Genomic DNA, 72075 nt, shown 5'->3' with positions numbered 1-72075 from the left:
GAATATTTAGGTCCTAAAACGGAATAAGGGCGGCTTCACGCCTGAGTCGGGGGGTTCCGGTTTCCTGGTGCGTTTGGGGAGCAGGAGAAGAAAATCCCTGCGACCGAAAGGCTCCATCTAATGACGGAACCGAACAGAACTCATTGACTATAATGGGTTCCTTTTGCTTTCCGACTTTTAGCAGGAAGAAAGAGTGCTCCATACTGGATTTGCGGCAGAACCTCCGGCCAGAGATGCTAACGCAGATGTGGAACCATCAGTTTTCACACTCTGCATTATACAATCTGTCACCATCTATCCCAGTGTTTCCCAACTCCGGTTCTCAAGGCACCCCAACAGGTCATGTTTTCAGGATTTCCTCAGTATTGTACAGGTGATGAAATTATTGTCAGTGCCTCAGACATTGCCACAGGTGTTCTTACTATAGGAGATCCTGAAAACATGACCTGTTGGGAAACACTGATCTACCCTATATTACCTTTGGCAGTGACTTTTGGCCAGATCCTGAATGCTCATCAACGGCACATCCACCTTCAGCGCTTGAACCAGGTCCATGAAGACACTGGAGAGGAGTTCATATTTGGAGTAAAGCATGGAGGAGATGGTGGCGAGTGTGAGAGGCCATCGATGTTGCCTACATGTTAAGTATACGCAGCATCCCAAGACGGCTTCCTTCTTCTCCTTCCTGACAGAGTGGCACAAGGGGAGGTAGAAGGCACTTTCATAATAAGACACTGCGGCATCTGCAAAGGTGTCTGGAAGTCTAAGAACTCTACAAAGATGCCGGACACGGATAATACCTGGTGGGAAGGAGACAGAGTGCACAAGTTTAATGTCACACTTTACAAAGTGGGAGCCCCCCCTAGTGAGCTCCTCGCTGTGAATCCCTACTGGGCTGACGTGGAAAACCACCAAATATTGCATCCCCAAAAACTCAACATTGCATCAGTGGCGGGGATCTATATATATAAAATTGAATGTATGCGTGTCTGTCTGTCTGTGTGTGTGTTTGTCCTTTATGCGCTACTACACCATTCATCCGATCGCCATGAAACTTTGGGAAGTTGTTGAGTACACTCCTGGGAAGATTATAGGCATAGTACAACTATCCTACGATAAATGGCGCACGTGCGAGCATCGACAGTTACGCCCCCCCCCACGTAGATCGTTCGATTTCCATCACTGCCACTAATTCTCTCACTTCGCGATGTCCTAGAAACATGACATTTGGCACGAGCATTGATTATGTCATAAATAGGAAAAGTTAATGGGTCCCAACTCGATTATTCAATTCTAAGCGCCAAAGAATTAGCGTCCAAATTTTACGTACGGAATGTAATTTTCTCACATAGAAACTTGAAATTTGGCACGAGCATTGAATATGTCATAAATAGGAAAAGGTAATGGGTCCCAAGTCGATCATTCAATTCTAGCGCAAAACAATTAGCGTCCAAATTTTACGTACGGAATCTAATTCTCTCATTTCCTGATGTCATCTATATATATATGAATGTCTGTCTGTCTCTCTGTCCTTTTGCCATCCAATTGCCATGAGACTTTGGGAAGTTGTTGAGTACACTCCTGGGAAGATTACTGGCATAGTACAACTATCCTACGATAGGTGCCGCGCGTGCGAGCATCGTCACCAGTTATGTCCCCCAGACAAAGATCATTTGATTTCCATCTCAAGCACGAAAGCAAAAGGCATTACAAGCAACGGGAAGAGTGTTCAACTACAAGATGATGCATCCGCCGAACATTTCGCAAGACAATTGCTGGATATTGAGAATGCTGAGGTAACATGAAAGCTGCGCTGTGATTGGTTGCTATTTCTTATACTGCTGAGGTAACATGAAAGCTGCGCTGTGATTGGTGGCTACTTCTTATACTACTGAGGTTGCATGAAAGCTGTGCTGCGATTCGTTGTTATATATTTTACCACTGAGGTAACATGAAAGCTGCGCTGTGATTGGTTGCTATATATAATACCGCAGAGGTAACATGAAAGCTGCGCTGTGATTGGTTGCTATTTTTGATATTGCTGAGGCAGAATAAAGGTTGCGCTGTGATTGGTTGTTATTTCTCTTACTGCTGAGGTAACATGAAAGCTGCGCTGTGATTGGTTGTTATCTAGATATATAAAAACGAATGAATGTATGTCTGTCTGTCTTCGCAGCAACGCGCGACGGGTAAGCTAGTCTGAAATAAAGCAGTCACTTACATACATATCAGTAAAAAGGTCCTGAGATGACGCCCAAAATTGAATTAAAAAGTGGTCTTCTTGAGGGTGGTCTTCTTTAAGGGGGTGTATCAGCTATCTATATATATATATTTTTTAACTAATTTAGGCCGCCTGCACATGGGTGGATTAGCATTGTGGAATCCAGCGCGGGTGTTCTGCTCTGGGCTCCGCAGCAAATACCGCCCATAGCATGCAATGACAAATGCTTTTTCCTTCACACAAGCGGAAATCTATTGCAATTTTCTGCTTGTGGAGGAAAAAATAAAAATAAAAAAATAAAAATAATAAGAATAAGTCACAGCATGCTCCATTCTTGCACCGATTCATCGCAGACGGCTTTCATTGAAGTCAACGGAAGCTGTCCGATCTGCGACCCTTCTGCAATTGACTTTGCGGAAAGGCCGCGGATCTTGCCTCATCGCTAGGCGATGACGCAGGAGTTTAAAAATAAATAAATAAAAATCTGTACTGCGCATGTCCGACCAGGTCCACACGGACGCTGCCGCCAGGGCCGAATTCCACATGCGGGATCTGACCTGCCCGTGTGCAAGCGGCCTAAAACCAAACATCAAAACATTTTAGATTTTTCTAATCCAATGTTATTTTTCCGACTGAGATTTATACGATTACGGGCGGCCATCTTTCCCTAGCTTTGTAGCAGCTTTACAGTGGACAGGAGCTGACCTGTGACTTTTATGGTGGACTGTTCTAGACATGATCTGTGACATGGGCAAAGCTCACCGTGCAGGGAGGAAGAGGAGGTGAGCTATGACCATTACCTATTGTGAATGGTGGATCCAGTGTTATCTAGATATAGGTGTTACCTTTCATCATAATTCTCCCAGTGATAATGACGACTCCTGAAAGGTTTTCTCTTCAGAAAAGAAAGTGCCAGACCATTAGCCTTAATGGTAGGTGTGAAAACTGCAGGATTTGTGTTTTAATATACAGCACTGTGCTGCTTGGGGGTAAAGAGTGGTCATGCCAAATATGGATGGGATTTAAGTTTCCATTTTGTTCATTCACTTTGCATTTTGCTAATTGACAAATGATTAACGCTTCTATTTATGAAAACATTCTTACTTTGCAGCATTTTTCTACTCCTGCCTAAACTTTTACACTGTACTGTAGATCGCGACATTTAGAAAATAACCAAAAATGTTTAAAAACTTGATACAATGGGTCATTTTCTTATGTCACCTCCCCTTTAATAAAGAACATCTCTCCCTCTATATGGCTGTTAAAAAAAAAAAACAGCCACTAGAGCTAAGAGCTAATTAGCAATATGTTGCTGCTGCCTCATTGCCGGTTTACTAATACATGGGCAGTTGTGAGTTTTGGGTGTAAATCCTTTTTAAATGAGAAAAAAAATACAAAGAATCAAGAACACATTTCAAAATCTATAAAGCCCCGGCAAACCATTAGAGAGACTCTCGGCTACTTTGAGCCTATTAGCCAAGTTGATGGGTGGAGTAGCCGACACTCTGGATGCAAGTTATACTTACCCTTCCAGTGGTTGGCACTCAGACCCGCCGGCATATGGTCACCTGCTATTTAGTCCTCTCATCCTATATGTATGAGGGAACGTCAGGGGAAGCAGGTATAAGGCATACGTCCCGGATCAGCGGGTCAGCTACATAGGCTAAGAGTAGCGGACAGAATCCCTTTAGACCCCACAATCTGCATCAGACTCATAACAAGAGAGGAGCGGCCAAACACGGCCGACGACACTTACCACGGAGTTTAGATCGGCTGATCGTCTCATTCTGTCCAGTGCTTTCTCTAAGCGGCACCGCTGTGAAGAAAACCAGAAACAGGAGGACTGTGAAAACCTGTGCGCACGGAAGTGGAGGCAAAATTAAAGGAACAGCACCGTAAACCAAGTTATGGTAGGTGATGGGGAGCAGGGGGGTATGTTTTTTATTTTTGTTAATCTCACCCGAAGATCGCATGCGACACGTAAATGTGTCTCTTCTCAGATTGTCATGCACACACTCACCCATAGACTTATCCACAAGAGTCAGACTTCTGTGCGGCGCCGCTCCATTGACTTTAGTGAGGCAGATAGCGGAGCACAAACACTCCGCTATCTGCCTGCGCCATTGAGAAAAATCCAGCCGCTGCAGAAATGGGAGACTGTGACTTGAACTGTAAAACAGGGAGGGGGAGGGGTGGGGATGAGTAGAGGGGACATAGGTCCCCCATTCGTGGATCAGTGAGGGGCCCAGACATTGGAACCCACTGTGTAGCTGCATACGGGCGATCACGATAGAGAAAGATCGCAGCAATACAGCAATTCTGCTCAGGAGATGTCTGAGCGTCTGCGCTGCTTTTTCCTTGCAAAAATATCACTGCGGCTCGCGATTCTCACGAGAAAGATAATAGGACTTTCTAATGTTAAAAACGCATTGCATGAAAATCGCAAGTTCGTGCGTTTCAATGTGATAAAACGAAGGCTCCATAGGGATACATGGGTGATAAAAAAAAAAAAAAACACGCAGGATAGGACATGCCGCGTTTTTGTTTTTTTTTTCCCCCCCCCCCACACACATCGCGGGTGTGAAAACTTTGTAAATGTAAAGGAAACCATTGAAAAGCATGGGGCTTAATAATTCTGTGTTTTCATGTGCGATTTTTATCGCCCGTGTGAGGCCTCATGTCCACGGGGAAAATCAGGCCCACTCCGGATTCTCCATGTAGAATCTGCAGCGGGTCCCTCCTGCCCCGCGGACATAAGCGCTGAAAAGAAGAATTAATAAGAATAAACTTACCCGCAGCGGACCGTGCAGATCTTCTCTTCTCCGCGCCAGATCTTTTTTCTTCGGCCGGCAGACGTGTTTGGCATGTCGGCGGCGTGCCGCGCGCATGCGCCGGGCACATCCGTTGGGCCGAAGAAAGAAGATCCGGCCGCGAAGAAGAGAAGATCTGCACGGTCCGCTGCGGGTAAGTTTATTCTTATTTTAGGTCTCCCGCGGATACGGACGGCTTCCAAAGGCCTCAATAGAAGCCTGCGAGAGCCGTCCCCGCGGGAGACCCGCACGAAAATGGAGCATGTCACGTTTTTTACATGCTCCATTTTTTTTTTTTCTATTCACTTTAATTGACCATCTGCGGGTATTTATCTACCCGCGGGTGGTCAATGCATCCCTATGGGGTGCGGATCCGCATGCGGGAGAAGAGTTAAAATCCGCTGCGGATTTTAATTCTTCTTTTCCCCGTGGACATGAGGCCTTAAACCAGCTTTCATCCACTTTACTTTTCCAGCGCCGCATCTCTGTGAGGGCTCGGTGTTTTTGCGGGACGTGTTGACATAATATATTCAGATATTCTAGTAGAGAAGACCGCGAGGCTGAAGAATAGGAATGGACTGAAAAACTAAAACTTTTTACCTGGAATGAAATGGGGGGAAAAAAAATGCAGTTGCACAATCCCTTGGGACAGTCACTTTTACAGCATTTATGGTGCAGTCCAGATTGCAGGTGACCTTCGTTCTGCGGGTCGGTATGATTACGATATCAAATTTATGCAGTTTGTGTTTTACTACTTTTAAAGGTAAACAAACTTTTTTCAAAAGTTGCTCTCCGTCACCATTTATTTTTCGCCAACCGGGCTGTGTGAGGTCTGCCTATTTTGCAGGGCGAGCTGTAGATTTTATTAGTACCATTTTGGAAAAATGGAAAAAGGGTCTTTTGGAGCCTTTTACTTCTTCCCACCCATGCGGGACTTGTACTTATTTCATTATTGCAGTCTACAATGATTTTCAATGTTGCCTATTAAGCGCCGCCCGTGGCAAGGCTTAACAGACATCCATACATGTCCCCCCTGCATATATCTATATTAAACCCCAGTTTGGCACTAACAACCAATCAGGTTGAATCAGGGAACCCAAACAACCAATGAGGTTGAATCACACAAGCCAAACAACCAATGAGATTGCTGGAATTGTGAATCACAGCCAATGAGGTTGCTGGAATTGCTGCATAGTGCCGAACTGGGCTCTGGGCTGCCATGCTAGCCCGTCTCAGTGTGGAGTGGGAAGCGATGCCCCCTCCAGCTGATGGTTTAAACATGCGTACAGCTTTGACCTCAGCATCTTTATAATTAATTGCCGAGCCAGCTCCGACCACAGTGGCTTTTTGCTGTCAAAAACTGCAGCTAGCTGTCAACTATAAAGTGGAGCTACCCCCCAAGCCCTCTTCATCACCACATGATGTATATTTATGTGGTGTGGTCAGAAAGGGGTTACATATTTTCATAAAGTTTTCTAAATGAGAGAAACCTGTCTGCTGCCCATAGCAACCAATAACAGCTTTCAATTTTTACAGTGGGCCTTATAAATAAGTTTCATAACAGGAAGGCTGCACTGTGATAGGTTGCTATGGGCAACAGAGACCATTTTAATAAATTGCGCTTCAGTGGCCAATCAGATAGCTCCTTTCACTCTCCGACCTGCACTGTAAACTGGATGCTCATTGGCTGCTCAGCGCAATTAGGTTTTCCTAAGAGCGTCCTCCTCCCACCTTGCAGGAAGCTCTCCTCGCTGTGTGTGGTGGTGAGCGCCCCCTCTGTTAGGATGTAGCCGCAGTCCGCGCACACCAGCTGCTCCTGCGAGTAGTGCGCGTCCTCCACAATCTCACTGGAGCCGCAGTCCGGACACCTTCTACTAGCCGACATCCTTACACCAGCAAGGATGCAGCAGTCACCAAGGAAACAGTCCCGTTCACTCTTATACTTCCGCCTAGCATGCATCCGCCATGTTGTCTTGTCCCATTCAACTGCCGTCTATGACACTTGGCTTCAAGAAAATGGCCGCCGAGTTCTAAAACTCGAGACGTTATTAAGCGGCTAGCGGTGTGACGTCACCTCCTGCTCTAGGCTTGGTCCCTTTAGTGATAGGCGCAGGTAAATACAACCGTGGACGCTAGGTGGCGCTGTGGTATTAGGCTTTTATGTACTGCTCGGTAGTGCCCATAATGCACATACAGAAATGCAGTATATGCATACCGTATTACATACATAGGGGTAGAGTGGAGACCATTCTCATCAAATGTTATTTGTCAAAACCCCGTAGTGACCAGACTGTTTCTTGTCTTTCATTTTCACAATCATCAAAAACCATTTTTTTCATCGCCAAACGAGGCCTTGTGTTTAACCCTTTCCAATCCACTGTCTGACGTCTAAAGACATTCTGATTGAAGGCTGTACAGCTCCGATTTTAGAAGATGTCCGGCAGGGTATTCTTACTGTATATTACTGGCCACTCTGTTGTTGGGGGGCCTGTCCAGCATGTCCCATACCGCAGTACTGGCTTTAGCCAGCAGACGGCGCCATTGTATAATGGCAGAAAGAGAAAGCCCCCTAGGAAACCCTGAATCCAAAATTGGATTGCCCAGGGTTAATGGGAAGAGTAGATGTTACCTGTATTGTGTAGGTCAATGCACTTATGGTAATCCCATATTAGGGGGCGTTCACACATAGGGGGATTCTCCTATAGCTGAAGATCCACACCATCTGTGTGCATTTTAGCGTGGATTCGCAGCAGGCGTCACTCCTTCAACTGAAAGGATAAAAACTGCCGTGAATCTGCATCCAAACCCTCCGTGTGTGAATGTACCCTGAGGCTGGATTCACACCGCCGGATTTGCGCAGGAAATACACAGTGAATAGAACCATTCTTCCAGGGTGAATAATCCCAATTTGGATAGCCTCTCGGGGTATTCCAGTCCCGTCATTCCATGTATTAGTTTAGTTGCCCTTCTTTGAACCCCCTCCAGTACTGTGACATCTTTCCTGAGCACCGGTGACCAGAACTTTGCGCTGTATTCCATGTGAGGCCTGACAAGTGCCTTATATAATGGAAGGATGATGTTCTCGGCCCTCGCCCCTATACCTCTTTTAATGCCCCCCAAGACTATTTGCCTTTGCAGCAGCTGACTGGCATTGGTTACTCCTGTTTAGTCTACAACCCACTAATACCCCCAGATCTTTTTCCATCTCAGTTTTCCCTAGCAGTACCCCATTTAGTGTATACTGGTGACATCCCTTTCTCCTGCCCATGTGCATAACCTTACATTTATTAACATTGACCTTTATTTACCATTTTTCTGCCCAAGCCCCCAGTTTATCCAGGTCCATTTGTAGCCGCACATTGTCCTCCGTTGTATTCATATAATTTTGTGTCATCTGCAAATATTGATATTTTACTGTGCAGCCCCTCTATCAGGTCATTGATAAATATATTGAACAGAATGGGGCCTAATACTGAACCCTGTGGCACCCCGCTAGTGACGGTGGCCCAATCAGAGTACGAACCATTTATTACCACCCTCTGCTTTCTATCTCTGAGCCAGTCCCTTACCCAGATACACACGTGATCACCCAGTCCAAGCTGCCTTATTTTGTATATCAACCTATTATGCAGCACAGTGTCAAATGTCAAATGACATGGAGGAGTGCTGCACATCGCCGATAGCATGGGGTGGGGAGTGGGGTGAGTCTGAGCAGCGGAATAGCACAGCACTTCATTGGGTTGAAGATCAGCATGCTGGGACTGAAGGAGCACACCACATCACCGATAGCAGGGGGGGGGAGAGCAGCAGAGCACTTCAGCGGGCTGAAGATCACCACACTGCTAGGTCCTTAAAAAATGCAGCCAATTGGGAGCTAGGGGCTTGACTGAGACGTTCCTCCAGGCAAGCCCTGTCAAACCCATAGCTTCCGGTGGTGAGAAGGTACAATAGTACCCTGGTATACTAAACTGCAGTACCTATACAGTGTGGTGTACTATACTGTTGACAGCTCTCTTACAACTGTAGCTGGGGCATCCATAGGAGCCCCAGTTACAGGGAAAAACATCCTCCTGTGATGACAATAGTCACTGGCAGAGCTGATCAGGATCTGCTAGGAACCTGCATATCTGTCTTGGCAGAGGGCACCCAGCAGTCATGTTATCGCCGGATGGAATAGCGGAAGTAAGACTTTCGCTTTCTCATGTTGGAAAAATGCTTTTGCCTTCTCCTTCGGGCTCCCAACTATCACTGACAGCCAAGGACCCGACCTGCTCCTGCTACCTTGCTGGGATTAAAGCCCAGGACCAAGCACCGTAAATTTACCGTGCTTGGTCCTTAAGGGGTTATTTTTTTGTCCACCTCCTTGTTTGCTAACAATGCAGTTCCTCTTTGGAGTAAGGTCCTGGTCCTATATGTTGGTGCAATCAGAGCTGGGGCCTCCTCTCTCCATGGGCCCCAATGGGCCTCTGTGATACATACAACCTTGTTGTCACTCATAGGCTATAATGGTATCTGCTTAATGTGTATATCATGACCTACATGTTGAAATGGATGCCTGTGACGGATACCATACTGGGGTGCCGAAAAAACATGTACAGGTTCTAACTGGACTCGATGAGATGGAGTAGTGCAGTCCAATTGTTCAGTGTAAATGCATGCCAAGCGAACGATGTTCAATCACTATTTCACCGCCGGTCACAGGCTCCTTCCACTATATCTTGTTGTGAAAAAGTTATAGAAGAGCCAAAAACATGAGGACCTCGGGTTGTAATTCCTGGCCGGGCCTATCAGCAGCAGCCATAGTATACAGCTATGTAGTGTTGTGCATGTGCGGACGGCCCACGGACGATTAGTATAGGAGCGGTAATCAGAGCGCGAGACGTAACATTTACACATACAGGCCAGTCCAAAAATAAAGGGCATCCATTGCCCTCCTGCATATGTGCCATTGCACGCGAATCAGCGCTATGTATTTGCAGGGCTTTTTGTGATGCTTTTATTCTGTTTTGGTGCTTTTTTTTGGGGGGGGGGGTCAGTACTTTTTTCTTTTTTTTTTTTCAAAACACAGCGGGGCAGATTTATTAATCCCCTCTAATATTTAAACAATGTAAACTTAAATCATCATCCATCATCAGACTTCCTAATTGATCACAATAGCACAATGACTATGGATACAATCACGTGGATAAGTAAGTGCACAGCCGATAGACGTCACCACTGAACTATTTCCCGCCACTAACTAGAAAATTAAAGCTCCACTTATGTTTAATAGAGGCTTTGATGAGGCATGAAGAAGGTATCATTATAAATCAAGATTGTTATTCCGGCAATGAGACAAGGCGAGGTCGAGTGAGATTCCTATTCTGGGCGTCACAGATGAGCTTCTTGGGTTATCTACAGTATGGTGTTGTGTAAGGAGGACCTCGTGATTGCCACAAGAACATGTACAATGTCTTCCAGTCTTTGGGATACAGAAGAGGATTCACAGCGACTTCTAGGAAAAGCTGCTTACTCTATTCTTGGTCATCGAGTTATAGCCCGGTAAAGCCATTCTGTTCTCCAAGGATGCAAAAGACTTTTTGTTTAACGTACAAGACCCAATTTCATAGGAACGTTCTAGGTATGACTGGCAAGGGGCAAGATTATCAGATATTCCCGATGATTTCATGTTTTGTAGGTGACCCCAGTGGACCAGATGGAAGAGGCTCCCAGTGCCGGGTGGCTCAGAGGTTTGTTCAAGAGTCAAGGTGCATTTATAAGGAACGATTATTGCTCAAAAAATGGTTCGAACCAATGAAAGAGAATGATAATCGTTCAGTCTAAACGCAAGCCAACGACTGAGCGGGAATCGTTCGCTTCTCCTTCATCATTCGGTTTCTGCAGGACTATAACTCATCGTTGGCTTGTTCGCTTGTCGTTCTGTTTAAACACTTCTCATTCTATGTTTCACATAGGGAATGTGATCACTGAACGTGAAGTGAAGAAGTCAACGATGAGCTGCCAGTCTAAACAGGCTGAACGAGCGCGACTGAGCTGGTGATGACGCCAAATGAGAAACATGGTGTAAAAGGAGCATTACTGGCAGGGTTGGCTCCTCAGAGGCAGCCTCCAGATCAGCGGCTGTTTGCTCAAGTTGGTGTCCAATGTGGCAAACCTACCTGCTCCTCTGCTCTTCCCCACACTCTGTGAGATGGGGTTCATGCCTCCGGTGGTGGGCCCAGTCACAGAATATGTACCATGACGGATGAGAAATGAGATGACAGGGATGCTGCATGGATTAAATGTTTATTCCATTCGGCAGTAATAAGTCAGCATTATCCAGGCATTGAGGAGGGGCACAGGGATCAACTTTGGACCCCCGAATACCTGGAGAAGCCCTATCTCTCGTCTCTCTCTCTATACTCAATGGGCTAATCAACTCCCAATTTCTTAAGGTAGCATAACCACCTCTTAACTCCAGCTATGACAGAATCACACACTCCAGGTTTATATCGCCCCCTTCCTGACCTCCTGTGCATCACCTCAACGCCGAACGACCCTCACACCGCACTAAAGCAACATACACTCAGTTTTGTGTTTCATTACATTTACATGGAAGGCGCACAGTCTTAAACTAAAAAAAAAAAGTTGCATATCCAAAAAGACAAACAAACCTGCGACCAATCCTCTACAGTTTACCTGGATGTATGTTAGACTAGATTGGTGGGTTGTCACCCCCCAGGGCCATTTCTTGGCAATCACCAGACCTTTGGATCCCTTTAGCACTGCCCGGGTGTTCCATCCATTTGGCAAACCCAACACAAGAATCCCTACCTTGAATAGAAGCCTATACCCCATGGCTTCTATTACAAGTGCTGCGTTAGGTTTTCTATCAGTGGTCTTTCCAATCTCTGGGTAGTGCAGAATTATTCCAGGCTTCAGTGAAGGAACTAGCAATAATCCCATTTCTGTTTACCTCACATTTGTAGGGGAGATGGGGATGCTAGAGGCTTCATACAGTCTTGGAAGACGCCAAATAGTGGATACAATTTATACTGCAACATTGTTTTGAATTTTGTGTGCATCTGAACACATACAACTATAGTTAGGCCGGGCTCACCAGAGCGCATGATCACAGCGTATTACATGTGCAATACTCTGTACCAATCTCCCATAGGCTTCCATGATGCCGCTCATACGAATTGCATGAAATATACACGCACACAAAGAAAAATCGCTAAGATAGTGCATGGTGATTGGCAACACGCAGCAAGTACGCATGTCATTGCATGAATTACAGCCGCGTGAGCCTGGCCCCTAGCAAAACTGAGCCAAGAGAATGCACCAAATGTATGTGTTGTAGACAAACCTGAAACGCACTAGACCGTTTACACAAGTGTCTACAAAGGGGATGTGGCTGACGAGACATAAAATGCATCAGATTAATGGTGTGCAGCATTATTTTAGGGTGGTTTCACATCTGCGTCGGGGGTTCCGGTTTCCTGCTCCATTTGGGAAGCCTGAAAAGAGAAACCCCTGGCCAATATTCTCCATTCTACGAGGGAACCGAACAGGTCGCATATATCTATATTACTCTCCAAATCCGCACCATTTGCAACCTGATTGGTTGTTTTGATTTACTCATTCCCAGTGATTGGTTATTTGGGTTCGCTGATTCACGGTGATTGGTTGTTTAGGTTGGCTCATGTAGAAGTGGGGAGTAAAAGGCTAATATGCGAACAGGCCCCATTGACGATTATGAGGTCCATTCACTGTCTTCTCAGCTAACCAGCTTTTAGCCACAAGAAGCAGCGCTGCCTGCACCACTTTTTCTGCCAGTATTTTCTGCAGATCTGCCACAGAACCTCCAAACGGAAGTTTCAACGCAGATTACACAGTGTGTCACTGTGATATATGTGACGCTCTAGTTTTATCCCACCTAACTCTAGGCTAGGAATAAGAAAGGTGGCCATGTACATTAGAGATAGACCGATCATCTGGTGAACAATCCCTCATAACAGCCATACAGACATATGAACTGTTACACTGGCCATACCTCTTTAAGGACACTGGGTGAAGAACCAACCATTGCAAACATTCTTTCAAAGATGGATAGTTTGTTGAAAGGTTACATTCCAAGCATGGTGACTTCTATTCAGATGATGGCCGCCTGTCCTTTGATTGGATTTCTTTGTTTAAAGTCTAATTGTTTTCCAAAAACGTTTGACATGTCATAGAAACTCGTCAATACCGGAGTCCAGGTTCCAATCGCTAGAACAAAGCTGGGGATGTGTTCATCAGAACGATGGCTTTGCTCAATAGAAGGACACTGCATCCGTTTTCAGCTAGTGAGCAATGACCGCACTCGGATGAGCGCTTCTGCTACTTCATTCCAGCGAGTGGTGGAGTTCTTGGCATCCAGATCCCCAGCAATCACAATTTTTGGCAAGTCAAAAGTTTTTGGAAAGCACAGTTACTATTTGTAGTCCATCCAACAAGTGATTTGATTGGTTGAAGTTGTCCATATTCATCAATTGTAGTCTAATGCAGTGTTCCCCAACTCCAGTCCTCAGGGAACCCCAACAGGTCATGTTTTCAGGATTTCCTCAGTGTTGCACAGGTGATGTAATGATTGTCAGTGCCTCAGACATTGCCACAGGTCTTCTTACTGTAGGATATCCTAACAACATGACCTGTTTGGGGTCCCTGGGGACTGGAGTTGAGTAACACTGGTCTAATGTGTATGTAGACTTTAAAAGGGGTACCTGAGAGTTTAACTATTGATCTATCCAGAGAATATGTCATCAATAGTTATTCGGCAGAGGTCTAACACTCGGGATCCCCACTGATCATCCAGCCTACTGTTAGTGCAGCAGTCCAGACATAGCCATCTGTGGCCACCGCTGGAAGCGACATTCATTCCCGTTATAATTAATCAGAGCGATGCCTCACATTAAGCTTCCTGCTTCTCATTGCAATCAGGGCTGTATGTGTGGTACCGACCACAACAAGGAGTTGGAAGTTCTGGCTTTACATGATGGAATTGCTGTGGAAATTGTGTAGGGTTTACAGTAGAAGCCAATATGGCGATTTCAGAAATCTCCTTCACAAGGATTTTCCGCAATGAATACACAGTTTTACTATTGATCTGTCCTCAGGGTAGGGCATTAATAGTTGGGAGGCCTGGAACAATCCTTTAAATCTCCCCTCAGCTGAGGCTACAGCGGTCGGCAGTTCTTTGAATGTTCTTCTGGAAGGGCTGCAGTCTTCCTGGTTGTGTCCTCGTAACAAATATGAGTGAGCAGCAGACATGGGGTGCAAATACTTTTAAAATCGCTGCTGGGAGTAATAAATAATTCATATCCACGTACAGATAATGCAGAGTCGGCAGGACATGGTGACCTGTTGTGATCATTGAGAATTAACAGATTTTCCAGCCGCTATTCACCGTGTCTGCTACACATGATGTCGGAGGTATTCAGCTCCACCCAGTACTCGGGAGTTTGAGTAATTACAGGAAATTAGCCATCATAAAAGCAGCCAACTTTATCTCTACGTACTTCGTAAACAAGTATCAGGACACATCTAGTCGCTCATCACATGGCATGCACATCACTACGATAGACGTCCCTGCGATGCCCTCAACCAGCCATACTAGAGAGTTTACTAAGGAACCATCCTACATGCTGCGCAAGGAGCAGCTCAAAACACACACGTCCCCTTCTGTGAAGACCTAAAGACCCACATTTATTAAAACTGGGAATTTAAGAAAATCTGATGATGATTCTGATCCAAGAAAATCTGATTCCGCATGTCTATTTATGCTGCAGAATCACGCTGCGGAATGTAGCCCTCGAAATAGAAGGGTTGAGCTCCACAGCACACGGCCAAGTCTGCACAGTTGTGGGTTGTCTGCAGCGATTCCGCCACGAGAAGATGGCGTTAGGGGTTTTATTTTACCTACACATGACAATCGGTGCCCGACAGCCAACGATTATCGCTTCTGAGCTTTCACACAAGTGGGCCAGAGATCTGTTCTGGCTGCCGTCTCCATTCACAGTTAACAGGCAGTCACTCCGAGATGAATGCCTGCCTACCGTTACAGGTCAATAATCATTCAAATTTGGTCCGCAGAAACTGAATGACTAACAGTAAGCAAACAAGTTATGGTTCGTTGTTCAATCGCTGGTAGGTTTATGCTGAATGATCATCAGGTCGCACGATCATGAGCGAATCTGAATAATAGAATTGTAAAAGAGGTCTGTAGTCAGAAAATGAAAAGCCATAAAATCAGATTTTCTGGCTTTTGTATTACCAAATCCACCTAAAAAAGGTGCACACCTCACCCATTTTCTAGGTACTTTTGCTACTTTCTCTTGAAACTTGCCAGTTTTCAAATCTTTATGGAGAGATGAGAGTTGCAGTTTTTCTAGGGCTCAAATTTATGCCAAAAACCTGAGTAATAAATGTGAGTGATGAGTGTATGACATGGCCCTACTCCGCAGCTCCGAAATGGATCACAAGACACTCCTCCTTGGCTGCCAACAGGAACCATGTCAGATGCGGTAGGCCTCCATAGAACCAGGAAGGGTTTATTCTTCTGAAAGGGATCATATGATACATAGGCACATTTTGATTCTCTTAGTAGGAAGATTTGCTCTTCTAGAAGTCTCACATTCATTCCCCTACCACACCTTTCTAATAGTGCCACCCCAACCCCTAATCATTGGTATCTTAAAATTACCAGACTTTAGCTGCTGCCTCAACTTGTGATTTACTACCTTATGCCCATTTTACATCTTATGTAAAACATGGTATACGAGGAGAGTAACCATCCAAAAAGAAATGTGGTTGAAGAAAAGACACGAGGAATTTTCCATAAATTTAAAATACACATTTATTAAATTTTATAAATACATCACTACAAAGAAGAAATCCAGCTTATAACCTCAAAGTGCTGCTAGAGGAGCCAGCAGGCGCGGGCAATATGGAAGCCACTTAACCAGCAATAGAGCCATGTTATTCTGTATTACACGTCTTGCAGTATTTATCAAGTAAAGGCACAGAAGTGTTTTCATCTAGACTGTTTGATCCTGCTGCTATTGTCTATTCAGTGAAGGCCTTAAAAGAATAAATAAATGAAAAATGGGTAGTCTGGGACTTTCCATGACCGTCTATCCTTATAGATACGGTGGCTTAGAAGGGAGCCTGTCCCGACTAGCAAACTCCTAAAACCATCACTGGCTGGCAGGAGATGGGAGGGAAAAAAATAAAAACAAAAACACAAACAATCAAGGACTTCTAATGTTCTCGCTTTTCCTGATGTGCCCGTGTGCTTCCACAATCCAGTTCTAAAGTCATCCTGTATACTGTAGGCAAATGAGGAGATAAGAGTCACCTGGTAGAGAAGCTTCATGCTGAATCATAAGCTGCTGAGCTAACCACATCACTTTCTATGATAAGCAGGGTTTCCTATGTATCAGGAGATAGTGAGCTGGCCCTTAAGAGAAAGGGGGCACAGTTGTGCTCAGCAGCTAGACATGAATCAGCCCGACTCTTTCCTCTCCTTATATGCATATGACTGGGATAACTTTTGAACCCAATTGCAGAGATACATGGGCTTATTAGGAAAGCAGAATGTATAAAGGCCATTTACACACACAGATAATCTTTCAAAAGATTAGTGATGGTTTTGCATAAAGTACTAATAGGCAGTAATTGCTATTAGTACTTTATCAGCTTCATTTGCATGCAAATGAGCTTCTGGGAGCGGTTTCAGAACTCAGCAAGATGTCTGAGCTCTGTAACTAGCCGCATTGATCAGCCATGGGCTGCGAAGAGAAATCTCTAATCTCTAGCGCCCTGTGGAGAATCCAGCACCATGGATAGCAGACACGTGTGGCCCTGCTCATCAGCTGTTCTGCGGAAGCAGAAAACTAAAAGATGGGCATATTTAGATGATTATCACTCAAAATATCCTCTGCCAGCCAGTGATAGTTTTAGGAGCAAGATGGGGATGGGGCAACAAGTTCTGTTTAAAGACAAGGTCATCATGTGAAAGTCTTAGACAACCCCTTTAAGTGACAGTGATGTAAGAAGTCTACAGGCACAGATCATCTAGGCTCTCTTTAGACTAAAGGGTTTGTGTCTGTGTCTCAGAAGGCACATGGCTAGTTACTGTATATTGCCTGAAGTGGAAGGGTAAAAAGCAGGATGCACACGGTGAGGCACTTAAGTATCCAAACCAGACGAGACCTAAATATTCACACCCCAGGAGCTGGGGACCTTCTAGTGTACTGCACAAGCCCCAGCATTCAGACCTCCCTGTATTATTCTAGTATCTTTGGAATACCAATTTGACACAGAAAAGTCACTGAGATGTATAGACTGGTCATGGCGGCTACGTGTGGTATAGAGGGTAACGATTGTCAAGATGGCTACATCTTAATATACTATACATTAGTGAGGCGCACCCGCTATCAACAGATAAAACTTACAGTAAAAATTTCTTTAATCCATCATTCAATAATTAAAATCTGATCCGACACGCTTCATGCCCCATTGATGGCATTCAGTGGATTTGACGGTCCATCCTATACTAGAATATTGCATGTAGTTTTGCAGACCCAAGCGATCAGCCGTACACGTCGGGTAAGCGGATACATAGACATCTCCAGCAATACATTAAATAACAGATAAAATATCTTTTAGACTTCTTTGCATCAATTTCTACTTCATGTTCCGGGATTAATGGGGTCATCCTGGCGCAGAAAGCCGAAATCTAAAAAAGTCCTCCTGCACGGCAATAAAACTCTGTAACAGTCTAATAAAGTTCTCAGTACAGATTGTCCTCGCGTTCGCAGTGTACCTTCACTTTATTAGTGCACATCCGTATAAAATTTGTTCATTAAAGAAATAGAGATTTGTTTTCTAGGTAAAATATTGAGATTTGAATAGAAATATAAGTCTTCTACATCTCTCTGCAGTGAGGCAGGCACATTGCGGCCCGGGTATAGAAACGATAGTTTCCTTATTTACAAGGCACATATAGGATACCCACCCATCAACTTACTGAAACCGTTCTTATAGCCTGGTACGATGCACAGTAGTGCACTAAAGAAAATCCCAACAGTGACAAACACAGGATATGCAGTTTAGGAGAAGGAAAGAATCAAATACGATTAGTCACCATCATTTAGATCAGATCGTGACAAGTGACAACAGTCTTACACCATCTCAGAAACGGAACTACCATTTCTTTAATATTAAGGCTTCCAAATATATTGAAGGTTTAAAAAAAAAAAAAAAAGTTGTCCCACTCTTACCAGCTATCCCACAGGAAGCAGACAGCTCCATACATTGCACAGTGGCTCCAATTGGTACTGCAGGCCAAGTCCCATTGACTTGAGTAAGAGTCGATCTGCAGTACCAACCCAGGCCACTGTGCAATGTACGAAGCTCTACTTTCTGCAGGAAAACAGCTAGTAGTGAGACAACCCTTTTATGTGCAATGTCTAAAGGTGAGAAGGTTCACAACCCATCTAATACATGTATTAAATTAGTGTCAGAACCATGAGTGTAAGTAATCAAGATAGAAAAGGAGGTTGGAACAAGAATAAAAGTGAATATCCCCTTTAAGTACAATTCATCCAGTGTTGAAACATTAGCTACACACAACATTCAAATGCTCTCCTTCCGATAGGCCTTGTACACTGCAGCCCGCTCTGTCCATTCATATAGCCTTGAGGTGTATAGTTCAGTGCACGAGTCTTATGGGAGGTTAGATCCTGCCAGCCCTCTTCATGCTGCTTCTAAGTATGTTGGGAGTCGCGTCCATGACCCGCACCAGCAGGTTGTCGATGTAGTCCTCCAACTCTCGTACTTGTGCGTCCTTCTTATTAATGATCCCCCTCTGCTTCAGTACTAGTTGAATGAGCTCATCGTGCGTCAGCTGAGCATAGGCCGAGGCCGGATCTGAGGAGTCATACTTCTGTCAAAAGAATTGGGAAGTGGTTAAGCAGAGGACAAGCCATAAAGGTAACCGAGGATGAGAAACATGGTTCTACGTAATGTTCCCAAAAGGCTAAAGGTAAAAGCTCCTTACACATTGTGCTCTTGGACCCAGTGCTGGGTCGTCCCCGCTATCCATTGTTTATGGGATAGAACGATAGGAGTCAATAGGGGGGACATGGAGACCAAAGAGGTCACGTCCCACACATTGACCACCATGGTTCCATCCAGCCTTCTGTTGTAGTTTTCTTGCTAGAAGTTGGATAGCGGGGACGGAACCTGCAAGTACAATGTGAAAAAAAGCTTCAGAGTTTCTCTTAGAACATTTATTTGCACTCCATTTAGGTAATTAACCCTATAGACACCTGCTATCGCCCCTTTTTGGGTATATTTTTTGCTTAAACGTGCATAGATGTATCCAAAAGAGGGGAAAAACACAAAAAAAAAAAAAAAAAAAAAAACACACAACCCTACCCCAGGAACAGAAGAGGGGGGTATATTAGCTGCTGTTGTCCCTCCAATCTGCTGGTTCTGAACCCTGTTGTTTTTCGCCATCCAAGATGGCTACCGCAGTTCTCTAACTACCTGATGCACACCGTGCATTGCTCCAATTGGCTGTCACAGTCAGAGCCAGCATATAGTGCATCGGAAGCCCAAAAATACCAATGCACTATGGCGATTAGGTAGTCTGAAGATTTCGTCGGCTATCCTGGGCAACCGAAACCAAGACCCGGCAGACTGAAGGGACATGGGGATTAGAAGGAGCAGAAGTTCTAGATCGATCAGTAATAATTACATCCTGCTATAACGAGGGCTCGCTGAGAGGAAGAGATTATTTCATTACAGCAGCTTTTATACAAACGATTAGGAGCAGAAGAAAGTCAGTGTCTGCAGTTTGTCTCCATTATTGGTTTTTTTTTTTACTTATGAGAAAATGAGGCACATTAGTGTAATTATCCGTTAGGTCAAATGACTGAATTGTTACTGATTCTCCAGAACTATGTAGACTGAGGAAGCTCTGTGCTACCAGGATGTAATCAAGACAGGTAGCACAAAGCACAATGCAGCCAGACAAGCTGCTCTAACCCTTTGGGTCCCGGCCTACGGACAACACTTTAGGGTATTTCCATCTGACATTTTTAAAAGACATAACTTTTTGTCGACCTCGCCATACAAGGGCTTGTTTTTAACGTTTGCTATGAGGGATAAAAAGGGTGTTCAATTTATTGCACGGGTAGACAGACACACACAGACACAGACACAGACACACACAGACACCTGTGGGGAGCCGTGGCCTGCCAGGCATTTCCCCCGCAGTGGCAATGTAGTATTATATGACAACTGAGACGAAGGACAATTCAAGTTTGCCAGACCAGGAGCTGCTCATACAGATGGCACCTCTAGTTTCAGTCGTAACGGAGAGGCTAAGTGGGGTGACCCCATTCTATGATGTTCATATGACCAAATGATGCCTTCTTGGCACAACCCCTTTAAGGACTACTATGGGAGTCCCCCATATAGGCTCCGCTGTAAGGAAATCCTATGTTAGCTTCGCCTAGTGGGTGGTTCCTACATGGTCATTTAGTTTCCATCACATAGTTCGGGCCAAGTGAACATGACCTTACCTTGCTGTTGTAGGCATTCAGCGCATTCTCATGACTTTTGATTGGTTGTGGGAAGTTGGAAAGATTTTTGTTCTGTGCGTTCATTGGTTTCACTGGATTTGTTCTGCAAAGACATTAATAACACATTAACGACCATTGCTCATAACAGCAAATACAACATCTATAGACTTATCCAAGCCACTTTGGGAACATGCCTAGAACAGGTTTCACGGACAACAAGGAGGACAATTAGATAATGACATGGGATCAATGGAAGGAAGGGACTCTGAACACCAATCACGTGTCACATAAGCAAGAGATCTCCAAGATCATAATCCCAATGGCCTCTGACTGCTGAGAACTCTAGAGATGGTTAATTTTTCATTGGCGACAATGGCACACAACTAGATTGACCCTACCCAGATAATGCACCCTATGCAGCCAATATCTGGGGTCACTTACTAACTAGTCGGAGGCAATGGCACACAACTAAATGGATTAGGAGCATCCTACTCCAGCAAGTACACAAATAAGACTGGTGTACAAAATGTCAGACGTAATACGTTTTTCTTCAAGTATAGAAGAGCGTCATCTGGTGGAAAAATATGGCGAAGACGGTCATTAGTGGGCAGTAAGCTGGGGTTCCTCTCTGCCGGTACATGTGAGGTTTTCTTCATGCCTCACATATTCAGAATGTCACACAATTTCATTTCTTCTCTTTGCTTAATAGATCCTTTAATAAAGAATGACTAATGCCGATTGGAATGAAAACCATATTAACCCATTAAGGACAAAGCGCTAGGAATATACAGTTTTTGGTCCTCGACTTTATTCCTGCACCATTGTAAAGCCAGGGAATAGGTTTACAGCTCCTGCAGTCTAGCAGAAGCATGGTGGATGTCCAGCTGTCGAGCAGCTGAGGACCCAGAGGAGAATACAGAAGGGATTTAACACAGATTCTGCCTTCTTTCTAGCCTACATAGCACTCAAATAAGTGCCATTTAGTGAGTAGAGGAAGCAGAAGTGCAGTTTCTTCTACTGGACCCTGTGATCATCAGAAACACCCCCCCCCCCCCCTCAACCCAACGGCAAAGAGATTAAAACCCTACATTTTTAACAAACAAAAAAAAAAAAGTTTAGTTCCTTAGGACCAAAACGCAAGTTCTTAAAAGAGACTGCCACCCAATTTGCCAAGCTTATGGGCTTAGAGTAGGTGATCTGCTGAGTCCACGGATGTACAGTAAGTTTTAGCCTTACTTGCCCAGTCGTTCCCTCGGTGCCAGCCACTGCTGCAGGGCATCGAGCGGCGCTGCCAAGTAGTCCATGCGTTCTAATTTTATAATCACAAGTATAACACTTACATCCCCGGACTCCATGGGTCCCTTACTTTCAGCCCATAAGCTTTGCTTACAGGACTAGACGAGAGGCAACAGATTCCCCCTTAAGGGGTAAAACAACTTATTTTACGCAGAGCATGAAGTGTAATTTCATCCATCTAGTCACTGTTTGAATTAAGATATTAAAGACAGGAAATTCCATGACTCCACAAGAGCGGACCCTGCGCTAAGGTGCCGCATACAGATCACCACTTGTGGCCCCAATTAGCGATGATCTGCATGCGGTTACCATGGACCTCTGCAGCCTGTATGAACATCCTCTGATTGCTTTCCCACATGCCAAAAAGTGGCTTCAGAAAAATGAGAAAAGTGCCTTTCCTAAATTCTTCTCCCCAATTTAGGACATTGGCAAAACTGCACCTGTGAAAGCACCCTCCGTTACAAATCATCCCGCACAACCCGGGAAAACTAGATAGGGATCCTATGTAAAAGCACGGGCAAGGATGGGCAGCAGATAGATACCTGACGGGCATACGTTAGGTGACAATGACTCGCCAACCACAACCTGGGAGCTTAGCCTATAATAAATGCAGCAACTTGGGTGCATATAATATTATGCATCCACTTTATCAGTAGTATAAGGACTGCGCAACCCGCAATATCGTATGACCTAATAGCCTGCAGGTCAGGAGAACGTTAAGCCCCTCGCTGGTCTGTGTTATTGCAGCAAAGCCTGATCACAAGAACAAGCTATAGTACTGACCGGGGTGGAAGGGCATATTTGAGGAGGATACATTATCTGGCCGTGTGAGCAGCTCTCCAGGAGCTCACTAACACTAACACTAACACACACACACACAATCCAATTCAGAAAGGAATTGGCGTTTTCTCATCCATTCACATGGCCGCATCGCTGCAGTAGTGGTTGGCAGAATGGCTCTATTTAGCTCAAGTAGCCAAATAGAGCCAGCTGTCTTCTGCAACGACCAGCGGACCGAGTAAACTTCCTCCCCCTCCCTTTTTCCAGCTCCCATAGGAATCTATGGGAGCTCCCTGCAATTTTCCTCAAAAGAGATGGTCAATGGCCTATCTTTTCTCGCTGCTAAAAAAAAAGCCCATGTAAGTGAATGCAGTGTTTTACATGGTTGCGATTTTCCATCAACGTTTTCTTGTGGCTAATAGCTGTGCGAGTTTTGTGCATTGCAAGACACTCAAATATGAACTCCATTCTTTTGACTGGACATGAGCAATGTTGTGAGAGGGGGGGGGGGGGGGGGGGGTTAGGCTTTTTTGCATCTCTTGTAACACATCACCCATAGTTTTTCAAATGGGACAAACCGTGCATGCTGGGTATTGTGTACTTGAGTGCAATGTGAGGTTTCCCATTGAGATCAATGGGAAACACTTGCCAATCCTCTGACACGTGTGAAACTACCGAAAAATGCCTCGCATACACGGGTAAAATGCATGGCCACAAGCGCGATATCGGGCCGGGTTTATGTAGCCTCACTCAGTTAAAACAAACTGAATCTAGTCAAGGAAATATGTAGGAAGCATGACAAGTCCACATGTTTCAGAGCTACTCCGTCATAAATAAGGTGTGAAACGTGTAGGCATTTGTTAGGCTTCCTACATTCGGATCTTAATAGATCCTGTAAAATATCTGGCGTTCCTAGAATGGCGGATACTACCTTCCTAGAATGGCGGATACTACCTTCCTAGAATGGCGGATACTACCTTTCTCCTGCACCACATCTACTAAAACAGCATTATCCTCTGCAGCACCATTGAAGTTAACAAGTGAGTTCCATTTAGGATCACAGGTGAGCTGGAATCACTCTGCATTAGGAAATCAGATTTAGGGTGCCTTCACGCTTGCGATATCTCTCCGTTTTTTTAACGCGAATGTCAATAGGACTTTCTAATGTTAAGAACGCATCGCACAAAAAGCGCTAGTTTGTGCAATGCATCTTTAACATTAGAACGCCCAATTGACATTTGCGTTAAAAAAAACAAAAAACAAAAAAAAAAAAACACAACGCAGCGATATCGCGATTGCAAGTGTGAAGACCCCCTTACAGCAATTCCCAGCACTATTTCATTAGCAAAAAAAAATAAAAAAAAAATTCTCATTTCCGGCTGAGAAAACTAAGTGAATGTACTCCTACTACGCCGTCACCCTGCTTACTTTAGAATACAATCTATGATTAGCATGGGAAGGCAACCGCAGAGTTTACTGAAATAGTGTAATTTAGGAAGGTTCTGCTAAAGTAGTTCCCCATTACTTGGTGCAGGGAGTATATATGTGAGGAACCATCTCCCCTTACTGCACGGCACAAGAGGTTCTCCTATTGTGTATTCCTGCAGAAGTACTAGAACCTTTTAGGAGGAAGCAGGCAGACAATGACCTCACGTGTTTGGTTACAGAATGTTCCCTTAGTGGCATTTGTACAGTAGATTACTGGGCACTGCCATGTGTACAATACAACCAGTGTAAATCAAGGTGACTTGTTCACGTGTCCGCAGCACCAGCCTTCATAGAGACTTTGGCAGTGGAACTTGCAGGCAGAGTCTGAAAGATTTCCTTCCCCATAACGCAAGTAAAAACTTTTAAAGGTTGTAACAGTATGCATACGGCTCAATTAGCCCGATGAAATAAGGTTGACAGGATCGATACTTCTACCCCATCCCTAAAGCCCCACTTCCACACGCAGATGATTGCTCAAAGTTTGTCAGAAACTGACAGTTTTGAGTGATCATTTTGCATTGCATTGCTTGTATTTAGAGAACAGCAGGTGGTCTGTTCTCTAAGTACATTGCTACTGTTCTGTAGTGGGACAGCAGCTGAAAGAGTGTTATCAGCGCTGCCTGTGGAGAACTCTGCGTGCGATCCCTCTTATCAGGGACAACGGATTTTAAACTGAGCTGAACTCAGCGATGGACGAAAAGTGCATGATGGGCACACATTTACACACAACAATTATCGCTCAAAAACCATCTTTTGAGCGATAATCTTTTTGTGTAAAAGGGCCTTAGGCAGTTTACTATATTTGAGGAGCTAAATACATGCAGATTGCACCTTGAACATCCACCATCAATTAGACAGAATAAATCTTGCTAACATTATGGTGTTAATTAGGCACAGAGATCTAGAAAACCATTTTGGCAGATTATGGTACTGGTCACATTTGTTTTACATCTTCTCCCTTTAAAAAATTGATAATGTCTGAGCTCTATTAAGTGCGCACAATAAGGCCTCATGTCCACGGGTGGATCGGATTCTGCATGCGGATTACTGCAGGGGGAGACCTGCAGAAACCATTTGTTCGAGATTGTGGATGTAATGGTTTTTCTGCACGGCTGGACTGCAGATCATCCGCACAGAAAAAAAAAATCTGCAACCCCATCTTCCTAATGGATTTTAACCTTCAAATTTGCATTTGTGTTTTTGGATGCACTGCGGATCGTCTGCACCCATTGACTTCTATTGTTCCCATCCGCACTGAAATAGAGTATGCTGTGATTTGTTTTCCTGCACCAAATGGTCCGCAAATCAAATCCACATGCTTAAATTGAATTGCGGATGCCAATACTTCCCTATGGGCACTTTGAATTGCGGATCTTCCACGCGGGTGACCTGCGCGGATTCCACAAATCAAATCTGCCCGTGGACATTGGGCCTAATGAAGTGTTCTAGACTTACTCCACTAGTCAATAGAAGTCATGAAAAGGATAGGAGATAACTATCTAAATGGTGGGGTCCAACTGTTGGGATCCCCACCGGTCACAAGAACGGGGGTCACAATGGTCCACAAGTAAAAGCTATGGTCACACATATTCATCACCACTTCATAGCCAAGTACTTGAACTCTGCTATTACCAGAAGTCCACTGAAATGTATAGAATGCTAATGTCCATGCATGACTCACTTATTCAGGGACCTTTCCTCAACAGGGGTCCTGGCAGCTGCATCACTACTGTTCAGATAGTTATCCCAGATCCTGTGATGGGGGCTAGGGTCTTTTGGAGTAAAAATCCATTTAAAAGGGATTTCTCACTAACACTTATCTATTATCCCGAGAACTGAAATCTTAAAGAGAAACCCAAAGCCCCCATTTCACCTCAACAGGATGCAATGAGTACTATGGAGTGACGGTCAAGCATGTACAGAAACAGTCACACAAAAGCACTCGTATGATCCTCTATTTGGTTGGAGTTCAGAAAATTTTCACTAGTTTTCCTGGCAACTTTTCGATTATATTTTATAATTGAATTCTGATTTTTGATTATTCCATAAAAATTCCGGAAGTGCAGATATTATTTAATTGTGTGGAATTAACCAGAAGGAAGAAAAGCCATTTTCTCACCTTTGTCGAGAAGACACTGCTCCACTGCTCTGAACTGTTGGGATTGGATGTGTTTCAGAGGGTGAAACCCATGCCCGCAGCAGTTTCTTCTTCCCAGAGCCTTCCACTTTATCAGATACATCAATGGTTGGGACCGTCGATGACTCTACAATAGGTTTATCATCACTTGGAATAGAAATAGAATGGGAAGAACTAGGAAAGTTGTGTTGAGAAGACACAGCTTCAGCAGAAGTTTGGTGGGTCAAGTCACTCATCTCAACTTTGCTATCAGAAGAATTATCTTCAGAGGGCAACTTGTCGGCCAAGTTCTTGTTATTGCCAGCTAATAAATCCATCTTGACCTGACCTTCCTTATATGTACTTGCGTCATCATTTGTCTTTACTGAAGAGGAGAGACTATTTTCCATCATCTTGTATTTATCATCTTTAACATCTAGATGCTCATCATCTGAAGTTCCTTCTGGATTTTCAGGAATGACTGGAAGCTCATCCAATCTGTAACTGTAGTCTTCACTCGTGAGAGTGGACATTTTTATGTTGGCCAAAGTCTGTCTAGAGTTAACCAGACTCTCAATAGGTGAAGCACTAACACGAGAAGCTTCCTCCACAACACTGTCCAATGAAACCCTCTCCTTAGGTTGAGTGGTAGTTGTATCATCAGATGCAAGATCCTGAGTTTTGTTCACTTTCGCACTTCTAGGTGCTGGCTTTGGTGGCAATAGTTTCTCCTCTTCAGATTCTTTCTTAGGAGCAGACTGAACTCTTGGGGTTGGTTTTGGAACTTCTTTGACATTGGACTTTTCTCTGGTTTCAGTAGATACTGCTGTAAAATCTTTATCATGACCATGTGGAGCAATAGCCTCAATTTCTTGATCTCTTTCAATGCTGCCAATGTCTGATGTAGAGTTATTCTCGGTTAGAGCTTGAGGTTCTTCATAAGAAGAGGTCTCTGAGAGTGCCGGCAATATCCCTCTTACTAAATTTGCATCGACTAAATTTTCATCCTCGGTGTGAGATGGCTTGCCTTTGAGTTGGTTAAGAAGGCTTTTTACATAAGTCTTTTTTGGTTTATTTTTTTCAGTAAAAGGGGTGACAACATTGACATCTTTGGATTCTGATTGTTTCTGTGAACTTACACCAGATCTCCAAAACAGAGGCGCTGAAGACTTTTCAGGCTCAGCAGTTGATTCTTTATTTCCTTGACTTAATGTTGGGCTTCTTGGAGGGGAAGAGCCCTTCTTAAGTGCATGAGAGATGTAATTGCTCTGAGGTGCATTACTTGGATCATACGAATTGGCCTCTGGAGTGCCCTGCCCACCATAGAAAGAAGCAGCGAGGAAAGAAATGCCAGAGACAGATGAAGAAGAGAGCTTGGCTTTGGTTTCAGCCTCTGAAGACACGTCCAGTCTGTAAAGAGGACAGAATAAAAAAAATCTGCAGGTCAGTCGACTCGCAGATACCAGTAATACATTTCTATATAAGACACAAACTTAACATTACTTAAAAGAATATTTGGTGATTTCAATCAAAGCTCACGGAGAAACCATATCATCTACCAAACCACTTTAACTAGTCTACCATCCATCACCCTCGATCCTCTGACTCCCCCTTTTAATAGATACAATGAAACTATGTAGAATCTAAGCTGATAAATTAAAGAACCAATTACGTAGCAGTCGTTACAAGAGGGAAGTGCTATTATTGAGGCACTAAATTTCTGGTTTTGTACTAACTCCTCTTATCGGCTGTTTTTTTGCCTCTCTCGATAAAGGTCATGTGATCAAAAGCCCTGTCTTATGCATACATCTATAATTTTACTGGACCCCCCACTAAGAGCTGTGTACCCCCTCCCCTCTAGTTATCAGGGCTTGTCCAAGACTTACTTTGTATTACGAAACCTAATAAAAGGGCTGGGGATAGAAGCCAAACAAGAGGTCATTGTACTGGGTTTAGAACAAAGTGATTATGAAATGTGTACTTTTGTAACACTAGGTTTATTTCATAACAATTACTGTAAGACAGGCACATAACAGGTTTGGGGACATTTTAATTGCCCTGAAATGGTTTGTCACAGGTAAGAGGGGTTTCTGGGACTAAAAAACATTGAGGTCTTATCCTCAGGATAGGTCATCAAGGTCAGATTAGTGAGGGGCCGGACAGATTGAAGCTGAAGAGCATCTTCACTGGTCTGTGATGTTACGTCCATCGAACGCACGGCCTTTCAATAATACCCAAGAGAATGGGATTGAGCTAGAGATTGATGGCACCATACCACGTATATAGTGAAGGGGCCGCAGTGCTCATCCAAACACCACTGCCTCTTCCAACAGCTGATCAGTGGGGTTGTGAGGCATCAACCCCCACCAATCTGATATTAATTACTTCTCCTGAGGATATTTTATACATTAGATTTTTCAGTAAAACCAAGAAATATTCAAACTACCTCTTTTAATATTTATGCATCTACAGTTAGATGGCAAGCATTAGGTCCAATAGTTACCCAGACTGGCTGTGCTTTTACACAAGCATATCTGTAGTCCGATCACTTGGCTGTTTCCATATCTGCCATATAGTTTTCTAAAGCAGAATACTCCGTGTGTCAGAGGGGTATTCCGGGCATTTACTTTTGATGACCAATCTCAGGATAGGTCAATCAGTAGCCAATCCTGTGAGCTGCTGTCATTGCAGCAGGGTTGGTTGTCCGCATCAGTGGGTCAGGGCTGGAATCGTAAGACTGCTCCACTCTCGACGCCTTCTATTATACTTTGGGCTCCTCATTGGTGTCCGAGTCGGAGACGGAAGACAACATTGCTCTCAGAGCCTTCTATTACACTTCTGGTCCTGACCATCAATGCAGACATCCAACTCTGCTACACTGACAGCGGGCTGGAGGATCAGCTCATCATCCGGGTTCCTGAGCGGCAAATCCCTGCCAAACAACTATTGATGATCCATTTTGAGGATAGATCAATATTAAGTGTATGGGATCCCCTTTAGTGATTGGTGGGGAAACACCTGTCATAACCACAATATAATTCTTAGCACCTAATTATAAAAGATAACAGCTGGAATACCCTCAATTTCTCTCCATAGCTGCAGTAGCATCAAAACATTGAATCAATAATTTCATTCTTGATTCAACAAGCATCTTATGCCCTATTAAAAAGCATATAAGGGGGTCATAGAAGGAAGGTACCCCACTTAGGACACCCCTCTATGGGCCCCACTCTGGTGAACCAGGCTTGTCCATGACTGGCATATAGTGTTACGGGCAATGAACGGCCACCTTCTTCCATCAATAATGGCCAATTAATGGGGGGGGGTTAGACCTGCATCAATGGCCTGATGGTTTGAATGGCTATATATATCTCCATCTCTGGATCATAGGAAAACCCTGCACTCAGCAGTTTTACTGTGTAAATATTGGATAGCCCCGAGCTCAGCATCTTCCCCTATATTCTATATACATAGGAAAACTGCAGATAACTTTATATAGAAGGGTTCATGTATTTAAAGGGAACCTGTCATCAACTAGACGGATCATAAACTAGGTTAGGGTGCTCTTAGCTGCCCGGACAGTCTGTCACCCAAGCTACATGCCATACTCATCTGGTCTCCACCTCCCCGGTAAAGGCATCACACGTACAGGCAGCTTGACTCTTCAAAAGGCATTCCCATTCACCTCCATGAAAGTGTGCTTGGACAGCCTTCTCAAGAGTCATGCTAGCTGTGGACGCACTCACACTGCCAACTGGAACGGGGAGCTAGAAGTGTATGAGATTCCCAAATTCCCCCATCACCTAAACTGGAAGCACTAGAACTTAAGTTTGTGCTGCATGTAGCTGAGGACAGGTTCCTTTTAAGCACTCGCAATTCTAACTAGCAACAAAGCCAGTTCAACATTAGGACATGAAATCTTCAAAACAGGCGCAAAGACTTCCATAATCATAAAAACTAGGACATCAGTTGGTAGTTTTCTGTGTTAGCCATACTATCTATATTGACAATCTTACTGGGATCCGACAGACAATGAGGTGATGGGGAGAAGAGCCCTAAGGCAGTGTTCACACTTGTGCCGGAGGCTCCAGACAGAGCTCCCGATACAACGCCTCAGATGAAACCGCAGCATGCTGGGGAACTTGATGAACCCCATTATAGTCAATGGGATCCTTCGGGCACTGTTTGTACCAGATCTGGCACTTCATTCTTGTTGACACACAGATGTAAATAGAGCCTTACATCACTGATGAGCAATGCCATGTTATTGTGCTTCGTCAGTCATAGATAAGGCCAAGCTCATTGAAAGCCATGCGAGTTTCGTGTATATTCGCTACTGTTTGGTCTCACTGTGGTTTCTCCGTTCTACAATGGGTTAACAGAAACCAGTAGAACAAGAAGCCGTCCTGCTTCCTCATTACAAGCTTGGCGTGTTAGCTGGCTTTTGTCCCAGTGAGCTCATACCTGTGTAAATGATTAACATCAAGCAGTTGGAAAGAACATACTTCTCTCCCAGTACAGAGAAGACTGATATGAACATTAAATCAGATATCCCTCTTAATGTACTGTATGCCTCGTGTTAACGCATTAAGAAACATTCATCAGAGCAGCCGTTGACGTATGGCCGATCCCATAACCTCTATTTTGTGCCTAGATGTGTACAACACTCTTTCTTGCTGTCAAAAACCCCAAAACTGCAAAGACGCTCGATGGGGGTTGTGTGGAATACAAAAAAAGCCATTGTTTACTGTATGTCTCACGGGGGTCAGATGTAGTAGCATTTTTAAAAGGGCATTCTGGACTTTTACTATTGATGACCTCTACTCAGGATAGGTCAGCCATACTTGATCGGCAAGGGTCTACTACTCATAATCAGTGCAGTGGGGCCGGACGTAGCCATCAGTGGTCAGGGCGGTCAGGGCTGAAAGTGTAATAAAAAGGCATCTAGTACACTTCCGGCTCCTAATTACAGTCCAAAACAGAGCATAAATAGCCCTTTTACACAAAGCAATTGTTAAAATATTATATATATATATGTGTATATCGTTGGATCGTGTGAAACTGAACGATAATCACTCGTAAACACGGTCAACGACTGAACAAGGGATAATTTGCTCGCTTATTGTATTTTACGCAGACATCGTTCAGTCGTTTGCAAGTAGTTATATGTAAAAAGATTGTTCAGTTGCTCCCATTCCATAGCACACTCCCCTGAAAGACCAACAATAGATGGAGCAAATGCCGAAAATTAAAAAAATAAATAAAATTATCTGCACATGTAAATTTACAGTATTTTAAAGCTAATGCCATTTTTTTCTGGCCAGACGATTTTAATCCATTGGAATCCAATGCTTCAGATGGTCGTGATTGTCGGCCGCCGTTTTATCACGGCAAAAAGCTTCTGTGAATACAGCCTGAAGAGCAGTCCGATTTCAGGTGTATAGCTTAGTATTACTAGACATCTATATCCGGAGGTGGCAACAACAGGTAGTGAGCACTAGAAGAACTTAAGTGATGGCTTGTACAGTTTATATACCAAACAGGATCACCAGCATTACCATTATGAAGCGCAGTTTACCAATTCCTATAGAAATGACCGCCACAGCATCCACCACACAGAAAGGAAATCCTTAAAATGTTTTTTTTTTTAAAAAAACAAAAACGCACAAAAAAACTAACCTGGGTTTGACAGCGGAGGTTTTTGCATTCCTCTCCGAAGAAAAGGGTTCTGGTTTCTTCTCCTCTTCCACATCTTCATCAAATGGATTAAATGCCTTCTTGGTTTGTGTATCTGTGAGCTGTTGGGTACTGTTAGTTTTTGGTTCTTCCTTCTTTAGAGGCACATCATTGAACTGCTCAGAGTTTTTGGGGGGTTCCTTCCTTCCAGTGACTAATGAGAGCAGGGCGGACTTCTTGCTTTCTGGCTTTTTAGTTTCCTTGGTCTCTTTCGGGAGATCAGTAGACACAGCAGGACTTTTGTATTTGGATTCTTCACTTTGGGAACTTTCAGATTTAGCTAATTCAATAGATTTGAGAGATGAAGTGGAGCTGGAAGAGGACATCCCTCTGTCAGAAACTGTACTGGGAGTACTCAAAGATTCCTTGGATGACCTGAAGAGATTGTCAGCTGATGCGTACATGGGGTTTCTTCGGATCACCTGTGGGGAATTGCTCAGAGAGTCCTTTGGACTGTCACTTTTTGGTTCTGACTCTTCCATGTAGACATGATTGCCATTAATACACAAATTGGAACGAGCAATTGGATCGTTCTTTGACTTCAAGCCGGTGAAGAAGGAAAGTCCCTCTTTTTTGTTTCCTGAAGTGACCTGGCTCAGTTGCTTGGGATCTGCACTTGCCGTTCTTTTGTGTGTCATAAGTCCAGGAAAGTTTGGAAACCGCCCTGTTAAAAAAAAATAAATAAAAATAAAACAGACATCTATAACTACTATAAAACTTCTAAAAAATTATAAGAATTCCAAGAGTGGACAAACTTTTTCACGCCGGCCAATATACGGCATCCCTCTCTGCAGGGGGAGGAGGCTGGAAGAGCCGGGAGCAGTGCTCTGAGCTCCCGCCCCCTCTCCGCCAACTCTCCACTATTTGCAATGAGGGGTGGAGCTGATTCCCAGAATTTAGCCCCACCCCCTCATTGCAAATAATGCAGAGGGGCGGAGAGGAGGCAGAAAGGGGACGGGAGCTCAGAGCACTGCTCCCGGCTCTTCCAGCCTCCTCCCCCTGCAGAGAGACGCCGTATATCGGCCGACGTGAATACCCGGCCGATATACGGTCGTCTGAATAAGCCCTAAGGGAGGTGTGCAAATTCATGAAAATAAAGAACAATTCTAGACCTCATTAGGTTAAATAGCATTTTAAATTAGGGTGTTGCAGTGTCCCGTAGGCATAAAACCCTGCCCTGTGTGCGGAAAAAAAAAAAAAAAAAAAGTGTATAGTAAAAAACACTGATAAGTGCACAAATCTACCTCATAATGCAAATGCTGCGCTGAAGCAAAAACAATTGCACATACACTCATGTCAAGTAGCCCTTAAACACCATTTTGCAGTTTATATAGAGCGCTACAAGTCTACTTATCCTAAAGTTCCTCCCGCTGATCTCCGAAGTTCCGTAGCTTTGCCACACGCCCTGCACTCCTCGGTCACTGACAGAACATCACTTGCTGGTCTCGGGATTTATAAATCCTATCTCCAGGAAGCGATGGCTCTTATTGAAGGCAACGCTCGCTGAACCAGTCATTCAATGCAGAGACAGCTGTGATTGGCTGAGAGCAGTGCTCGCTGAACCAGTCACAGCCGTCACATTGGTTTAGTGACCAGTAAGTGATGTTCGGTCAGCGGCTGAGGAGTGCAGGAGGGGGGAATGGAGCTACCAGCGGGAGGGACCAGGACTGCTTGGTAATGTATTCATTTTTTTTTTGCAGTCTAGCTAGGGCTCATTTTCGGGGTAGTGCTTACATTCTAAACCTCCCTGAAAGTAGGCAAAAATCAGGGTAGGACTTATTTTCGTACAAATATGGTAAGAAAACAAACAAAAAAAAAAAACAAAAAAAACACAAATAGGCAATCTACATTTTGAACCGTCCCAACACCACAATACTCACTCTCCGACACTGGAGATCCTGAAGCTTGGTTAAATTCGGATGAAAAATCACCAGGCCTAAGCGTAGTTCTCTGAGACGGAGATGGAGATGGAGGAAGTGTGGGCAACACAGACATGGACTGAGACATTGAGTTTTTCTTCAATCCTGGTTTGGAAAATAAGTTCTTCAGCTTGGATTTCTTCTTGTCTGCACTGGGCGCTTCCTCATCGCTGTCATCACCGTACGGATTCATGCTTGGAACAATGGCCGACGCCGTATCTGGCAACCCATCTGAACGTTTTCCTTTAAGCTTCTCCTTGAGCTTCCCAAAGGGCGAGCGAGATTTCTCTTTCATGGACAGGTCAAACATGCTGGCGGTCATGTTGTTTCTTTTGAACTCTACTTCTACTTCAATCTGACCACGGTCTTTTTCCTTCTTTCCAGGCTTTGACTTCAGAGGATACCATCTAGATAAGAGAGTCACAATTAGCAAAATAGACATAGAAAGCCTCAAATTAAAATGTTCAACACAAGACTTGTTATTCAGAAGACTAATACACTAAAGGGCTTTTCTATTAATGGAAATGCCTTCAAAAATACTCCTACTGGCCACAACTCCTGGAAACATCTCCCCTTCTCTAACTTTGACCAAGTCCTAAACTCTTGAAGGGGTTGTATCAAGATTGACTTATCATCCATCCATAGGATAGGAGATAAAAGGTTTTAATCAATGGGAGTCTGAGACTCCCACCAGTACTAAGAACAGGGGGTCTCGTGTTCCCCTCTCCTCCTCAATGACATAACAAATGTGTGGTGCAGCAGTTGCACATGTATAGTGTCATTACATTACTTTCAATGGAGCTGACAAATAGCACAAGCACTCGGCCATCTCCAGAAGTTCCACAGATGAATGAGGAGGCACTGTACATGTGTGACCTCCATATCCGTCAATCTCCTCCGTAGTGTAGGATGAAGGGGGAAGGAGGGGGGGGGGGGGGGGGAAATAGGACCCCAATACTGCTGTACAAGGGATGGTTAGTTCATCGGGTATAAGATTCGGCATGTTCCAAAAAAGCACAATGGGAGAGAGATTGTTGTATCCAGCAGCACGCCATAATTCGGAAGTTATAGACCACAACTTTAGTTACTAATTTCTCTGGTGTTCAAACTCAATGAGTCACCCCAGAGACGAACGAGGAGGATTTCGCTCATTCGCATCTTCTGTGCCCACTGGTAACTTATGGAGACACAACAATGTTAGTGCCATATCCTGGACAGTAACAGAGGGAGGATGGGATCAAAAGCCCCTTCTTCAGGACTGGCCAGGATACAAACATAATATGTTCGATATCAGACAGGATATCAGGCGGGTGAATCTGCAGATATTAGATTTCATAACAAATTAGGTGGTTGAATTAAGGACATTTTGTACAAAGTCCAATTAGGACGTTCCAGTAACGAGCAGCCATATAATTATAACACTGATTCCAGGTCACCCTTCTGAGTGTCAACACAAATCATAGCCATGTTTCTAGAAACAGAGATAAGTCGTTCACTTTGAAAGAATGCAGAACACAGTTTAACCCCTAAACAACCCGCTCCAAGTTGTTGCCCTTTATTCCTGCAGTAGTCATCTTATCCATTTTCAGATTAAGCTGCCCATAGACATTAGCTAGAGACCAGCAGCTGCAACATCCGCTGCCCCCACTGCTGTACACATTCTCCATGAGCCAAGTGGCTGCCGACAAGCCCAGGAATGAAAGAGAACCAGAATGGACCATGTTGTATACCTGACAGTATCTACCAGACTGATCTGTTCTAGGGACCTCATGCTTACTGAATTTTTAATGCAAACTCACTCCATCTCTCCACGTACGGCTTCTGCCCGGCTGTTCAGCCTTAGGCTAGTCGCAGCCCCAACAATAGGCTTTTCTAAAGTTTCTGGTCAGATTAATTAAGTCCAGAAACAAGATGTGCAGTCATGAAGAACAAGGGACGAGGAATGCAGCCCTAACAGGCTGGAATGAGTCCACCACACGGGTGACCTGCTTCAAATTTCCACATCAGAACTAAAACCACTTCATCTGAGACTTGAGAAGGAGAAAGTTTTGACCCATGTTGAAAAGTAAAACGGCTCTCGTAAAGGTAAATCCATCCACAGTAAAGTTGTGGAATTTCACAGCGGAATGTGCACCGAAATTCCTCAATCTACGGTACAATGTAAGAGGGGTTTGGAAACACTACAATCACTCACAGCAAAAGATAATTGGGAGTGGGTTTTCGCAGCAATTAATGAAATCTGCAGTGAAAAAAAAATAAAAATAAATGTCAGCGAAGACGTCGTGTGCAGATTTGGTGTGGATAATTCCTGCACTCCAGGCAGCCAGTGCCCTTGGATATACTGGAAGTTCTTCTATACAGTGAAGTTACCAATTGGTCTACCTCATATTGTACTGAATCCAGATTATATAGAGCTCTTCCGTACTTGCAGTCATACCGATTCTGCTGTCACACGGCTAAATGTCTGACCATTGTCTGTCTATAGCACCCCTCACTCTCCACCTCGCCATACCGCGCACATCTTCAGCCCCTTTACCTTCTGTATCACCCCATTACTTGTATGTAAGCTCGTTGGAGCAGGACCCGCACCCCTATTGTTTCCATCAACTGATTACTATGTAACCGTGGTTCTGTAATGTTTGTATTTTTTGTCTCTGTAAGCGCTGCGGAATATGTTGGCGCTATACAAATAAAGATTATTATTACTTCCATAATGCAGTATCCAACGATAAATGATTGTCATGAATTTAGAGTCAAAGGCAAATGGAAAGAAATCCATGGGTGCCCCGTCATGGTACAGTACAGCTCAGAGGTTGCACATAGCTGTAAGGCTATGCTCACATTTCATTTCTCATTTTTTGGCATATACATCATACATCCCATGCTGTAAACCGCTGTATATGCATACGTTGCAGAGCCCCATTGTAACAAAACTAGCACTTGCATTGGATTGAGCTTGCAGCACCATTTCAGGCTGCTGCACACAGCGGGCATGCATACCGCCAGGACTCTAATATATTAAAGTCTATAACCACCGACACGCTGTAATGTTCCAAGGAGTGGAAGGCTTGGGGTCTGATAAGGAGCTATATTATGTAATGCTCTTCTCAGGAATTATTGAGCAACAGATCATTCTACAGCATGTATATAGGGGACTTCTCAGTTATATGAGAACACAGACATGTCACTTCTACCTGTAATCACACCCCTGGTCAGGAGGGCTGTATAGCAGGACCTTCTGTCCAAAAAGGAGAACCCCATTTGGTACATGTTTAAAGGGGCACCAACTTTTCAGACAAGTTAGTCATCTACTAGCCTAGCCTGATCATTTAAAATACTATAAAAAGGCAATTAGGTACAGAGATTCTGTAGTAAGAACATTTCCTTAGTAATGGGGAAGAGCAGCTATCTTCACAGGGGCGCTCCTGTGCACTCAGAGGTTGCAGGCTGACAAATCTGCAGATACTGCGGTAACAAACTCCCTAATCTCTACTTTTCATGGTGGTGTGTGGGTGAGTAAACACATAATTTGGCCAGAATGCCTGAATGGTTCTGGTAGACAAGAGGGGCGGGCATTCAGATACTGCCCCTCTGCTGATTGGACCACAGACTGAAATGCAGCATGGAAAGTCAGGACAATGAACTACTGGCAGGCTTGTTACACGACCGCTCCCTGAAAAGCAGAGTGCCAAGGCAGAAAGATGGAGAAAACCACCTGAAAAATCAGAACTTACAGATATGAAACAGACTGCAAACAGCAACAAGTGAGAGGGGAAGGAGAACCTGGTGCATTTTAGAAAACTCAGGTATGCTTTAAAGCACAAGTGAATCAGGACGCCAACAGAATGTTCCCACAGTGTTTTTTTTTTTACTTAACTTTGGGAATTAGTGCGTGGTTCAATCACCATTGTACCAGAACCCCTGGGTGGAGATGAACCAAACCATTTATGGTCATTATTTTGGTCTGCTGTACAGCGCTTCTGTTTATGTTATACTTGGTCTATAGAAGAATATAGTCGACTAGACTATCCTATACTCCAAATGTGTCAAAACTGACACTAGAGTGGCATCGGTTACCAATAACAGTAAAGGGTTCTGTTCTTGTGGTCATTATGAGCTTCTTTAGATACAATTGAAGGAATTGCATTATAAGCAAGTGCCTGATAGAAACAAAGAAGCCCTTGCTTGTACCTTGACACAGTGCAGTTATTGTTGGACACAGTGAATTTAGCGATAGTCGCCCTGTGTACACGCGGTTGTTTCTTGGTGTCACTTGGGTTTTAGAGCGGCTAAAAACCAAGTGGTTACCGGCCTATGTAAACAGGCAGTGGCTCATCTATGACTGAGTGCCTGTTTACCGAGGCAGGAGAAGAGATCTCTAGCTGCTCTGCCCCCATTATCTGAAGGACTGTTGCTTGTATGTGAAAGCGCAAGAGAGATACTCTGTGGGACGGCTGCCGGCCACTCATACGCCTGCGAATCGTCCTGTGTGAATGGGCCTTGAAGACAGAGCCATGAAGACAAGATTGGCAACATGTAAGTATGTAACCAATGATACTGTACACATCACTTAGTAGCCAAAAATCACTAAGTACCTACAAAACATTCACTGCAAAGATCATGTTTTATTTCAAAAAGTATCCAAAGTCACACCTTAAAAAAAAAAAAAAAAAAGTTTGTGGAAAATGTTATTTGTTGGATTTTAGTCACTTTGGAAATCACCTCCCGAGTTATTCACTGTCTTCATGTGCTGCTATACACAAACGTCATAGGATGGTGCAGAAGCGATGCGATGAGTAATAGCCAACATATGAAGTCTTGGTTCTTTATAATGTCACACCCTAGATGACAACGCAGCAACCACAACTAAAAATAAACTGATGGCCAACATCCTCCACCCGCTGACGTAGCCAAGCTATGGCATGTGCCATATAAATACTGCTTCACTGCCGACGTGCAATGACGACTACGGATTGGAGGAGGTAGTTTGATTTATGCCATCATTCTTTACCCTTATTAAAAGGGGTTTTCACAGGACTTAAAATTGCTCCACAATCGCTCTGTCCTTCCTGGTTGCTGCAGCCAATCACAGGCCATAGTAGGTCTCTCCTGTGGTCAGTAATGACTAAGGGAGCCTTCACACTGGTTTGTTAAGACCATTAATTTACAAGGTACTGTGTGCAGAATTTCTGCAAATGTGTGTACACATCCTAAAAAGATCAAGGCCGCACACACTTACACTTTTTAAGTGAGTTTTGCCATTTTAATCATCAAGCCGCAACCTGTGTCAAATAGCATGTAATTTTGTGCATTCTTGCAAACCACAATTCTCACTTAGTATCAGAGTCCTGAAAACCCCCTTCAAGTATTAACCCTTTCCAATCCACTGTCTGATGTCTCAAGACATTATGATTTAAGGCTGTACGGCTCCGATGTTGGAAGACATCCGTTGGGGTTCTCTTACTGTATATTGGCAGCCTCTCTGCTGTCTGAGTCTATCCAAAGTGTCACCCCATGCAGTACTGGCTTTAGCCAGCAGATAGCGCCGATATATACTGGCAGAAAAAGAGTAAGCCCCCTAGGAAAACCAGAATAAAAATTGGATTGGAAAGGGTTAACAATCCTAACCTTATGGTAGGCCCTCAATAGCGGATTGGTTGTGATAGCAGGTTGACTCCAGGCACCCCCACCAATCAGCTGCTTGAAGGGAGTTGCAGTGCTCAAGCGAACTCTAGAGTCGCCTCGTTGACCTTTCTGCAGCTCACTTCCATTGAAGTGAACGCGATTGAGCGGCAGCACTGACCACCGCCACCACAAATGATCAGCACTGTGCCTATGAAATGAGGAGCACGCAGTCCTCCCGAGTGCTGCAACCTCTTCAAACAGCCAATCAGCGGGAATGCCGGGAGTCAGGCCACCACCAATCTGGTAATGATGATCTATCCTCAGAAAACCCCTTTTAAATGGGGAACATCACCATAAAGTGCATGTAGCCCCAGCCTAACAGACAAGAACTGTTCTCTCCACCTCGTGCACTTCAACAACAAGGGGCTTAAATGTACTTTGTTCCTCTTCTCTTGCGGCTGCCGGATGACGAGCGCATTGAGAAGAGGATGAAGAATAACATTGAAGCTGCCAAATGCAAAGTGATGGCGTTAATAACATGCATCAGTATAGTGTGCCAGGAATGGGGCACAGCCGCACTATTATATACATGGGAGAGTCTGGATAGGAGCCATCTTCATGCCCCGCGCCATGTGCATCCACCAACACCTTAGGAGTGTTCACAGCAGTCATGTGCGATTAGACATCTTGGGAAGACTGTAGTCCATCATGTGCGGCGATCAGAGCGCTATTTATACGGTGTGCACGCCCAAGCTATGGAGATCTACGTAAACCGTTAATAACCTGTTCTCAGCCTTATGTAAGCAGGGCCTAATAAATGCATCAAGGAAGATTTATGCAACTTTCTGATATAATCTACATCGTAACTGCTTACATTGACACACTGTAACGAACTGCAGCCGTGTGAAAGCAGGCCCAGCGCTGAGTGTAATGGATAATTGCAGAGTATTAGACGTTGTGCTTATTTAATGCCATCCTCTCTAGGCAGTAGAGAAATAAAGCCCCACATGGGCAGCCCAAATCCGCTGACTGGCTGCCAGCTCTGTATAGAGAAGCGTCCAGAGGAGACGGGCGGACACAGGCAGTATAGTTCGTGGGGGGGGGGGGGGGGGGGGGGGGGGGGGTGGAGGGAACTGGGGAAAGTAGTCTCATTATAAATCTCAAAAGATTACGAGAAGTCAATGTGAGATATGCAAACATTGTAGCTCGTAGGGACTTCTATGGGAGCGATGGAGGACGCATAGTGCACTGACCACTGCATGCAGGGTGGGCAAGAACAGGAGACTGGTGTAAGTTCCAGAGGTGGGAGAGATCAGCCTGTCCTAGCACTGAATGATGTGTAATTATGTCCGTCACCCAGTCCTCCCAGTGTGGGTGAGTGAAGGGTCCTGGATGCCAGGCTTGTTTTCCTACAATATATGGATGGAGTCCGCTGGAATGTCGGGGGAGGTGCATGTAACCAAACATCTAAGTTCAATGAGTCAAAGGCAAGATAAGCCGCTCAGGGTTACTGGAAAACAGCTTCCAGCCTTTATTCTCTGTCCAGAAACCTGTCTAGAAAAGGTCAACAAGATTGACTGAAAGGTAACGGCGCACATAAGGAGCTTATAGGAGAGCCTGATCAGCCTCCATATAGTCATACCAGGGATGTAGGAGAAGGTGGACTTTACACACTGAACTCTGATGCCTCGCGTCAACCCAGAGCAGATGGTTCTTCTCCCACACTGGGAGATGGTTCACCGCCTCTGCAGCACCGCTTATTGGAAGGCAAAGGCCCTGTAAGTCAGTGTCTGACCTTGTAACAAGCCTAGTAAAATGACTGCCAAGACAAAGCCAGAAGGAAGAGATAACCAGGTACAGACATGCTGTTTTGGCATTACAGTTCTCATCTGAAAACCAAATTTCTTAGAGGAGCATAGGGGACCTGTAAGTCTAACACCTACTAGGAAGTCTCCAGAATAACTGAACCCCTCTTGACCCACATCACAGTCTTCTCGCCCAGCAACTAACTTTACACGGATGAGGGGCAAGAACCCCAAAAGACCTTTCTGTACATGGTTATCTTTTCCTTCTGGAGAACAGTCTGGTTTTGGCTTATATTCCCCATCATGTTATATGGCCTGCTAGAAGGTCAGCCATTGACTTATGCAAAATGTCACCTTCTAAAATGTGGTGCTTTAGAAGCATTGTACTAGCACCCATTTAGCTCCTGTCACACAGTTATAATAGAGGAGCCCACAGCTCATGCTACTGACTGTATACTTAGACAAATATAAAAGGCAATGCTAACTTCAGTGTCCTTCCAGTAGGCAGAGAGGGTACAGGCTCTAGCTGGTCATGTGACACTGTGCTGATGTATCATTGGATTGCTAGCAGAAAAGTGAAAGAGAATGCAGGGAGAAGTCTTAGCCTCAAGATGGTATCTGCTAAGTATCAGACAGGAGGACGCACGGCATGGAAATGACTGCAATATACAGTCGAGACCGCCAGAGTGCGAAAGGCAATCACGTGAGCGATGCAGAGAATTAAAAATCAAAAAACAAAAGTGTTTTGCCGGAGTGGCCTTTTAATTTTTCTCCCCCTTTTTACTCATACAATGTATGAGCATTATGAAGTTACAAGCTGAAGGCCTGAAGCTGTACTACTGTGAGAGAGAAGACAATACGTAGTTTGTCATGTGCATGTCCATTCTTTATTTTGACTTATATCTGGGGCAATTTCCTATCTGACCTTTCTAAAGATACTTTTGCACGGGCCAACTTTGGCCTTCTACACAGGAGTGATGACCATTCACTGAATGGAGATGGAGAACACCGGAGAGCTCTTCTGTCCGGCCAACTCCTTTCAGTAAACAGGTAGTCGTTCATATAGAGAACCACTGCCTGTTTATACGGGCCAACAGTTGATTAGTGCTCACTTGCCTCCTTGTGGCTCATGTAAAAGTACTTCATGCACACAGGCAGGTTGGATTCCGCATGAGTCGTCGTTTTAAACTCCTGCTTTTCCCGTGTCATCACCTGTCGATGATGGAGAATCCACAACCTATTTGCAATGTCAATTGGGGAAGGGCCGCAGATCAGACGACTTCCATTGACTACAATTTTCCCTCTGCGAGCAAAAACCGCAATTGGTTTCCGGTCGTGTGCATGAAGGATCACTTTTCCATAGCATGCTATGGGCGGTACTTGCTGCAGAATCCGGAGGTGGATGCCCACTCTGGATTCCCAATACAAGTCTGCCCGTGTGCGTGAGGAAATGAAGTGGATGAAAATATGCAAAGATATCGAACCCTCAGTAGAATCAGACGGACGGATATACAAGCCATAAGACAGGTGGCCTCAGCACAAGGACATGAAGTATTGTGATGTCAAGGCCAAAAGGAATGTGGTCTAACCTGTTACCAGTATAATAAGACTAGACACGCAACTGTACCTGGTATCAACAACCGGCAGATACCGTGAGGCGGCTCCCCCGCGCCTTTTTATAGCTCCATAACAAGAAGGTGCGAACGCAGACAATGTACGGTATATTTAGAGCCCGGGCACACCTGTACTGTGAGAGGTGAAGGAATAGTTATGTAAGGACATGCGGCAGTGTTTGTATTACACACATGGACATTATGTATTGTCTCTGGGGATATTTATAGTCGCCGACTGGCCTACACAACCTCCTTACCATGTGATAGGATCATAGTATTGTCACAGAGACCCATGTAAATTTCCACTGTACGGAAAGTGTAATCTGAGTCTTGTGCCAGCTCCTTCGCAGCGGCAGGCATATTACCAGTCCAGCAAGTACTGTGAGCAAGCACCAGCCACAGACCACAGGCAAGGGGGTGTGTGGGGCAGGGGGGATATATTTAAAACCTTCCCCCCTTGCCAAGCCCGATCATCCTCCTGTGTTTTCTACAATTACCTGAAACGCAGGTGGTGTGAGCCAGTCTATATCAGCTACTGGCATCATGCATTTCTAGGTTTAGTCACTCTTTCTATCGTATTAGATCTGGGAACATCCCAAAACCCCCAGGAAATGCCTTTATACTAATTTGCATAATCCCATACCTAAAAGGTGTACAGAATTAGAAAAAAAGAAAAATGGCGGCTTTCTTCCAAAAACAGCCCGCAGTCATCTAGTACTGCAGCTCAGCTCCATTCAAATGAGCAGCAATGGCGCAAGCAGCCTGTGGACAGGTGTGGTGCTGTTTTGGGAAGAACGGCGCCATGTGTTTGTAATGCTGTACAACACCTGTAGGCCTTATGCACATGGATGAGAATCTCGAGCATGGACTCCATTCTTCACTCAGCCTTATATCGCACTAGCTTGTGTGCATGTAGCCTTAAAGACTGAATGCCGATGTACAACAGGCAACGTTACGCATCCATCCTTCACCCACTACTAATCTTCCCATTTCCCCCCCCCCCCCCCATGTCCTTGTGTGATCAGATGTCTCCACCAGTCACGAGTCACATGGCCATTGTGTTCTTCCCATGCACCAGTCACACTGGGTGTGGTACAAGCACAACATCAACACCAGGAGTTCTTCACAGTCTTCCTGTTCTACATTCCTTACATCCAGCTCATACGGGAAGCACTCTAATGTAGATACTTTTATTTTACTGCTAATTTTGATAAATAAGTGTCTTTACAGCCCAGGGATCGGCTGCCATGTTGCCCCGAGGCATACAATGGGCAGACGTGTAGTCACTATGCACCACACCAGTTGGCAGCAAGAGAGTCCAGAGTAGTCACCCACAGACTGATGTGCGCTCGAAGGCAACAACCTCAACTAATGTAGCGGCTGCCAAAACAAAGTTATTAGGGACACCCTGAAGGAGGAAATCCTGGTTGTCACCACAGCTTCCCCTTGGTTTTCGGTGCTCGCAGCAGTGACCTATAAAGTAAAAGTCTATCGATGATGAAGAGTCACTCCATTCCTGAAGCTGGATCTAGTGGCCACTAGCGCTTCTCCCCTAATGAGGGCCGGCGGGGTCTAGTAACGACTGACAGAGGATATGGGCACATATTATCAGACAGGAAACACTATAGGCACACCGTGGTTACAGACCTCAAACTAGAGAATGCTATCTGTAGAACAAACCCACTAACCTTACATTACTGGCATTGTTACAGCACTCGTTACTTGGCTCCGACAGTAATAGGCACCATGTACGCCCTAACGGGATGATAAAGCCTCACTCCTAGTCTCATCTGAAGGGACTACTTGTTTAGCGTCCGCCTGCTTTGGAACATTAAGTTCAATAAATTCCAATTGTTCCCATGTGGCGGAAAACAGGAACTGGTAAATACAATGCCTTACGGATGTCTAAGAGCGGTTACTATGGAAAGGGGTCCGGTGTCTGTCTCTTCTCATCACTGCAGGGATGTCAGACTAAAAGGAGAGGCGGTCGCACAAGCACAGTATCACTCCATTCATTTCAGTGGGGCTGACAGAAATAGCTGAGGAGAAGCGCTCGGCTATCGTGGCCAGCCCTACTGAAGCAGAACAGAGCAACACCATGAATCCGTGACCGCCACACCATTCAATCTCCTGCTCAATGAGGGGTGGGGGAAGAGCAGCATAATGGGACCCCCATTCTTGGGATTACTGGGGTCTAAACAGTGCAATCCCTACCAATCAGACTTATCACCCAGCTTGATAAAAGTTCATCTTGGGAATACCCCCTTAAGCCTGTTACACTCAGGCTCAATGGAAAGGATGAAATCATTTACATACCAGCTTCCATTCTTAGCGGGAGATCGTGACAGCCCTAATTCTGTCTTGGCAAGTACTGGAAATGGACAGTTTCAGCCTCTGGGTATAAACTAGTGTGTCCATTCAGTGACAGCAAGCATCAACACCAGGAATTGGATCACAAAACTAACTTCATTGTATAAACATGCTCTTATTTCAAAAGACCATTGGAAAATCCCTTTAAGCAGGAGACCAGTTCTGTCGGGGGTTCTCCCTTAAGAAGTCTAAAACAAGGAAGCACATCTACTTAAAGCTGTGATGAAACAATGGAGTGATCCAGTTACCCCTCCATCACCTTTAGCTCTAGATGTGGGCATACCGCCCAATGTGGCTTCAGTCTCCCTGCATATCCATCGCACACCAGTGAAATATACATCAACCACCTTAGGAGGAAATACACAACAGTATTGACCCTCCGCTGTTTGTTGACATGAGCTGAATCTGTCTTCTCATTTGACTGAGTCCACAGAAACAAAAACATTGTATCCCGAGCCACACAGAGCAACACAAAGGCTATTAAGTAATAAAAACACGCAGCGTATAAACCTTTCACTATGGAGGACGGAATCTCCCCGACCAACCGCAACGGTTAGAGGGAAACTCCTACCATCCAATGGGTCATTTCTGCAAGCGCCAATCTTGTTGAGCAGCACTCAAATGAGTTTGGGCAGCCACCAGTCCCTACCACCGAGGTACCCACACTCCTTAAATGAGCCCCTTACATGACCCCATTATTGTGCAAGAACATTCCCCCCAATGTTAATTTGCTCAATCACCGGTCCGTGTAAATATGTCAACGATCAGCAACAAACCAAACGCTCATTGGCCGGCTTGTTTATGCCTAAAGACACGTGCTGGTTGGCGGTACATCTTCCTGTGTAAACAGAGGTCCTGTTGCCAACCAACGATAGCCGTATGGGGCAATCATAGACTAGTGATCACCATACTGCTAATCATCTGCCCGTGTAAGCATTATTAACGAGTGCTGACTACCGGGCTCATTATGATAGGCAGATAATCTGCCTATGTAAAAAAAAATACCTTTAGGCTCCTGCCATGTAGAGTTATCACTACGCTATGACTTTCCGTCTGTCCATCGGAAACAAACTCACTCGTATCACAGGTATAATGGAGGAGATCACAGCTTATCCTCTGACTGTATTTATAATTTGGACGAATATAAAAAGGCATTGATATTTCAATTGTCCACCCAGCAGGCAGAAATGGTTTCGCCTCCAGTTAATACCATCATTATATAGTCTTCAGTCTGTCACTTTTTAACCTTTAAGTCACTGTAGTGCTGCTTTAACCCTTGAACGGCCATGTTTGCATGTACGCAGTCTGGCAACGTCAAGCAGATGGGTTATACATACAGCTGTCAGCCCCATCTGCTCACAATCCATGACAACAGTGAGAAGTGGCCACAAGTGTCCTCACATGCCAACGCCTCGTGGTGCGCGGTGACATTGTTACACGTTGCTTGTCATCGTATAGGATGCGTTTCTGATCAGCTTCACTTAGGGTGTAATTTTTTGCTTTCGGTAGACTCTTTAATAGCAGCCGAGCTCAAAAGGTGACCGACAGACATTTACATTACTAGTCAGCAACAGCAGACAGTCCAAGGTTTCCTTTCTGGATGGAAAGCAGAACTTTATCCCTACACTCAGACTGCACCCTTATAGTCAATATGATTGGTCCAAAGGGCACCCCAAGCCTTCGATATAAGCCATACTCATTTCTGTAAGGACTCGTTCACACTTGTGCTGTGCAATTCCATTGCTTGGCTCCATCCTAGGGCGACTGCAGAACTGGACAGGTCAGATCTGGCACATGCAGGACCCCACTGATTATAATGGCGTCCTCCTGGATTCTGCTACACCCTCCATAAAGCGCTATTTCATACCAAATGTTAATCTGATGGAGGCTCCAAAGACAACCTCCAACACAGATGTGAATGAGCCCCAAGGAGATAAGATAGTGTTCCTGATACACGTCACAGGCCTCTCACAAGCCAAGCCAGAAACCTACTGCGCACTGATGAGGGGCAAACACCCCGAAACAGCTGTCTGTGTATGGATTCTGACTTGGCTTTCAATTCCCAGTCATTGTTACAAGGCTTGTATAAAGAGTCTGACATTGACTTGCAGGAATGCTGCCTTCCAATAGGTGGCGCTGCAGAGATATTGTCCCATCTCCCTTATTTGCCTATTACCCAGAGGAGCATAAATGGCCTTACAAGTCTCCTCACACTCACCTTCTAGGTGCTTTCCCCGAGGAGAAAAAAAATAGCATTCCTGAGTCCCAATAGTAATCTATAATAGAGATGAAGCTACTACAATTCCCATAAAGTGGACATGTGTGGAACATACAGTAGTGTGATCTGCCCGTGATGACAGGCGCTCATAGAGGATACCACTTGGCTTCTTCCAAAAATTAATCTTTCAATGGATCCTAAATGCCCAAAGACTGGGGTTTGCAGTATATTAGCATGTCAGTAATAACTAGTGATGAGGACCCCGGCTTCCCAACTGCAGAGCACAGACTGTCCACCACTGGATGTAAAGGGTTTACATCTCTAGATTTTGGGGGTTTGCCAATTCACCATGAACCTGCAGAATGTGGACAGTCACACCCAACACATTCATGGCGAGCCAAGACCTGTTATCACTGTATAATCAGCTGCACACTAACTGCTAATGGCAGTACACAAGTACCAAGTGTGTCATAAGATGACGGCATTGTACCAGCTGCCAACGGATGGCCGCGCAACCCACCAAAGACATGGTATGAAGAAGCACTCTAAAACACCAGCCACAAGTATAGTCATGTATCAGATCAGGTATAATGAGCGGTGCTGGTGGCCATCCGAGGCGATCAGTAGCCAACTTCCTCAACTGATTGGGGGGGTGCAGGAACGCCAATGCGAGTCAAGAAGAACGCTGTAGAAGTAAAGCTGGTTTCTTCATAGAAGTGACATCCAGCAGCCAGAAGGACCTGAAGAGTTAGAACCTTTCACGTTTTAGTGCCCCTTACAGATGTTTGACGTGGGCGCCGAAACTCTGCCGCAGAGGAATCCATGAGAGGATATGCCCCCTTACATACTTCTGTAAAGGGGCATTAAAGCCTGGCGAGTTCTTCCAACAGTTCAGTCATTCTGGCTGCTGGATGAAGAGGTCAGCTTTACTTCTGCACTGTTCTTTTAAAAATGCAAATGTGGGGTGATTTAAGAGTGCACTGTTCTTTTTTGCAAACTTATTAAAATTGCAGTTTCATAAATTTGTGTTTTTGTTTTTTTTTTTACTGTAAAGTAGAACATTTTGTCATTCAAGAACAAAAACAGAACAAAACAAAAAACACAACAAACTTAAGGCCCCCTGTCCACAAGCGATGCGAAGTCCCGCGGCAGATCTCCGCCGGTCAGCCTTATCTGACAGATAGGCTGGCCGCGGAGAATCGGGGATATTCGCAGCATGCTGCGAGCGGAGAATCGGGGATATTCGCAACATGCTGTGAATTGCCCGCCGCTCGTGGATAATTGCAATGATTCTCCGCTCGTGGACAGGGGCCGGCGCAATAAACCGCGAAATCACGCCCGTGGACAGGCACCCTAAACTGTAAGGCTGGGTTCACATTAGCTTTTTCAGAAAATTCCATTTTACAAACATGGAAATCTACAAAGCAGAGGCGAAAGGGCAGTGAGCGGAAAGCATTCCTTCCATTCTTTTTGGCAGACCTTTCTTAAAAACACAAAGTATGTTTTCGCTCATTTCACCTTTCACTGTCACCTTTTCAGTAATGTAAATGGATCTGTTTTGGCCTTCATCGTCTCCTGCGCATTGTCAGAGAACGCCAGGTGCAAAAAAAAAAACAAAAAAAAGACAGACTACTGGTATTTTTTCTGTATGGCATAATGAAAACAAAGATCTGGTACCGTGTTAGCCAGTAGAGCAAAATGTGATTGTTCTCAGCAAGAGAAACCAAGTAATCTTGTAGACATGATACCTTTTAATGGCTAACAAAAATACATGATGTAATAATAGCGAGCTTTCGTACCAACGCAGGGTACTTCAAGCCGGAAGAAGTACCCTGCGTTGGTACGAAAGCTCGCTATTATTACATCATGTATTTTTGTTAGCCATTAAAAGGTATCATATCTACAAGATTACGTCGTTTCTCTTGCTGAGAACAATCACATTCTGTATGGCACTGACTTCAATAAAGACATATCACACCCATCTGCACCTTTGTTCCAGTGTAAAAGAAAGAAGGGGGAAAAAAAGGGCAAGGAGACGGAAAACTGAGAAGCGGCTTAAAACCAAAAAGGTCTTCAGTGTCATTGAGCTACTATGGGCAGGAAAACAAAGGTTTTCTTTCCATCTTCCCCCATGGAAGTGTGATATGCCACGCCATTTATAAATAAATCAGTCTACATTACGGCCGTCACCAGGGGGCGCTCTTCTATGTAGCCTGAGTTGTTAAAAAAAAAAAATTGAAGGGGGTGACCTGAAGTTTTATCCTGATGAGAGGCATCAATAGTTGATCAGAAGGGTCAGCGCAGCACAACTACTGATGGCCTACACTGAGGATAGGTGCCTGACAGCCCCTGTAAGAGTGCACAGACTGGACCAGGGTAGTGGGCAGTGAAGACGTTGCCCTGAGCAGCCAATCAGCTGGCTGGTCTCATCTCCTAGGGAGTCTGTGAAGCCTGAGAGCGGCCCTGTGATTGGCTGGATACTCACTGGACTTTCCTCCTGTTCTTGGTCTGGTGCAGCTCCCACAGGTTGAGGTCCAGCTGTCCCAGGAACTTGTCCATCCCCACCAGCGCCCGGTGCATGACGATGACGTGCACGGTGCAGCGCTCCTGGTTGTTGTTGTGCAGCAGCGGCACCTCGAAGCTGGCCTCCTCCTTCCATACCGGCGCCACGCACTTCTCGGCCACCGTGGTCGAGTACTTCTCCTTCCCCAGCTGGATGATGGCGTACGCATCATTGGTCCCCGTTTTGCCCTTTGACCTCAGGCCCTTTGCCTGTAGGACGGTGACCTGGACGTGTGTGGGGAACCATGTCTGTGACTGCTGCGCTAGAGCCATGTTACCGCCGTCACCTGCTGCTCAGTGTGTGGAGGCGGGCGGGGACCGCACTATTATACAGCGCTCCACAGGTGGGCGGGGCTCCCCGGAGACGTGACCTTCTCTCTATGGCAACCAGCGACTACCTGCTGCTGGCAGCATCCCGCGGTAACCTAGTAACGTTCTGGTCACGTGTTACAGCGGCGACCAGTTAGAGAGCGGATTCGGGGTCTCGCTCACAACACCTTGTTTGTATAAAACAACTTTAATGACAAACGCTGAAAACAAGGAGACAAAGGAGCAGGTTTATGAAACACCAATCACAAGGCAGCTTTTCATTCAAAGGTTTGAAAAAAAAATGAAAGCTGAGCTGTGATTGGTTGCTACAGGCAAGAAAGACAGCTTCCTTTAGGCTAGGTTCACATGGGGCGAATTGGCAAAAAAACGCAAGAATTCCGCTGGAAAAGCGCAGCTTCAAAACCTGCATTTCATTGCAGGTTTTGGAGCAGTTTGGCTGCTGGCATTCCGCTTCAGCTTTCTCTTCCCACAGAGAGGAGCGAGGCCGCAGCGGGAAAAAAAAATAGACATGCTGCATCTTCTAATTCCGCGCCACAACGCCGGTTCTGCCCGGCTTTGCCGCGACGGATTGGCCGCCCCGTGTGGACGAGATTTTTGCTAATTCTTATCCACATGGCTGGCTAATCCCGGGATTAGCAGCCGCAGGCGGATTTGTCACAGCGAAATTCCGCAACAAATCCGCCCCGTGTGAACCAAGTAATCTTGTAGATATGATACCTTTTAATGGCTAACAAAAATACATGATGTTATAGCGAGCTTGTGAACCTCTCGGGTTCTTCATCAGAAGGTCTGAAAGCTCGCTATTACGTCATGTATTTTTGTTAGCCATTAAAAGGTATCATATCCACAAGATTACTTGGTTTCTCTCACTAAGAACAATCACATTTTGCTCTACTGGCTAACACGGTACCAAACCGCAGGTTTACTTTAATCCTGATTCACTTTAAGGCCTTTTTCACACGGACGACAGCGATATCGCCACGAGAAAATCGCAGCAATATCACATCTGTGTTCTGGGCGATATCACTGTGTTTTCTCGTGGCGATATTGCAATTTTGTGTCGCTAGAAACTTGCGGCTACAAAGTTGCGCATGGTGCATAAGCCCTACCCTGAAAATAAGCCCTAGCTGCATGAAAAAAAACCCCATCACCAAACAGCTGCTGTCCGGCTTCACCGCACGTCTTCTCCGCAGCTCCCCGACTTTTGTCTTTAGTCCTCTAATTGGTTCTTAAGCATCGCGGCTCAGCCAATCAGAGCCAGCACTCGATGAACCAATCACAGCCATTCAATGACTTGCAGAGAAGACGTGCGGCAGAGCTGGACAGCGGCTGTTAGGTGATGTTTTTTTTTACTGCAGCTAGGGCTTATTTTAGAGCTTTTACAGTACTATTTCCTACTGTAAAAGTTGTATCGCACCACACGAAAACCACGTTTTCTGCAATGCAACAGAAAGGAAGGCTCCATAGGGAAACATGGGCTACAAAACCTCGCAAATTGCAGCAATATTTAATAACCTGCAATTTTTTTTTCTCGCAATGTAGCAGCCTACAAAATACCGCTAATGTGAAGGAACCCATTGGAAAGCATGGGCTTTACATACATGCGTTTGTAGCGATGTCACATAGCGAGAAAGACGTGCGACTTTGTCACCAGTGTGAAATCGGCCTAATAGTAAATGTTCCCGCAGTGTTTGTGAACCCGTAGACAGTGTCATAAATCAGTTCCAAAGTGTAAAGGAAACCTGTCACGTCCCCACAGGACCATAAACTAGGTTTATGGGATGTGACAGGGATGTATTCTTTAATACTCACCCGCTCCCGCCATCCAGGCTGACTGCAAGATCCCGTGTGCTGCCTCCTGCCCCTCTCATGGTTTGAATGTCACATCCTGTCCTGAGCAGGAAGTGTAGCGCACCCATTGGTTTCAGTGGGAGTGACATCGGTGTGCCCCCTTCTTCCTTGATGACAACATCTGGCACACTCTGACAATCAACTGATGGATGGGGGTGCCAAACGGCGGACCGCGCTATCCATCAGCTACTGGTGACCTATCCAGGGGATAGCATGTTAGTTTAAAAAGACTGGAACCCCCTTTAAGGGGCTGTCCCACAAAAACAACTTATCCCCAATCCATAGAATGGGGGAACTATCTGGTTGATTGTTGGTGGTTGATGTACTGGACCCCATAGTCCTCGTTGTTATGTTGTTTTACCTTAAAGTGGTTATACCAAAACTAACTTTTATCACCAGCCCATAAGATAGGTTATAAAAGTCTGATCGGTGGGGGTTTCAGCACTAAGACCCTACTGATCCCAAGAACAGAATTCTTGTGTCTCCCTCTCCTCCTCGCTGGGAAAACACTGCATCCCCTACAGCAGGGGCATCAAACTAATTTTCACTGAGGGCCACATCAGCCTTATGGGAGCCTTCAAAGGGCCGATTGTAATTGTAAGAAAGTATAGTAATAGTGACCCCATAGTGGCCGCAGTAGTAATAGTGATCCCAGTAGTAATAGGGTCCCCCTAGTGGTCCTAGTAGTAAGTGACCCCCATAGTGACCCCAGTAGTGATAGGAACCCCCATAGTGGCCCTAGTGGTTACAATGACCCCCATAGTGAGCCCAGCAATAATAGTGATCCCAGTACTAAGCGACTCCCGTAATCAGAGTGGCTCCAATAATAAGAGTGACCCCCATAGTGGTCACAGTAGTGATAGGATCCCCCATTGTGGTCTCAGTAGTGATAGTGACCTCCTCAAAGTGACCCCAGTAGTAATAGTGACCCCCTTAGTGGCCCCACTGATAATAGTGATCCTCATTGTGACCCCAGTAGTAACAGTGACCCCCATAGTGGCCCCAGTAGTAACAGTGACCGTCACAGTAGTAACAGCAGTAGTTGTGGCACCAGTAGTAACTGTGACCCCCATAGTGGCCCCAGTAAAAACAGTGACCCCCACATCAGCCTCAGTAGCAATTGGCCCCTAGCCGGCCAGCATTCCTACAGGCATTCCACTCACCCAGCTGCTGCTGAGCCTGTAACCGCTGGCCTCTCCCCTTGGTATCCATGTGGCGTACAGGATGGCACACATAGACACAGCAGGGAAGGAGTCAGCAGTCACAGACTCTGCACCACCGCCGGACCGGAGCTGCAGGCTGTGTGAGTGAAATGCCTGTTAGGGCTCTCTCACACGAGGGTATATCCACCACATTTTCACGGCCGGCCGATATACGTACCCGTCTGATGCATTGTTTTCCAATGCATCAGTTCAGATGGACGTTTTCCTGATGTGTGGAACTATCTTTTCTGTCCGGAATACGGCGGCCCCTGCAATAGACTCCTATGGAAGCCTATTAGAGCTGCCAGAGAAGGGAGGTGGGAGGAAGTTTAGTAGCGTGACTGGTAAACTCCCTCCCCCTTCCCTCCCCTTCTCCGCTCCTTGTCGTCTGTCTGCAATGGGAGGGGGCGGAACAGGGCAGAACTTGTGTGGCAAAGCCCCACCCCTTGCCGTCAGCTCCCACAGGCTGGAGCGGAGAGGGGGAGGGACTAGCTCTGCTAAGATCCAACCCACTACCCTTGTAAGCCGGCAAGGAGCAGAGAGGGGGTGACCTGGCCGACGGCGTTTATGCGTCTCAGCCTCGGCCATCTGAACGGGCGTTTAAATGGGAGTTGCAGCCGTGACTTGGTCACAGCTGTCACTCGTTCACGCAATTTTCGGCTGCGCCGTGGCTGTGACACGGCCGGACGAACATCTTCACGCCCGAGTGAAAAAGCCCTTAGGTTGTTGCATGGCAAGTGGGCCACATAAAACGATTCAGTCATGCATGGGTGGCACTGCTCCATTTATTTCCAATGGCTCTGCTGGAGTTAGCCAGGCACATGTACTCAGTTATTTCCGTCAGCACATTGAAATGAAGAAAACAATTCTGCACATGTGCGACTGCTGCTGCATTCAGTCTGATGATGCTGTGGCTAGGTGCAGTGAGACAACAGTGAAGAGAAGAAGGAGACATGGGACCCCTGTTCGCAGGATCAGTGGGGGTCTCATTAGTGAGTGCTCAGCTATCTCCAGCAGTCTCTTTAGGGTGGCTTCACATGAGCATACGCACGCACAAAAACATGCTTCTATTTGCAACAATGCATTCCCTATGGTGTGTTCACATGTCCGTGCTTTACCGGCGTGTGCCTGCAAAGATGGACATGTGTGCACCATAGGGAATGCATGCATTGTTTTCAATGGAGCCCCGGATGCCTGCAGCTCCATTGAAAACAATGCTCTCGCCCATCATTAATTCGGGGAGAGCTGCCTGTGATTGGCTGAGCACCTCAGCCAATCACATTCAGCTCTTTCAGCAGGCAGGGATTTTAAATTCCCGGCTGCTGATAGATCAGCACCACAGTGCAGGGGACAGCAGGAGAAGACACAGCTGAAGCAAGGTATCTATTTTTTTTGTTTTTTAAACCACTTTTTACTTGATTTTTCAGGGAAGGGCTTATATTTAAAGCCCTTCCCTGAAATCAATTGTCGGCAGCAGAATCCTCTACCGCAGCTGACATGTGTGACAGCTGCGGTTGAGAATTGAAGAATTCCTCTGCTGCATCTGTCACAGATGTGGCAGATATAGCAGCAGGGAATTCTTTTAACTAGCGGGATAAAGGAAACATCTGCCGCCTGCGGCAGATGTGTTCTTCATCCCCGTGGGGGCCACAGCAGCGGCGGACAGGTAAGTATATTTTTTCTTTTTTTTCTTTTTCAGGGAAGGGTTTATATGTAAAGCCCTTTCCTGAAAAAGAATGCAGGGGGCTGGCAGAGGCTCCATTGTAAACAATGCACGGACCTGCTTTCAAGCGAGTTTTTGCACCTATGTATGCACCTATGTACGCACAAAAACATGCTCTTGTGAAGTCACCCTAAAGATGAATGGTGTTACACATGTTCAACTGCTGCTCTATTCAATCTCTATTGCAGTGAGCCATAGTGAAGAGAAGAGGGGGACACTGGACGCACATTTTCAGGATTGCTGAGGGTCTCAGCAGTAAGACCTCCACAGATGGGACTCTTATCACTTATCCTATGGATAGGTAATAAAAATGTATCTTAGTACAACCCCTTTAATGTAAAATATAATAAGACAAAATAAATGTAAAATCAATAGACAGGTTATGTTATTCCCTGCTGTGTGCCCTTTCTCATCAGAAGGAAATGTCATGTTTAGCAACACCTCCTTAGTATCTTTACCTCCCCACATCATTTACCTCCTATCCTCAGAGGAACCATCTCCACTAAGGTGACCAGACTTAGGCGGGGCAGTCCCGCTGACTTAGGTAATTTCTATGTCTGAGACGGGCCTTAAAGGGGTTGTCTCGCGGCAAACCTCAAAATGTTACCTTACACCATTCCCCTTGTCACCCCCCTGGCATAAAATAGCAAAGTAAAGCGGTTTTTAAGCCGCTTGCTACTTAACGATCCGACGAAATAAGGACTTTAAAAAATCTTCTCTCAAGATGGCCGCCGGTCCTTTCCCAGGGATGCACTGCGGTTTTCTCCCATTGTGCACTGCGGGTCTTCTCCCATGGTGCACCATGGGCTCTGTGCGTTCCATTGCCGATTCCAGCCTCCTGATTGGCTGGAATCGGCACACGTGACGGGGCGGAGCTACGCGATGACGCGTAGAAGGGGCGGAGCCAGAACGCCGCTCGTGCCTGGACCGAGCAGAAGGGGAGAAGACTGCACAGCGCAAGCGCGTCTAAAAAAGCAAGAAGACATCAGAATTAGACGGATCCATGGCGACGGGGACGCTAGCAACAGGGCAGGTAAGTGAATAACTTCTGTATGGCTCATATTTAATGCACGATGTATATTACAGAATGCATTAATATGGCCATACAGAAGTGTATAACCCCACTTGCTGCCGCGAGACAACCCCTTTAAGAGCTTTGAGACTATTTGGTAGATATCAATAAGTCTTGTGATCAATAAGTATTTTTACCTTTGTAACAGTAAATTATATAACACTAATCTTTGTACTAAGCAACATTTGGATACGCCCTCATCTTTCTGTATAAGAGTTGGCAATGTTTCTTAATAAAGTAGAATTTCCTTGAGATTCTTACTGGAGAAATGTCTTGACATAACATGGAGTGATTTCATGCTATTGATAGATAATTGCTAGCAAATCTCCTCATCATGGGCTTCCATATCTACCAATTTGGCACCTGGCAACGAGGTCATCAGATCGGTACCGGTGTGGTCCGATAACAGCTGACGCCCGGAACAGGGAACGAGTGTGACCGGAACCTCTGACCCAACTTACTCTCGAATGGACAGAATGCACAGACTCATAATCAGGACAAAGCCGGCTGGTAAGAAACTGTTATTCATATCCCTCATTGTGTCTCTGTGATTCTGTCTGCTCAAAGTTGGGTAAGTGTGTTCATTTATATTGAGTGGTTCATTTAGGCCTCATGTCCACGGGGAAAATAAGATCCGCTGCAGATTCTCCATGTAGAATCTGCAGCGGGTCCCTCCTGCCCCGCGGACATGAGCGCCGAAAATAAGAATTTAAAAGCATTTACCTATCCGGCGCGGGCGGGGAAGGTCAGCTGTTCCTCACGGCCGGATCTTCATTTTCGGCCGGCGGATGAATTCCTCACGCCGGCGGCACGTCGCCGGCACGTCGTCGACGTGCCGCGCGCATGCGCCGGGCACATCCGCCGAGCCGAAGCAAGGAAGATGCGGCCGTGAGGAAGAGGAGACCTTCCCGGTCCGCTACGGATGGTAAATACTTTAAATTCCTATTTTAGGTCTCCCACGGATCCGGACGGCATCCATAGGCTTCAATAGAAGCCCGCGGGAGCCGTCCCCGCGGGAGACCCGCACGAAAATGGAGCATGGTCCAGATTTTTCCATGCTCCATTTTTTTTTAAATCCCTTTTATTGACGATCCGCGGGTATTTATCTACCCGCGGGTGGTCAATGCATCCCTATGGGGTGCGGATCCGCATGCGGGAGATCCGCTGCGGATCTTAAATCATATTTTGCCCGTGGACATGAGCCCTTAAGGTCTAAACTCGGTCCATTTTATATGACAAAGAACCCTGTCAAATAAGCAGTCTCGTTGTCTAGGTTTGAATGAATGTGTAACTCAGTGTGTTTAAAGGCCATAATAATATCAATAGGTTAAATAATTGTCCTAGTGTGGCTATTTTATGATCTAAGTTCCCTAATCTACTGGTAATATGTTCCGGTCTCTGGTGGGTCCTGCAATGTGAAGCCTGAGTTTTTAGGGTCACGCAGCGGGATCACCTGTGTATATGGTTTATGTGGGTCCTGCACTGTGAAGTCTGAGTTTTTAGAGTCACACAGCGGTAACACTTGTTCTGTATGTTGTCTGTAGGAAAAGTGTCTGATTTGTGACAAGAATCTCTTGCTATAGTGGTCATGATATCCTCAGACGGGGTTATCCTCTCCTCAAATAAGGAGGAAAAAGGTTATTAAAAACCCATATAGATTATCAGTAAAACATGGGTAATGGATGGTCTAAGAAAGCCACCTTGGATGAGTCAGAATGGATAATGGCTAAAAACATAGTAAGGAATATGGAAGGTAAAGAGATAGCTAAAGAATGTAAGGCTTTGATGTCTATCATGAAACAAGACACCAGACATGGGTCCCTTAGTCCCCGTCTGTGGTCAAATGCAATGATAGAATATAAATGTAGTTTTAAAGATTCTAAACTCCTGGAGGCAGCTGAAGGTTGGGGCAGATGTGCCTGCCTGGTTGCTAAAGGGAAGATAGAAGAAAGAATTGAAAATGATGGTGTCAGTAAGTACAGAATAAGAAAGATAATATTACTAACAATGCCAGATCCTGAGAAACAATCCATGGAGTTCTATAAAACTTGTCTACAGTTAGCAGGAGTTTATGACTGCTGTTATAAAGACCTAAAAGAAGTGGCCAGACATAAGGCTGATCCCTTCTTCTTCCCCTTGATGATGGAGGAATTTATTCCACCACCTTACCCTAAAGTGTCAGGTTCAGGGGCTATTTTCCTACATCATCTGACAGACTGGGCTTCAAAGCATATGACAAAGTTAGGAATTACCTTGCATGATGTTAGGCAGGAGAAGACAGAATCAGCAGAAAAATGTTTGTCTAGGATTCTGGTAGCGTGGAGGGACTTGGGATACAATCCTAATGTCCCTACACATGCCCAACTTCTTATGCAAGCCTTTGTGGGAGGTCTTATAAAGACCCTGAAGGACAAACTAGAAGTCGCCTTTCCTGAATGGCGTACTCTAGAGGCTCAGGCTCTTCTTCAAGTTGTCTGAGGTTTTGAGCTAGTCTCCTGTACTACTGTACTTGAAAACCTGGACAATAATGAATCCCGAAAACCTATCACTTGCTACAACTGTGACAAACAGGGCCACATGCGTAGACAATGTAGGGCACATCCTAAGGCTCAGAATGGACAGTCCAAATCCAGACTGTCCTCCTCTGACCATTAGGAAACAGGTAATCCAGTGTCTGTACTCATTAATGACGTCTGCCCTTTGCAAGTTAGCAAATCCAGAAGGGGCCCAGCAGCTATTGTCTCTGACTGTAGGTTCAGAAAGTCCTCTCCCCTTTCTGGTAGACACTGGAGCAGCCACTAGTGTAATACACAGCAGACGTGTCAAAGAGAGTGATGTCAGTAAACAAAGTCTTTTATGTGTAGGAATAGATGGAACACCAAAAGATACTACTTTGTTTAAGCCAATAGAAGTGAAGTTCACAACTAATTATTCTCTGACTACTCGATTGTTGGTTAATGAAACCTCTCCTCTTAACCTATTAGGAGCGGATTTGCTGCAGAAAATCCACACCTCTTAGAGTTCAGGGAGGATGGGTTGGTTAAAATCATGGATCAGTTAGCAGAGAAAGAAATCTGTATACTAGCTGCATTTTGTCAGTCTTCAGAAACCCCTATAGCCATATGCACACATTTGTTTTTAGAGGAGGAGCTGGAAAAATGCTTACAAGTTTCCAGCCCCGCCTTTGGAGTGAGGGAACAACGGATATAGGCAGACGAGCACTACCACTTGAAATCAGGAGTCCCATTGCCATGTATTTCTCTATCCCTCTGTATAAAAGACAGTAGGTATTTGTTTGTTTTCACACACATAGGCAAACAATATACCTGGGTTGTGACTCTGCAGGGAGCTCAGATATCACCCTCCCTGTTCTCACAGCTCATGGGTCAAGTGTTGGAAGGCTGGCGACCTGAATCACAGGCTGTTGTTTTGTTACGATACTTTGATGATTTTTGCTCTGTGCTCCAGACAAAGCTACATGCGTAAAAGCTTCAATTTCACTTCAATTCCTTATAAAGAACGGATGTAAGGCGTCAAAGAAGAAGCTCCAGTTTTGTTGTTCATCTGTGACTTTTCTTGGACATTGTCTCACGTCAGGAGCTCGTCATCTCACCCAGCACCGTAAATCTGACGTTATGGACATTAAGGTACCCGCTTCTGTCTCTAAACTAAGTACCTTTCTAGGACTTGTTTCTTTTGTAGACCATGGACTGTGAATGCTTTGCAGCTGATGTAGCGGCTGTATGACTGTCTCAAGAAAGAAACTAGAGATGAGCGAGCGTACTCGTCCGAGCTTGATACTCGTTCGAGTATTAGGGTGTTCGAGATGCTCGTTACTCGAGACGAGTACCACGCGATGTTCGAGTCACTTTCATTTTCTTCCCTGAGAAATTTGCGCGCTTTTCTGGACAATAGAAAGACAGGGAAGGCATTACAACTTCCCCCTGTGACGTTCAAGCCCTATACCACCCCCCTGCAGTGAGTGGCTGGCGAGATCAGGTGTCACCCGAGTATATAAATCGGCCCCTCCCGCGGCTCGCCACAGATGCATTCTGACAGAGATCAGGGACAGTGCTGCTGATGCCGGAGCTGCTATAGGGAGAGCGTTAGGAGTTATTTTAGGCTTCAAGAACCCCAACGGTCCTTCTTAGGCCATAGTCAGAAATCGCAGATCGCACCTATCTGCGATCTGCGATTCCTGTTCTCTTCTCTATATGCGCTCAATGGGGCCGGCGGCAGCAGCGCCGACCCCATTGAGAACATATAGAAGACAAATCATTCTTCTCTGCCACAGCTGTGACAGCTGTGGCAGAGAAGAACGATGTTTGCCCATTGAATTCAATGGAGCCGGCAATACAGCAGGTTCCACTGAAAGCAATGGGCTGCCGGCGTGCGCGGGATGAATTGTCGGGAAGGGCTTAAATATAGAAGCCCTTCCCTGCAATTCATCCAGAAATGTGTTAAAATAAAAAAAATATATATACTTACCTTGTCCCGGCAGACGGAGTTCAGCGCGGCCGGCAGTGGGTGTGAGTCAGACCTGCCTCTGATTGGCTCAGGCGGAAGTAAAAATTGTTGGGAGGGGGGGGCACTCTTGCCGCTATTGTGGCTTAATAGTGGGACCTGGGAACTTGAGATGCAACCCAACATGTAGCCCCTCGCCTGCCCTATCCGTTGCTGTGTCGTTCCCATCACTTTCTTGAATTGCCCAGATTTTCACAAATGGAAACCTTAGCGAGCATCGGTGATATACAAAAATGCTCGGGTCGCCCATTGACTTCAATGGGGTTCGTTACTCGAAACGAACCCTCGAGCATCGCGATAATTTCGTCCCGAGTAACGAGCACCCGAGCATTTTGGTGCTCGCTCATCTCTAAAAGAAACCCTTCCAACTTACAGAAGTAGGCATCTTGGCAGCCCCAGCCTTGGGCTTACCCAACTACAACAAACCCTTCAGGTTCTACAGCAATGAGAACAATGGACACACAGCAGCACGGAGGGCACCAACGACCCGTAGCCTACTACTCCAGCAGGTTAGACCCCCGTCGTCCGATGATCACCTTCCTGTCTGCAAGTAGTAGCGGCAGTCTCCAGGATGTTGGACAAGTCAGCAGACCTAGTTCTGGATCATGAGGTACAACTGTTAGCACCACATGATATCTCTGCCATTCTAACACAGGTTCAGCCCAAGTACTTGTCTGCAGCCTATTGCATGAGACTCCAATGTGCCCTCCTGATGCCTGCCAACGTTACCATCACCCGCTTTCAGACTTTGAATCCGGCCACTCTCTTACCAGAACAGGATGACACTGACCAAGCGACTCAAGAAGAACCTCATGACTGCGCCCAGCTCATGCAGATGGAAACTTCTGGGTTTGATTCCGTCAAGGATACTCCACTATTTAGTCCCGACTTAACCTTGTTCGTTGATGGCTCCAGGTATGTTGTAGATGGACAATTTTACACTGGATATGCGGTCACCACACAGACCCCTGTCCTTCATCAACAGTGATTACTTGCACACATCCTAGCCCAACAAGCTGAACTGCAGGCCCTTACACACGCCTGTATGCTGGCACAAGACAGCTAACATTTACACAGACTCTAGATATGCCTTGGCAGACCAAGCAACCAAAGAAGCAGCCCTGCTGCCCCTCACACCGGCAGTTCTGGCCACCTGCCAAGAAGACGACAACATGTCACCATCGCTAAATATCTCACAGCATCTTTTGTCTTGTCAGAAACAAGCATCTTCCCATGAAGTGTCAGGTTGGTAAGCAAAAGGAGCCACTTCAGATTCCAGTGGCATGTGGACACTTCACGGGAAGCCTTGTCTTCTAAGAGCCTTGTTTCCAGTGCTAGCCTTCATAACACATTGCCCCACGCATGCCTCTAAAACTGCAATGTGTGATCTTTAGAGATGAGTGAGCACCAAAATGCTCGGGTGCTCGTTACTCGGGACGAAATTATCGCGATGCTCGAGGGTTCGTTTCGAGTAACGAACCCCATTGAAGTCAATGGGCGACCCGAGCATTTTTGTATTTCGCCGCTGCTCGCTAAGGTTTTCATGTGTGAAAATCTGGGCAATTCAAGAAAGTGATGGGAACGACACAGCAACGGATAGGGCAGGCGAGGGGCTACATGTTGGGCTGCATCTCAAGTTCACAGGTCCCACTATTAAGCCACAATAGCGGCAAGAGTGGCCCCCCCCCCAACAACTTTTACTTCTGAAAAGCCCTCATTAGCAATGGATACCTTAGCTAAGCACCACACTACCTCCAATAAAGCACAATCACTGCCTGCATGACACTCCGCTGCCACTTCTCCTGGGTTACATGCTGCCCAACCCCCCCTACACGACCCAGTGTCCACAGCGCACACAAAAGTGTCCCTGCGCAGCCTTCAGCTGCCCTCATGCCACACCACCCTCATGTCTATTTATAAGTGCGTCTGCCATGACGAGGAACCGCAGGCACACACTGCAGAGGGTTGGCACGGCTAGGCAGCGACCCTCTTTAAAAGGGGCGGGGCGATAGCCCACAATGCTGTACAGAAGCAATGAGAAATATAATCCTGTGCCACCGCCATCAGGAGCTGCACACGTGGGCATAGCAATGGGGAACCTATGTGCCACACACTATTCATTCTGTCAAGGTGTCTGCATGCCCCAGTCAGACCGCGTTTTTTAATTCATAGACACAGGCAGGTACAACTCCCTATTGTGAAGTCCCTGTGGACCGACAGCATGGGTGGCTCCCTGGAACCCACCGGCGGTACATAAAAATATCCCATTGCATTGCCCAACACAGCTGAGTTAGTAATGTCGTGTTTAATGCAGGTGGGCTTCGGCCCACACTGCATGCCCCAGTCTGACTGGAGTTCTTTAGATGTGGAAACAGATGCATTTATAATTCTCTGTGGACCCACAGCATGGGTGGGTGCCAGGAAGCCACCGGCGGTACATAAATATATCCCATTGCATTGCCCAACACAGCTGAGGTAGTAATGTCGTGCTTAATGCAGGTGGGCTTCGGCCCACACTGCATGCCCCAGTCAGACTGGGGTTCTTTACAAGTGGAAACAGATGCATTTATAATTCCCTGTGGACCCACAGCATGGGTGGCTCCCTGGAACCCACCGGCGGTACATAAAAATATCCCATTGCATTGCCCAACACAGCTGAGGTAGTAATGTCGTGCTTAATGAAGGTGGGCTTCGGCCCACACTGCATGCCCCAGTCTGACTGGGGTTCTTTAGATGTGGAAACAGATGCATTTATAATTCTCTGTGGACCCACAGCATGGGTGGGTGCCAGGAAGCCACCGGCGGTACATAAATATATCCCATTGCATTGCCCAACACAGCGGATGTAACGTCTGCTGTAATGCAGGTGGGCTAAAAATTCATTTGATTACACTGTAGGCGAGGGCCCACAAAAATTGCTGTATCAACAGTACTAATGTACATCCAAAAAATTGGCCATGGCCAACCAAGAGGGCAGGTGAAACCCATTAATCGCCTTGGTTAATGTGGCTTAAGTGGTAACTAGGCCTGGAGGCAGCCCAGTTTAACGAAAAATTGGTTCAAGTTAAAGTTTCAACGCTTTTAAGAGCATTGAAACGTATAAAAATTGTTTAGAAAAATTATATGAGTGAGCCTTGTGGCCCTTAGAAAAATTGCCCGTTCGGCGTGATTACGTGAGGTTTCAGGAGGAGGAGCAGGAGGAGGAGGAGGAGGAATATTATACACAGATTGATGAAGCAGAAATGTCCCCGTTTTGGATGGTGAGAGAGAACGATGCTTCCATCCGCGGGTGCAGCCTACGTATTGCTTAGGTATCGCTGCTGTCCGCTGGTGGAGAAGAGAAGTCTGGGGAAATCCAGGCTTTGTTCATCTTGATGAGTGTTAGCCTGTCGGCACTGTCGGTTGACAGGTGGGTACGCTTATCCGTGATGATTCCCCCAGCCACACTAAACACACTCTCTGACAAGACGCTAGCCGCAGGACAAGCAAGCACCTCCAGGGCATACAGCGCGAGTTCAGGCCACGTGTCCAGCTTCGACACCCAGTAGTTGTAGGTGGCAGAGGCGTCACGGAGGACGGTCGTGCGATCGGCTACGTACTCCCTCACCATCCTTTTACAGTGCTCCCGCCGACTCAGCCTTGACTGGGGAGCGGTGACACAGTCTTGCTGGGGAGCCATAAAGCTGGCAAAGGCCTTGGAGAATGTTCCCCTGCCTGCGCTGTACATGCTGCCTGATCTCTGCGCCTCCCCTGCTACCTGGCCCTCGGAACTGCGCCTTCTGCCACTAGCGCTGTCGGATGGGAAGTTTACCATCAGTTTGTCCACCAGCGCCCTGTGGTATAGCATCATTCTCGAACCCCTTTCCTCTTCGGGAATGAGAGTGCAAAGGCTCTCCTTATACCGTGGATCGAGCAGTGTGTACACCCAGTAATCCATAGTGGCCAGAATGCGTGTAACGCGAGGGTCACGAGAAAGGCATCCTAACATGAAGTCAGCCATGTGTGCCAGGGTACCTGTACGCAACACATGGCTGTCTTCACTAGGAAGATCACTTTCAGGATCCTCCTCCTCCTCCTCTTCCTCCTCCTCAGGCCATACACGCTGAAAGGATGACAGGCAAGCAGCATGGGTACCGTCAGCAGTGGGCCAAGCTGTCTCTTCCCCCTCCTCCTCATCCTCCTCATGCTCCTCCTCCTCCTCCTGAACGCGCTGAGATATAGACAGGAGGGTGCTCTGACTATCCAGCGACATACTGTCTTCCCCCGTCTCTGTTTCCGAGCGCAAAGCGTCTGCCTTTATGCTTTGCAGGGAACTTCTCAAGATGCATAGCAGAGGAATGGTGACGCTAATGATTGCAGCATCGCCGCTCACCACCTGGGTAGACTCCTCAAATTTTCCAAGGACCTGGCAGATGGCTGCCAACCAGGCCCACTCTTCTGTAAATAATTGAGGAGGCTGACTCCCACTGCGCCGCGCAAGTTGGAGTTGGTATTTCACTATAGCTCTACGCTGCTCATAGAGTCTGGCCAACATGTGGAGCGTAAAGTTCCACTGTGTGGGCACGTCGCACAGCAGTCGGTGCACTGGCAGATTAAACCGATGTTGCAGGGTCCGCAGGGTGGCAGCGTGCGTGTGTGATTTGCGGAAATGTGCGCAGATCCGGCGCATCTTTCCAAGTAGGTATGACAAGTGGGGGTAGCTTTTCAGAAAGCGCTTAACCACCAAATTAAACACATGGGCCAGGCATGGCACGTGCGTGAGGCTGCCGAGCTGCAGAGCCGCCACCAGCTTACGGCCGTTGTCACACACGACCATGCCCGGTTGGAGGCTCAGCGGCGCAAGCCAGCGGTCGGTCTGCTCTGTCAGACCCTGCAGCAGTTCGTGGGCCATGTGCCTCTTCTCTCCTAAGCTGAGTAGTTTCAGCACGGCCTGCTGACGCTTGCCCACCGCTGTTCTGCCACGCCACGTGACACCGACTGCTGGCGACGTGCTGCTGCTGACACATCTTGATTGCGAGACAGAGGTTGCGTAGGAGGAGGAGGAGGGTGGTTTAGTGGAGGAAGCATACACCCCCGCAGATACCACCACCGAGCTGGGGCACGCAATTCTGGGGGTGGGTAGGACGTGAGCGGTCCCAGGTTCTGACTCTGTCAGGGAGATATAGTGGCCCTGCCCGCCTGTGCTTGTCCACGTGTCTGTTGTTAAGTGGAACTTGGCAGTAACCGTGTTGGTGAGGGCGCGTACAATGTTGCGGGAGACGTGGTCGTGCAGGCCTGGGACGGCACATCGGGAAAAGTAGTGGCGACTGGGAACCGAGTAGCGCGGGGCTGCCGCCATCATGCTTTTGAAAGCCTCCGTTTCCACAAGCCTATACGGCAGAATCTCCAGGCTGATCAATTTTGCAATGTGCACGTTTAACGCTTGAGCGTGCGGGTGCGTGGCGTCGTACTTGCGCTTGCGCTCAAACTGTGGCGCTAGCGACGTCTGGACGCTACGCTGAGAGACATTGCTGGATGGGGCCGAGGACAGCGGAGGTGAGGGTGTGGGTGCAGGCCAGGAGACGGTAGTGCCTGTGTCCTCAGAGGGGGGTTGGATCTCAGTGGCAGGTTGGGGCACAGGGGGAGAGGCAGTGGTGCAAACCGGAGGCGGTGAACGGGCATCGTCCCACCTTGTGGGGTGCTTGGCCATCATATGCCTGCGCATGCTGGTGGTGGTGCCTCTCCAGCTGATCTTGGCGCGACAAAGGTTGCACACCACTGTTCGTCGGTCGTCAGGCGTCTGTGAAAAACTGCCACACTGTAGAGCACCTTGACCTGTGCAGGGTGGCATGGCGCGAGGGGGCGCTTTGGGAAACAGTTGGTGGATTATTCGGTCTGGCCCTGCCTCTACCCCTGGCCACCGCACTGGCTCGGCCTGTGCCCACACCCTGACTTGGGCCTCCGCGTCCTCGCCCGCGTCCACGTCCTATAGGCCTACCCCTACCCCTCAGCATGGTGTATTACCAGTGATTTGATTTCCCAGGCAGGAAATAAATTGGCGCAAGCCTGCTGTTAAACGGAGCTGGCTGCGTATGATTTGTTTACTATCTCCACCCACCACACACGTACACAGAACGCTGAGGACTGACAGAGGCAGGGCACATAGAATTTTTCCCTTTTTTTAAAAAGAAAAGGCCCACTGACTATATTCAATCAGATAAGAAATCTGTTCCACAGAAATGCAGTTATATGAAGTGCAGCAGAGCGGAGACTTTTCACAGGCAGCAAATAAATTGGCGCAAGCCTGCAGGACAAATAGAATGTTTCCCTTTTTGGGAAACGGAGGGCCCACTGACTATATTCAATCAGATAAGATATGTATTGCACAGAAATGCAGTTATATGAAGTGCAGCACAGCGGAGACTTTTCACAGGCAGCAAATAAATTGGCGCAAGCCTGCAGGACAAATAGAATGTTTCCCTTTTTGGGAAACGGAGGGCCCACTGACTATATTCAATCAGATAAGATATGTGTTGCACAGAAATGCAGTTATATGAAGTGCAGCACAGCGGAGACTTTTCACAGGCAGCAAATAAATTGGCGCAAGCCTGCAGGACAAATTGAATGTTTCCCTTTTTGGGAAACGGAGGGCCCACTGACTATATTCAATCAGATAAGATATGTGTTGCACAGAAATGCAGTTATATGAAGTGCAGCACAGCGGTTACTTTTCCCAGGCAGGAAATAAATTGGCGCAAGACTGCAGGACAAATACAATTTTTCCCTTTTTTGGAAACGGAGGGCCCACTGACTATATTCAATCAATAATATATGTCTTCTGGCCCTGCCTACACAATTCTCTCCCTGTAGTATTACTGCAAGGCGCAATGCTCTGCAGACAGCAGATTTTGAAAATAAAAAAATATGCAACACTGCTAACAGCAGCCTGCACAGTACTGCACACGGATAGATGTGGCCCTAAGAAGGTCCGTTGGGGTTCTTAAAGCCTACACTCACTCCTAACACTCTCCCTACCTAAGCACCACTTCTGTCCCTGTAGTATTACTGCAAGGCGCAATGCTCTGCAGACTGCCGATTTTGAAAAAAAAAAAATTTGTGCAACACTGCTAACAGCACCCTCCACAGTACTGCACACGGATAGATGTGGCCCTGAGAAGGACCGTTGGGGTTCTTGAAGCCTACACTCACTCCTAACACTCTCCCTACAGCAGCACCAGCAGCAGCACTTTCCCTCAGCTAACTCAGTCACAAGGCATCTGAGGCGAGCCGCGGGAGGGGCCGACTTTTATACTCGGGTGACATCTGATCGCCCCAGCCACTCACAGCAGGGGGATGGTATAGGGCTTGAATGTCACAGGGGGAAGTTGTAATGCCTTCCCTGTCTTTCAATTGGCCAGAAAAGCGCGCTAACGTCTCAGAGAGGAAACTGAAAGTAACCGGAACACCGCGTGGTGCTCGTTAAGAGTAACGAGCATCCCGAACACCCTAATATTCGCACAAATATCAAGCTCGGATGAGTACGTTCGCTCATCTCTAGTGATCTTGTTTCCAGGTATTGGTATGCGCCCGGTTTTTCGGTAGTTGCTGTCTCTTATGCTCAGGGATGAATGACTTGTGCACTGTCCAACCCAGTTAGGACTGTGAAAACCCCTTCTAAACACACTCCTAGGCCCTTGTACCCCTTCCAGAGGTTGAAGATCGACTACATACAACTTCATCAAATCTGGACCATTTGAATACGTCCTTTTATGTAGTGCTCTCTTCTCTGGCTGGAGACTTACCCCGTTTCTGCGTCTAATGCCAAAAATACAGCCAAAAAGCTTCTTTCTGAAGTGGTCTGTAGGTTTGGTGTCCCAGAAACTATTGAGTGACCATGGTAATCACTTTACTGAGATGGCAGGGATCTTAGGCAAAGAACAGGCATTCCACACACCCTACCATCTTCAAAGCAGTGGGGGAGTAGAGAGGCTAAATGGGACTAGAACATTTTTAAAAGCAATGACCAAATTGAATAGACCTTGGCCTGAGTGTCTTTCCTTGTCTCTCGTCAATAAGACAAACGCCCACCAAACAGACAAGTCTCAGTCCTTATTAGATTCTGTTTGGTCTGGCCCCTTGTCTAGGCCTACACTTTTCTCAGCTATTATAGGTTCAGTTTGAACATATGTTACCTCCATTGCAGGATGTCTGGTGGATTTGTGGTGATAGTAGGATGCGTGCAACCCTGCCCAAATTTTGGAAAGGTACTCCTCCCCTTTCAGATGTTCGCAGCTGGGTGGACAGGACACACAAAGCTACCCCAATCAGGGCATAAATTTCTGCGTGGACTGCCATGTAATCTTTCTGGCAGATCTTTTGATGCAGGTATTTATATTGATGAAATAGGGGTACTGAGGGGAGTGCAAAATGAGTTTAAAGCTAGAAACCAGATTACAGGAGGAATCTAATCTGTCTTTTGTCCTTGGTGCACAATTAATAAAAATATTGACTGGATTAATTATATAAATTATAATCAGCAGAGATTTGTAAACTACACCAGAGATGCCATACAAGGATTAGTGGAACAACTAGGCTCAACATCCTCTATGGCCTTCCAGAACCGTCTTGCTTTGGACATGTTCCTAGCAGAGAAAGGAGGAGTCTGCAAGATGATTGGGGATTCATGCTGCACCTACATCTCAACAACACGGCTCTGGACAGATCAGTGACTAAAGCTTTGCATGGACTACTAAGTCTATCTATTGAACTTTCGGGGAAAAAAAAAAAATTCTGGTGTTTATGATGATCCATTTACATCATAATTGGAGGACATTTTTGGACAATGAAGTGCTTGGATCATGTCTCTTCTTACTACTTTGACTATTATAGTAAGTGCTTTTGTAGTAGTAGGCTGTTGTGTAGTATCTTGTATACGCCGCATATTAGTAAAATCTGCTAAAAAGGTGATACCCACTATGATAGCACAAAATGGTATGTATGCCCAGCTCTTATGTTCACACAGCTATGATTATTCTTATATTGGTCAGAACAATAGTGAAATGTTATTGATAAAGGCTGGCAGGCATCACTAGGATGGACTGAAGTACTTCAAATGTTTACTGTTGTTCTGGGACAAGATAAGAAACAAAAGCGGGAAATGTCATGGAATATAAAGTGTTAAGTTTCAGAATGCAATAAGTGTATGTTTCTTACCTTATATTGGACTATTGACCCTTAAATAGAAGACTAAAACCTATGCTTTGTAGTGCCGGTAACTAGGATTTTAAGATAAGAAGTCAACAGACAAATTAAATAAGACTAAGCTATGTTAACAGAGAAGACACACAACTATAGCAGAAATATTGTCTAATGCAACAGCAATATCCTGACTTAGGTAATTTCTATGTCTGAGACGGGCCTTAAGAGCTTTGAGACTATTTGGTAGATGTCAATAAGTCTTGTGATCAATAAGTATTTTCACCTTTGTAACAGTAAGCTATGTAACACTAATCTTTGTACGAAGCAACATTTGGATATGCCCTTGTCTTTCTGTATAAGAGTTAGCAATGTTCATAATAAAGTAGAATTTCCTTGAGATTCTCACTGGAGAAATGTCTTGACATAACATGGAGAGATTTCATGCTATTGATAGATAATTGCTAGCAAATCTCCTCATCACGGGCTTCCATATCTACCAATTTGGCACCTGGCAACGAGGTCATCAGATCGGTACCGGTGTGGTCCGATAACAACACTATTACTACTGAAGCCAATATAGGGGACACTATTACTATTGAGGCCACTGTGGGGGTCACAATTACTACTGGGGCTGATATAGGGGACACTATTACTAATGAGGCCCCTGTGGGGGTCACTATTACTACTGGGGCCAATATAGGGGACACTATTACTACTGAGGCTACTGTGGGTGTTGCTATTACTACTGGGGCCGATATAGGAGACACTTACTTCTGAGGCTACTGTTGAGGTCACTATTACTCCTGTGGCCAATATAGGGGACACTTTTACTACTAAGGCCCATGTGGGGGTCACTATTACTACTTGGGCCAATATAGGGGTCATTATTACTACTGGGGCCAATATAGGGGACACTATTACTGCTGAGGCCACTGTGGGGTCACTATTACTACTGAGGCCAATGTGGGGGTCACTATTACTAATGGGGCCAATATAGGGGACACTATTACTACTGGCACTAATATAGGGGACACTATTACTACTGGGGCCAATATAAGGGTCACTTTTACTACTGGGACCAATATAGGGGACACTTACTACTGAGGCCACTCTGCATGTGGCAGCATACCTTAAACCATCTTAGAATATGTTTACATGTGGTAGAAATGCTGTGGATTGTCCACAGCAGAAACTTACGCAGCGCTTCCACATCCAAAAATAGGCAAAATCCACACCATTGGTGCGGATTTTGACTGGAAATCTGCCGTGTATCTGCAGCTGATATCATACATGACATTAGCTGCAGATACATAGCTGATTCCAGTCAAAATCCGCACCATTGATACATATTTTGACTATTTTTTGAACGCGGAAATACTGTGGAACTCGCTCCCTGCATGCCCGCCCACATCTGCAGTAGAGAAGACTGAAGACCCGCGCAGCCACTCAGAGGATCCAGACGGGTAAGTAATGTCCTCTTGCCGTGGGCAGGGTGGGATTCCGTTGTGGGCTCCCGCCTGCGGAATCATGCTTGCCCACGGACATGAGGCCTTACAGTCACAATTTCCCTTACAATACAACTGATGGCACAGGCAGGAGACCAGCTGTGTTCCTCTCTAGCAAGCCAAGGACTGCAGTTTGGGGCAGTGCGGGCTTCAGGTTGTGCGCCCCTGCTCTAAAGGGATTATGTCGCAAGCCAAAATAATTAATAAAGAGTATCTACAAAAGATGCTTGTACTAATGTGCTTCAGCGAGTTCCCGAAAGTATCACATGAGGCCGCAGCCAAAATGAGAGGCGCTACAGTTAGCATACAGCGTTTGCTTTTTGCAGATACTCTATAGCTGTACCAATAATTTTTCATTTAAAGGGAAATACCATTTTTTGGTAATATTTGCCATTTAGTCATCATAACTAAAACTTTACTGCAATGGTTTACAGAAAGGGGGTCCTACACGGACGGATTCTAATTGCTGAATCCGCGATCCCATCCGCTCGGACTTTCCACAACAAAACACAGGCATT

General features: G+C 45.8%; 2 protein-coding genes across 2 annotated transcripts in view; both read right to left on the bottom strand.

Annotated features, from left to right (window-relative positions):
- Window positions 1–6990, bottom strand: part of BRF2 (BRF2 RNA polymerase III transcription initiation factor subunit) — a 10133-nt gene extending 3143 nt beyond the window's left edge. Inside the window, exons 1-3 of the mRNA XM_066592996.1 lie at window positions 6763–6990; window positions 3978–4037; window positions 479–800 (exon numbers count right to left, since the gene is read on the bottom strand). Coding sequence (XP_066449093.1) covers window positions 479–800; window positions 3978–4037; window positions 6763–6916 — 536 coding nt within the window. The 5' untranslated portion in view covers window positions 6917–6990. The remainder of the gene's footprint in view (window positions 1–478; window positions 801–3977; window positions 4038–6762) is intronic.
- Window positions 6991–15889: 8899 nt separating this feature from the next.
- Window positions 15890–50460, bottom strand: RAB11FIP1 (RAB11 family interacting protein 1). The gene is made up of 6 exons (XM_066592995.1): window positions 50097–50460; window positions 33942–34387; window positions 32005–32725; window positions 26329–27735; window positions 20646–20748; window positions 15890–19000 (listed from the first exon to the last, which is right to left on the bottom strand). Exons 1-6 carry the CDS (start codon window positions 50444–50446, stop codon window positions 18791–18793), a joined length of 3237 nt encoding a protein of 1078 aa, XP_066449092.1. The 5' UTR covers window positions 50447–50460; the 3' UTR covers window positions 15890–18790.
- Between the last annotated feature and the right edge of the window lie 21615 nt (window positions 50461–72075).

Source organism: Eleutherodactylus coqui, chromosome 2 (assembly GCF_035609145.1).
Source record: "Eleutherodactylus coqui strain aEleCoq1 chromosome 2, aEleCoq1.hap1, whole genome shotgun sequence".
Lineage (NCBI taxonomy): Eukaryota > Metazoa > Chordata > Amphibia > Anura > Eleutherodactylidae > Eleutherodactylus > Eleutherodactylus coqui.
Note: the sequence above shows the minus strand (reverse complement) of the source record. Positions and strands in the feature narration are given on the sequence as shown.

Coding starts and splice junctions, on each gene's coding strand:
- RAB11FIP1 (XM_066592995.1), bottom strand. CDS start 50,446: ATGGCTCTAGCGCAGCAGTCACAGACATGGTTCCCCACACACGTCCAG. Junction 34,388..50,096: donor AAGAACAGGAGGAAAGTCCA/GTGAGTATCCAG, acceptor TCTCTTATCTAG/ATGGTATCCTCTGAAGTCAA. Junction 27,736..32,004: donor ACCTCCGCTGTCAAACCCAG/GTTAGTTTTTTT, acceptor TCCTCTTTACAG/ACTGGACGTGTCTTCAGAGG.